Below are 70,247 nucleotides of genomic sequence, written 5' to 3'. Positions count from 1 at the left end.
TGCCTTATTTACTTTAATTTTTTCAAGTCGCTTATGAACTTCTTCTTCAGTTAACCAATTGTTCATTAATATGGAGGTTGTGGCTTCCTCCTGCGGCACTACTATTGAACTTGATTCTTCCCTGGTAAACACCGAGGCAAAGAATTTGTTTAATACCTCAGCTTTTTCCTTATCTCCAATAATCTGCCTACCCATCTCACACTGAAAGGGTCCTATATTTTCTTTTCTCATTTTTTTGTTATTAAGGTAATTAAAGAACTTTTTAGGGTTGACCTTACTTTCTATTGCAATCCTTTTTTCATTATCCATTTTTGCTAATTTGATTGCCCTTTTGCAATTTTTGTTACATTCCTTATAATTCTGATATGATGCCTCTGTCCCTTCTGACTTAAAGAATCTAAACGCCTTCCTCTTCTTGTCCATTTTCTCCCCCACCTGTTTATTTAGCCACATTGGTTTTGACTTATTTCTTTTATACTTATTACCCAAGGGTATACACTGATAAGTGTGCTTTTCTAACAATGTTTTAAAGACTGCCCATTTATCTTCTACATTTTCCCTGCAAAAACATCATCCCATTGTATTACTACTAGATTAGACCTCAGTTTATTAAAATCTGCCTTTCTAAGGTCTAAGGTCTTTGTTGAACCCAAGTAATCTGTTTTTTGATAATTTATTTCAAACGAGACCATGTTATGATCACTGTTACCCATATGTTCCAGGACTTGAATATTTGTTATTACTTCTACATTGTTTGATATGACCAAATCCAGAACTGCCCCTCTCCTGGTTGGTTCCTCAATAATTTGGGTCATATAATTGTCTTTAAGCACCCCCAAAAACCTGTTTCCTTTTGTTGTAACGCTAATCTCATTGCCCCAGTCTATATCTGGATAATTAAAATCCCCTATTATGCAAACATGACCCAGTTTTGATGCCTTCTACATTTGCAAAAGTATTTTAGCTTCCTCAATCTCACAGATATTTGGTGGTTTATAGCATATTCCCACAAACATTTTCTTTATACTTTTACATCCACTGCTAATTTTTATCCACAAAGTCTCTACATTTTCATTATTCCCTTCATAGACATCATCCCTTATAATAGGTTTTAGATCCGGTTTAACATATAAACATACTCCACCTCCCCTTCTATTTGTTCGATCCTTCCGAAAAAGGGAATAACCCTCTAAATTAACTGTCCAGTCATGAGTTTCATCCCACCATGTTTCAGTAATGCCTATGATATCATACTGCTCCCTTGCAGCTATTAATTCAAGCTCCCCCATTTTATCTGTCAGGCTTCTTGCATTAACAAGCGTGCATTTAAGTTTTTTTTGAGCCTGTACTATTATCTTATCTGCTCCTTCCTTTCTGCTCCCACTTGGTTTAGTCTTTAAAGTTTTCTAGTATTATCTGTATTTACTATGGGTGTCTCACTGCTTGTCAAACTTGCACTTGCCCCCATTCCCTCCATACCACCTTGAATCCTCATCTATTCCATTTAGTTCATTATCTGTTTCATTCCCCTTCCCCCTCCATCCTAGTTTAAAATCTCCTCCAACCTTTTTAGCATTCTACCCCCTAGCACAGAAGATCCCTCTTCATTGAGGTGCAATCCGTCCCTAGAATATAGATGGCACCTCTCAGAAAAGGAGTCCCAGTGCTCTAAAAACCCAAACCCCTCCTTCCTGCACCACTTTCTTAGCCATGCATTAACATCCCTGATCTCTGACTGTCTCCCTGCGGTAGCGAATGGCACTGGTAGTATTTCAGAAAACACTACCTTGGAGGTCCTTGTCTTAAGCTTTTGGCCTAGATCCCTGTAATCATTTTTTAGGACCCTCCATCTTTCTCTAACTTTGTCATTGGTGCCAACGTGTACCAAGACCGCCGGGTCAATCCCATCCCCCCCCCCCCCCCCAACAATCTGTCTACCCGATCCACAATGTGCCAAACCCGAGCACCCGGGAAACAACAAACTGTTCGGTTCATGCGGTCCCGGTAACAGATTGCCCTATCTACCTTCCTAATAATGGAGTCCCCTACCACCACAATCTTTCTTTGCATCTGAGCATCCTGATTCCCCACTATGCTGGAGGAACTATTCCCCTGGCTGCTAGAGGAATTAGTCTCCCCCAGCCTTGCCATTTCTGCCTCAACATTCCCAATATCTTCACTCAACATGGCAAATCTATTGGGATGTGTCAGCTCAGAAACGACCTGCCTCTCCCTATTGCCCCTGCTTCCCCTTCTAACTGTCACCCAGCTACCTACCTGCTCCTCACTAACAGCAATCAAGCTACCTACCTGCTCCTCACTAACAGCGCCGCCATCTGCACCACTAGTCGAATCAAGGGCATGCTCAGTGAGCACTAAACCCCTTTCAAGATTGCCAATGTCCCTCAATATAGCAAGTTGCCTCTTCAGATCAAAAATCTCTGACTCTAAAGAGACCACCCGCTCACACCTCTTGCAGCGGTATGCTCCTTGGAACAGCTGCTCCAAGTGCACATACATGTGGCAAGATGTGCATTGAGTGGCATTTTCAATCCTGCTCATTTTGGCAACTATGAAGTTTATAAGTACTAACAGTAAACTGTACTTCAATAAACTATACCTTGTTTAACTGCTTCCTTGTTCAAACTGCTTCTGGTTCTAACTGCACATACGGTCATAGACCATACTCAGGGTTGTGAAGCTATTTCACAAATCCTTGCACAAGTTCCGAATATGTCATCGGCACTCAAATCTTTTATTATTTCTGGTATTCAATTTATACATACATACAATTTTTTTTAATTTCAATCAACAGTATTATTTACAGGTCTGTGGTACCGCCATGGGAATCAAGTTTGCACCAAGTTATGCCAACTTATTTATGGGCATGTGCGAGCATCATCTAAATTTGGTCCCACTGCCCATTTGGTGCAAACCTGGTGCTCTGGCGGTGCTACATTGACAACATTTTGTTTATTTGGCAAGGTGATCAAGAACAGCTTGATTCCTTTATGATATATCAACAGCAATAACAATAATCTTACATTTACTTTTACTAGAGTTCTCAATCTATCGAGTTTTTGGACTTAGCTATTTCTGTATCTGATAATATTATCCATACACAAACATTTTTTAAGAAAGTTCAGGCTAATAACTACCTAAGGGCAGACAGCCACCACAACCCATCTTGGGTTAATAACATCCCCAAGGGCCAATTTTTTAGACTGAAGCGCAATAGTTCTACTAATGAATCATTTGAGATCCAGGCTCAAGAATTGAAAAATAAATTTTTGGATAGAAAATATTCTTCAATAAAACTAGATGATACTATATCAGAAGTGGAAGCAATGGACAAGAAGGAACTTCTAAAATATAAAATGAAGGCATATAACCAGATGGCGGATGTGCTCTTTATAACGCAATTCAACCAAATGGCACCTACAATACGCAGAATTCTGCGAAAATATTGGCCGATCCTTAAGAAGGATAAAGACCTGGCCAAAATTCTACCTGGTCAACAAAAAATAATTTTTACTACAGCGTCAAATATTAGTAATAGATTGGCACCCAGTTGTCCACTAACACGTTCCACCAAATCTAAAAATACCTCCAGCAATGGATATTACATTTGTAATAGATGTATTGCTTGTACATTTAGCTGTAGAAGCACATCTTCCACTTCCAATGTCACATCTAGGTCGTATAAGATCTTGTCTCACAGCAGCTGTAACACTTCCTTTGTCATATATCTCCTGGAGCGCCCTGCGGTCTGCAGTATGTGGGTATGACCTCAAGAAGTATTAAAAGACAGTTGTATAAACATATTTATAACATAAAAAGGGGTTTAACCACTCACAGCGTGTCGAGTCATTTCCATCAAGCACACCAACAAAATCCAAAGGGGCTCATTTGCCAAGCAATTGAGGCCCCCAAACTTCCTTGGCGAGGTGGGAACCATGTTAACCACCTCGCAAGACCTGAACCTTTTGGATATACGAGCTTCGCACATTAACTCCATCAGGATTGAATGTACAATTTGATCTTAAGTCTTTTTTGGGAGATATGTAATATTATATTTCTATCTTCTTTCTCATTCCGTAAACAGTTATATATAGCTGCGTTCTATTGTCTGAGGTGTCAGTTTCTCTTATTTACACACATACTGTGTATCATCTAGTTGTGGCAGTACAACGGTATGTTCTCTAACTATTTTTGCCAACTAGTGGTCATTATTCGGGACGCACTACATCTAGTATGAAGTGGCTTATTGCTACTGAGGGGCTATATACATATCTATTCTGTTTATTCCATAGCTAAGGAGACAAGCCAGCTATTGACCTGGTTTGGTCATATTTGGGACACTCCCTTCACCCCGAGTGAATTATTGTGTCATAGTGCCGATCAAAGCTATACCACTTACTGGAAGTAATAAATTGATCATATAATATAAATCTGTTTTTTTCTATACATAAGTGATGTGAATTTCCACACACAAAATACGAAATTTGCAGAACATACAGATACATTTAGCTGTGCAAATTTTTATATGTTTTTATATCAGCTATAGTTTGTCTATTATATACAAATAATATTCTTACATTTCCGTTTTCTTTGTATGCATATTTAATTAGTTATCATCGTAATGATGCAATAAATGTATGTATTATTTTAGTATTAGTATCATTTATGTTTATTAGTATAGCTATTGTATGTCTGATTTGTATTTATGTTATTTGTCAGTTGAAGCCTCATGATTTTTTCTAAGATTATTTACGAGTTTCCTATATGATTGCGCATGTGCGGAACAAACTTCAGGTGAAATTGTGAATGCATAATTAATGCTTGGGAATGGACACTGCAAACTATTACCATCACACCCCTGACGAAGAAAGCTAGACTTTCTAAACGCGTAGGGTTTACCCTACTTTCTCTCAGCTGCTCTCGTTCTATCTATGCACATTTTGTTATTTCACAACAAGCTAAGAAGCTTTGCAAAAGTTCCAGACCGGAACCGGCTTTTCTGTGGTGTCGTCATCCGATCCCCGTGAGATTTGAGTACTGGCGGTGAATCACACGCAGAGGACGGAGATACTTCGGTGGCTGCCGACACCCGCCCCAGTCCGTGAGAGGAGACTATTGATTCAGCTGCCGACACTCGCCCCAGTTCATGAGAGGAGACCATCGATCCTGGTAACCAGACGCGACATCAGCTGGGGATCCGCAGATCGTAAGATATCATTTGCCCTGCAGTAGATGTGCCACGAACGAGAGGGGATGCTCTCAAACACTATCCACGGTCTACAATTCTTTTCCACCTAGTATGTGTGAATTGCACCTAATGTAGCTGAGAGATTTGTAGGCGTTCTGTTCAATATAAGTGGTCATTGATTCCATGTTTTAATAAATGTGTTTTTTTATTCAGTAAATGTATCACCTGTTTTATGTTTGAGGCTTCTACGGTATTTAGCTGTTGTTTAGTGTATTGTTATATGGTGTTTGTTGTCCCAGTCGTTCCTTTTCCCTCAGTGTAGGCTATTTAAAGCATTATTGCACTATGTACAGTATGTTTTTTTCTTTTAGTTTTTCATGCACATGGTAACCTAACTATGCCATCGTCATTGGATATTCCAAGGATCCTGTGCCCAGCATCATTGTATGGTTGTATATCTATTTCCATTTTATATAATACTTGCATTAGTGAGTATATATAGGCGCCAAATTTATTTGTTTCCTTGTATCTAATATGAGACATACCAGCTAGAGATCTGAATATTAAAAAAAAATATGAATATTAAAATTACTTGGAAAAAAAATCAAAACAGTGTTTATTATATACTAGCTGATATACCCGGCGTTCCCCGGGGGGAGGGAGGGGGGGCGTGAAAGGCAGGGGAGGGGGGGCGTGAAAGGCAGGGGGGGAGGGGGGCATGAAAGGCAGGGGGGAGGGGGGGCGTGAAAGGCAGGGGGGGAGGGGGGGCGTGAAAGGCAGGGGGGAGGGGGGGCGTGAAAGGCAAGGGGGGGAGGGGGGGCATGAAAGGCAAGGGGGGAGGGTGGGCGTGAAAGGCAGGGGGGGCGTGAAAGGCAGGGGGGGGCGTGAAAGGCAGGGGGCGTGAAAGGCAGGGGGGGCGTGAAAGGCAGGGGGGCGTGAAAGGCAGGGGGGCGTGAAAGGCAGGGGGGCGTGAAAGGCAGGGGGGGGGCGTGAATAACAGGGGGGGGCGTGAAAGGCAGGGGGGGCGTGAAAGGCAGGGGGCGTGAAAGGCGGGGGGGGCGTGAAAGGCGGGGGGGGCGTGAAAGGCAGGGGGGGCGCGAAAGGCAGGGGGGGCGCGAAAGGCAGGGGGGGCGCGAAAGGCAGGGGGGGGCGTGAAAGGCAGGGGGGGCGTGAAAGGCGGGGGGGGCGTGAAAGGCGGGGGGGGCGTGAAAGGCAGGGGGGGCGTGAAAGGCGGGGGGGGGCGTGAAAGGCAGGGGGGGCGTGAAAGGCAGGGGGGGCGTGAAAGGCAGGGGGGGGCGTCAAAGGCATGGATTCCTCCCCCTGCATTTCCTCACCTGCCAGCATGCCACGCTCCTCGGCCTGCCACTGGTTGTCTCCCCCCTCGTGGCCTCCGCCGACTCCCGGTGGCACAAAGGAGGTATTAACTCCCTTCCACCCTCCTCCTGCTCCTCTGGGATGTTGAGCTGTAGAGAGCGTGCTCTGGGAGGTGGGGGGTAGTGGGAGAGTGGGAGAGCGACACACACGCGACACCTACCTCTACTTCCGGGCGCTGCCATCTTCTCACTCGGCGCCACGAGGGAGGAAGGGGGTCCTTCCTGTGCGCCGCCAACTTAGGCGCCGCGAGGCAGCTGCAGCCTGCCTGGCCACTGCCTGTTCCCCCGCCGGGGAGGGAGATGAGTGGAGCTCCGGGAGGAGGGAGAGGTGAGTGGAGCGCCGGGAGGGAGGGAGAGGTGAGTGGAGCGCCGGGAGGGAGAGGTGAGCGGAGCGCCGGGAGGGAGAGAGAGATGAGCGGAGCACCGGGAGGGAGAGATGAGCGGAGCGCCGAGAGGAAGGGATGAGCGCCCGGGAGGGAGAGATGAGCGCCGGGAGGGAGAGATGAGCGCCGGGAGGGAGACATGAGCGCCGGGAGAGAGAGGTGTGTGTGTGTGTGTGTGCCGAGGGGGAAGAGAGTGGCAGTTGGGTGACGTCAGACCCACCAATCTGATTGGCCAAAGGCTGAGGACCAATCAGATTCACCGCAGATAGCACTAACCATTCGATTTTATATATTAAGATAATCTATATGGTAACTAATGCAATAATAATTGGAGATCTAATTTAGTACATGTAGAGATCCAGCAACATAAATTATACATGTCGCTTCTTTGGCAAGATTTAAAGATTCTCTGTCTAGAGCAACATATTAAAATTGCATGAGAGAAGAGAAAAGATCAATGTTCCCCTTTTAGATTTTAAGTTGCCCTATCTATCAACATCCACATCCAAGAATATAATATCTTGCCCAAATATAGTACTAAATAGTTATTATCTTCTGTATGACTTATGTATAGTATGCAGGAGTTCTACTTAATTTTCATGTACAGTATATAGTATACATTTTTCTAGTAAAATATACTTTGCCCATTAAGAGATAGTAAATATTTAAAAAAAAAAACCTTCAATGAATCGAATGGTTAGTGTTTCTATGGTATCCTATGTATAATATGCAGGGGTCTTATAAACTGTTTTTGTATAGAATGTGTATTGTCCCATAAGAAAAATCCTGCTTACTAAGCAGGAATAGTAATACTATATCCAATTACATAGATCCTGTGAAGATTGCAAGAATCAAATATAATGTCCCGAAAAGTAACATAGTATTGCTTATTAGCAACTACCATACAAGTGTATATGTGGCGAATACATAGCCTGGAGGCAACTTTTATGCAAGATATTTTGAAATCCAATTAAGGTCACTATAAAAGGACCAAACAGAGTGCAATAGACCAAATCCCTGATGAAGCCTATCAATGGGTGAAACGCGTAGGGTGAGAGAGTGGGACAACCTAACAGCGTGTGGATCCGTAACCTACTGAACCGGAGGAACATAAAAGTTTTTTGGCGCAGAACCGGCAGCAGCAGAGTGGTGAGATTTATCCCCCACAGCCATCGGCTAGGGAGGCTAGCGACTGGAACGCGAGATTGCATAAGCCGGAGGCTGGTTCTGACAGCTACAACTATAGTGCAGAACTACACAAGCCGGAGGCGTGTTCTTGAAAACCGCAAACCAGGCAGTGGTGGGCACTAACCAGAGAGCGGGGATCGCACCATGTGAGGACTGGACCAGACGATAATGAGGAAAAGGCATCCCCACTAAAGCAACCAAAGAAACAGGAGGATCATACAAACGAGTGCAGCTTAAGCCAGAGTAAGTGTACAGAAGCTACAGTTCAGCACCGAGTAGATGCGGGGATCGTGGATGTGAGGGGAGCGTGGAGCGAAATCGAAGGGGTAAGACTACACTGAACATCCTGCGGGTACACTCACTCATTGAGGCCTTAACTGAAGAACTTTTGCACAATCAACAACATGAAACATTACAAAAAGCTTTATCACATGTACCCTACATTGGATTAACGAATCAGTCCTACAATACTGGAGCACTACATCTGCTCATAAGGTGCAATCTATTATAAAGAGACAATAATAAACACCTTATCCCACTAATCAGGGAAGAGGAGATATCACCTTAAAAAACAGAACAAAAGTAATATATATTCGTCCTTTGGGATTATAAGGTGATAAATTGCAATTCGGGCATATAACCTATTGTATTATTATTGTACTATTGAATGCTTTTAATTGTGTTATTCTAATAAGCATATCGATTCTCAAACAATCAAGTCTATACTGGGAAATGATCCTTTTTCCCTTTGTTTGCAGTACCAGCAGCAACGTGACTGTCTGAGAACTGAGATATTGCTTAGGTCATTTTTATTATCGGTATTCTTGTTTATATTAACAACAACAGAAAGGCCAGCGCATCACACAAAATGACACAACATATAGTGCAATACTTCAGTGTTTATCTGCTCATGAAAAAGGGTTATTTAGTTAAACCCTTTGGCCAAAAGGTTATAAGCCTGCAGCCACGTCACGGCATGACCAGGCTGCAGGCCCTAACACTGCCTGGCACAATTCTCATGCACCTCTCTTTTCTGCTGGAGGCAGAAAGACCACACTGGGTCTGTGATACACAGGAACATGGTAAAAACTGCTCATTGGAAAGTGGGGCTGGTCAAGCTTTAAACTGTTGTTTATATTGTGTTCAAGCTTAAAAAAGGTTGAGGTACACCAAATTATATATTTGGTGATTGTCTTGAATGTAGAAATATTTTTATTCAATACATTTTTATATTATACATGCACATTTTGCTGTGTTCTTGGGAATCCTGGCACAATCTGATGCTGAGAAATTGAGGTTTTCATCAACATTATTATTTCTTGCGCTAGGGTGTACAGTATGTCACTATTTTTTCCTTACTTGCATTCAGGGAACTGAGAATTCCCCATCATTCATCTAATCAGCAGAAATGAACGAGTTAATTGCTTTTAGGTTCCACTCCACCATTGTAGATTATTTTCATTAACGCCTTCATCTTTTTTCCATTGTAAAGCAGGAGGTAGACCTAGGGTCTCAGGTAGTTATTTAGCGCAGGTGCCGGTGCATGTGCTGCTTTGCTTCCGAATGTTTTTCTTATTTGTTGAATTTTTTCACTGCCATTTGCAGCACAGATCGGAAGTCCATGCATACGTTTTTGTTAGAATTGTTTATTTAAGGTCAGGGCACATTAAAGTGCAACAAGGCGCCAGGTGATGGAAGATGCCAACTGCTCAGAATTCTGCACAGAAACAAATGAAAAAGCAGTTTATCCATCTCTAAGATCTCTCCTCGCCCAATCACTGCTGACTTTCCCAACAGTTTGCCCTTACTACCTCTACTGGGAATGATAGGAAGATGTCTGGGGCGCTACCAATCTAAAAAACTAACACAACACACTAATACAGTAGATAGTATATCATGCAAAACATGATAAGGCCGTCAAAAGAATATATACGATACTGGCCCAATGATGTGCTGCAGCTCAACCCGAAGAGGGTCGTCCCATGATCCTCAAGTAGTGATAAGAATGGAGTAGGGGAGCACAAAACCATGACGGGTGCACAGGAACAAATACAAACTGTGGAATATGAGGTTCCGTTTATTACAAAGTATAATAAGGATTCAGAAAGAATAAAGAAAAGTATCCAAAAACACTGGCATCTTTTATTGCAAGACCCAATACTTGATATGCACTTCGTGAGACTGTAAGTAATCACAGAGGTGCTCAATGGAATAATTATATGAGGAGGATTGGATATTTTCCCTATACTATCTATCTGGTCTCGCTGACCTCTCTATACATTTACCATCTGATCTAACAACTGATCCAGACGGGTTAATACCCTGACTTATAGCATCTTATGCCATCCATATCCCACCATTATTAGTTGGTTTATTGGGATATTAAAATCATATATATCAGATGACATAGATGCTTGACATTTTTTATTTAATTCGTTTTTAACTCACGTTACACCATCTTTGGTAATATATGTTGTTAGTCAATTTATTAAAAGTTATCTTTTATATTTTGTGGTGTGCAGTTTAGTGAATTCTTTTTAGGGGCACAATCACTTTGTGTTTCCCTTCCCCCCCTTTTTTCTGAAGACCCAATAATTAAAGGACATTTACCGGAACGCCCAAGGGTCATTTTTAAAAAAGCCGGCAACACCAAAAGTAAACTTGCACCGAGCATTTTTAAACAAACAGAAAACAAAACTCCTGTCAATTGGCTTTCACCAGCGACTGGTTTTTATAAGTGTAATACGTGCAAGCCCTGTAATACGTGCAAGCCCGGTAATACGTGCAAGCTCTGTAATACGTGCAAGCCCGGTAATACGTGCAAGCCCTGTAATACGTGCAAGCCCTGTAATACGTGCAAGCCCGGTAATACGTGCAAGCCCTGAAATACGTGCAAGCCCTGTAATACGTGCAAGCCCTGTAATACGTGCAAGCCCTGAAATACGTGCAAGCCCTGTAATACGTGCAAGCCCTGAAATACGTGCAAGCCCTGTAATACGTGCAAGCCCTGTAATACGTGCAAGCCCGGTAATACGTGCAAGCCCTGTAATACGTGCAAGCCCTGAAATACGTGCAAGCCCTGTAATACGTGCAAGCCCTGAAATACGTGCAAGCCCTGTAATACGTGCAAGCCCTGTAAACAAGGGTCCGCAGAAAAAAATTGTCACTTAAATCAAAGACGACTGGGGAAAGCTTTGCTATGAAGCATTTTATTAATTGCCCGACGACATTGCGGGCCATGCGGGCTCCAGTATGTGGGGCACACCACCAGACAGGTGCATGTCCGCATACTGGAGCACATGGGCAATATTAGAAGACGTCTTTCAACCCACAAAGTGTCAAAACATTTCTGTTCCCTTTAAGACACTGGGACTTTGGCGAGGGGTTTCAGAAATTCTGGGGCCCTTTCTTCAGGGATATCGCGGACGTTTGGGATCACTGTGATCCACCTCATATTTTTATGTAAGTTGTACATGTTCCTAGTGTACTTATAAATTGTGTTTTAATGGACTCATTTTGTCTTTTGTTTCTTCCCTTATTCGCCCCCCTTATATGTGTCTCCAGATATTTGCCCTTGTAGTAAATCTGTTTATTTCATTTTTATCTGAATTTCAGACCACGCCATCTTTCTTCACCACAATCGCGATGTTATGACATTATGTATTTAGTTCTTTAGATATTTCATACATGACTCGTGATAGGTACAGTTTTTATTTCCCATTGATATAGTAATTATATTTGTCCACTAGGGTTCACTCTTTAGCCATCTCAGGTGGCTCATTATGAATAGTGTACTCAAACCAGTCTATTATGCATTGTATTGTATGTCTTTATTTATATAGCGCCATTAATGTACATAGCGCATGCATTACTAAGAACAGATTTAATATGTATATTTATTTATTCCAACATTTGTACCATGCGAGGTACGCATTCTTTAGGAATATCTAGTATCTGTTAATAGTGCCTTGACTGCTTTATGTATAAATAGTGTCCACACCATATTAGATTGATTCTATGAGCGAGTATGGTACTATTACAAAGACTACAATTACAATGATGATCCGGTGTCCCAATACAATTAACTAATTGGGAGCACTTCTTAAACCCCCCCCTTTGCGGCCGTACAGGTTACCGACACTGACGAAGCATCTGGCGATGCGAAACGTGTAGTTCGAGTAGCGTGTATCTTTTGGATCCCTGCTGGCATCCGTAGCGTTCGATCACAGCTGTACCCCAGCCCTGCACACCGGACTCGGTGAACAGGGGAACCACAGAGATACACAAATCGGAGCAGCCAGGAATATCCAACGTGCCTTTTATATATGGAAAGAAAGGGGGTTGACAAGGCAACCACAAGAAACCTATGTGCACTCACTATGAACATTTGAGGGCTAGGAAGTATTCAATCCTAGGGTATGATCCCTATATAGCCACTCACTAATATACGTAAAATCCTTTATTTAACATACAGTTAGGTCCAGAAATAATTGGACACTGATACAAGTTTTGTTATTTCGGCTGTGTACCAAAATAAATTCAAGTTACAGTTAAATAATGGGCTTCAAGTGCAGTCTATCAGATTTAATTTGAGAGTATTCACATCCAAATTGGAGGAAGGGTTTAGGAATTACATCTCTTTAATATGTAGCCCCCTCTTTTTCAAGGGACCAAAAGTAATTGGACAATTGACTCAAAAGCTTTTTCATGGACAGGTGTGGGCTATTCCTTCGTTATTTCATCATCAGTTAAGAAGGGAAAAGGTCTGGAGTTGATTCCCAGGTGTGGCATTCGCATTTGGTAGCTGTTGCTGTGAACCCACAACATGCGGTCAAAGGAGCTCTCAATGCAAGTGAAACAGGGCATCCTTAGGCTGCAAAATAAAAGAAAATCCATCAGAGAGATAGCAGGAACATTAGGAGCGGCCAAATCAACAGTTTGGTACATTCTGAGAAAAAAAAAAGAACACACTGGTGAGCTCTGCATCACAAAAAGGCCTGGATGTCCACGGAAGACAACAGTGGTGGATGATCGTAGGATCCTTTCCATGGTAAAGAAAAACCCCTTCACAACATCCAGCCAAGTGAAGAACACTCTCCAGGAGGTAGGCATATCATTATCCAAGTCTACCATAAAAAGAAGACTTCACAAGAGCAAATACAGAGGGTTCACCACAAGGTGCAAACCATTCATAAACCTCAAGAATAGAAAGGCCAGATTAGACTTTGCCAAACAATATCTAAAAAAAGCCAGCCCAGTTCTGGAACAGCATTCTTTGGACAGATAAAACTAAGATCAACCTGTACCAGAATGATGGGAAGAAAAAAATATGGAGAAGGCTTGGAACGGCTCATGACCCGAAGCATACTACATCATCTGTAAAACACGTTGGAGGCAGTGTGATGGCATGGGCATTCATGGCTTACAATGGCACTGGGTCACTAGTGTTTATTGATGATGTGACAGAAGACAGAAGCAGCCGGATGAATTCTGAAGTGTATAGGGATATATTGTCTGCTCAGATTCAGCCAAATTCAGCAAAGTTGATTGGACGGTGCTTCACTTTACAGATGGACAATGACCCAAAACATACTGCAATAGCAACCCAGGAGTTTTTTTTAAGGCAAAGAAGTGGAATATTCTGCAATGACCGAGTCAGTCACCTGATCTCAACCCGATCGAGCATGCATTTCACTTGCTGAAGACAAAACTAAAGGCAGAAAGACCCACGAACAGCCAACAACTGAAGACAGCTGCAGTAAAGGCCTGGCAAAGCATCACAAAGGAGGAAACCCAGCCTTTGGTGATGTCCATGCGTTCGAGACTTCAAGCAGTCATTGCCTGCAAAGGATTCTCAACAAAGTATTAAAAATGAACATTTTATTTATGATTGTGTTAATTTGTCCAATTACATTTGAGCCCCTGAAATAAGGGGACTGTGTATGAAAATGGTTGCAATTCCTAAACGTTTCATACGATATTTTTGTTCAAACCCTTGAATTAAAGCTGAAAGTCTGCACCTCGGTTGTTTCATTTCAAATCCATTTTGGTGACGTACAGAGCCAAAATTATGAAAATTGTGTCAGTGTCCAATTATTTACGGACCTAACTGTATATACAATGGACGACACATATTCCATAAAAATAACGGGGAGAAATCACAAGAGTGGAGATGACTATAAATCAATGGCTTTTGTCAGTCACTCTCATGCTACTGAAAGCCTCAGTGTTATTTTGCCACTATTGCAAATATCATACATTGCTATATCAATGGCAATATATAGCAATGTTGCATGATATTTGCAACAGTGGCAAAATAACACAGGCTTTCAGTAGCATGAGTGACTGGGAGTATGTGCATAGAGAACCCAGTAGACTCAATATAGAGGGCTGTACTAAAGATATCATACATATCTCTTGAGGTTTATATTTGAATTTTCGGTGGTTGCCTTTATATGATATAAGTGGCACTAATCAAAATACACATCGTTATGACAATACTAATAGATGGTATTTGTTTTTTTCCCTCCTTTTCAATGTCCCTTTGCATTTTCAGGACAGAGACATGCTTGACGAAAGCCATTGATTTATAGTCATCTCCACTCTTGTGATTTCTCCCTGTTATTTTTATGGAATATGTGTAGTCCCGTTGTATATATGTTAAATAAAGGATTTTACGTATATTAGTGAGTGGCTATATAGGGATCATACCCTAGGATTGAATACTTCCTAGCCCTCAAATGTTCATAGTGAGTGCACATAGGTTTCTTTTGGTTGCCTTGTCAACCCCCCTTCTTTCCTTGTAGTCTCTACTCCCGTATGCACCCTATTTATATACAAACAAACATACAAAAGGAGAGCGGCAGTATTTAATTATGTATATGTGCCTCTTATATATGCAAGTTCTTTGTTGCACTTGCATTTTTTTATCTAATAAACATCTGTTTTAACTGTCAATACTTGGGATATTTATCATTCACACGGGTCACCACTCCTATCCCGAGGGTCCACATACCAAGAGTGAAGGGATTGCCTGGTCCTGGAAAAGACACCCATTTGAGCACAGACTTACACATGGCCGTGTAAGTCATTCTATTCATTCACATTTACCCATTCCCTGACTATTCAGCCCCATGCTAAATGGAGAATCTTGATACACACATTTGAGTTGCACCCCTTCAGGGGTGCATTCAGTCTTACTCCATCTGTGTATCACCCAGCAGTAATCACTGTGTTGTGTGTTTGTTTCTGTTTATGATTTTATCACAATTGCACTGCTAGCAACTATACTAATTGGTACATTATTTGCATTTGTTCCTGTGTACCCTTCATGGTTTTGCGCTCCCCTACTCCATTCTTACCTCTGCTGAGAGGCTGCTCTGAACTGGTACTTTTTCAAATGTGGGAATTTCCAAAGTTTGTTGTGGAGAGGTATTTCCCTCAAAAGAAAGAAAGGAAGGAAGGAAGAAAAAGACCCAATAACAACATGCACTCAAGACTACAGGTAGTTAAAAAAAAAAAAAAGAAAACACAACAACTAGTGGCAGATGCAGATAGCGAGACATATCTGAGAAATATGTACCCAAGAAAATGTTAGATATGTGGTATAGTGGAAGGGACCCCGGTATAGAGCTGGATGGATAAATAAATAGGGTAAAACCAAATAAATTCATTGCTATGTGCAACAATTAAAAGGGGGCAGGAATAGAAGAAAATAGAAAACCACATACCAGTAAGCATGTGGTGTAAACCCCCAGCCCCACCACCCTACACAACTAGAGCTGATGCTGTCTTGTGTATAACTAGAGTTGGTGATAATACTCAAAGTAGCACTGGTAAAATAACCATTTGATTTACTGTGGAGACTTCCCACATTTGGACTGAATTTTGCCTGGATTGGAGACCTTAACACCGAAGTGCTAATTAGACAGCTGAAAATACTTGTGCTGTAATGGGATAAGATATCCAGATACAGGAGAAGGTAGAACCGCCGGTACTCAGTTAATGCTAGTACTTCAGATGTTTTTTGTCTCCTCACTCACTGATATCAGTGCTATAATTTGTGTATCAACCTCTAACAGTGGGAGGCTGAGAGAACGCTAGGAGGCAGATTGGCTAAACTGTGGGTAAGCCTAAAGGCAATGCCCGATTCTCATGTAGTGTCTGTATGACATTGAAACCCTTACCTACGCTAATAAATGGCACTGCAGGTGTCCGTTTGCTAGCAGGTGAACAGATCTAACCAGTCGTGGAGCGGTGGACTACTGTTAATTTCAGCGTACGTACCAGGCATCTGTATACCCTTATAGATAGCAGAGGTTGTACTCCTGGGCGCTTCCCGACACCTTGGAGGCTGCTTTTGGAATACTCTAGGGCGCCAGAGAAACAACTTCTTGCTGTGCTAGTCTGCAGTGCCAAAGTGTTGCGACGTGACTGCTATGACGTTAACCCGCATCCAACTGTTGCCTACAATGGTACAAATGCTGCAGTGCAAGGGCTATTCTTGTACTTAGAATTTTGCAGGCATGATTCCTAGTCCTGAAGGGAGGTAAGTGGGTCAAACCCTTCAAAAAAAAGGCCCTGGCATTACCATTCAGCTCTACTACTTTACCATTACATTAGTGACATCATATCATGTGGGTTAATCCATATACCAAGCGCAATTTTCTTTTGGAAGATCAACTGTGACTAACAAGCAATTTGTAAAATAACCTTGTAAATCAATGAGCAGCCCGGCTCTCCTGAAACAAACAAACGCCACTGAGCACGCAAGACCTTTATTCCCCTTTTACAGTCATATCAAACATACAAGACATACTACTACTTGTACACAACATGACAGCAGTTACCAAGAGAGAAGGCGGCATCTTATCACTATAAAAAAGGTACGACGACAGAATTATTCAAAAGCTCTATAACTATATTTACCAGTTAAAAACCATTCCACAAAAGCTGGAAACTAGGAAGCAGGTTTTTCCACAGTAAATATATATTTTGGAACATAAATATTCCTTTCCTCCTCTCAATAAAGATATGCTTCAGTGATACTGAGGGAATACCTTCCCGTGTGCCAACTCATAATTAGAGAAAACAGTACTGTTGAGGGATTTTTTTTTTTTAAATAAATACTGTGGTTTAAGACATTTGACTTACTGTAGATTTACTTAGAAAGCAGCTTTTAATAATGGCATATGCATGTATTAGCCAATAAATATCCCGGAACTGGATAAATCTTAGCAAGGATATGACTTCAACAGATGTATTCTTTTAGCTTGGAAAATAGTAATGTACAGTATACATTATTCTGTGAGCTGCATTTTAATGCAGAGAAAATTAAAGGTTGAAACCGTTTTCCCCTAAATAAAAGTAATTGGTACGAGACAGAATTAAAATGTTCCCGGGTGCTGCTCTAACCATCGTGCCGTTATTTGCAAAACATTTACTGTATGGTTGATAAATGGCAAGTTCATAGTTTTAGGATTTTTCTTCTTATTGAAACACTGTTTTTTTTTTTTTTTTTAAAACACAGACAAATTGTACATTCCCGTACCTTCTAAATCCAGCAGTTTTACAAAAAAAAAAAATGTACTAAAAGTTACACAGATGCAAATACTATACGTCCTGAGCTGGACATCAGGGGATGTATCACTGGGCTTTAAAGAATTAAAAGAAAGTGTTATGGTAAAAGTACTTTAAAGATATTCAAATAAAATGAGTCAAGCACACAGCTCTCCTTTTAAAACCGTTACATGTCACAAGTAAAAGATCATACGGTTTCCATTGTACTTCTCGTGTGCATGGAGGGCAGATAATGCAAAAGTAATGCACAAAAAGCACACGCAAAAAGGGCTATTATTGTAATCAATTACAAGACTGCCTATTTTATAAACTAAGGTTTGCATATTGCAAGTATTACACTCAATACTTATTGAAATGGCAATAACCCAATACAGTACAAGCAAAGTGTAACTAGCATAGGTCCCATTTTCACTTCATACCGACATACTTTAAATAGTTTTGATTTACAATATAAAATGATCAAACAAAAAAATAATTAAATTACATAAACGCCTTTGGCTCTAAGTGACAGACAAGCTTTTCCTTCCCCATAACAAATCAAATTTAAGACATCTTGCAAAAACAGATGAATCATTTCCTATAATAAAATGTAGTAATCTTATTTTCATTACATTAAATAATCTAAAACAAACACAAAAAAAAAAAACATACACACTAAAAAGCAGCGGCTAGCAAGAACATGTATTTAAAATGCAATGAATATCATTTGTATGGAAGTCGCCCCTGCATCTAGCCAAATTATACCCATAGGTAGCTAACCATCTGTGGGATATTCTTGCCATCCCTGAACATTTTATAATAAATTTAGAAAAATATTTTTTTCTAGATTTGCTTTTGAATAAGTTTCGTCTTCCGAAAGGTTTATATAAAAAGGAGCTGTTCCCCAAGAAGAAATAAATAGAACAAATGTGACATTACTACAGCAAATCCCAGTTTTCTTCCAGGAAATCCAAAAGGACAGAGAAAGGCAAATAAACCTGTGTCTGATCGGCACTGCTCACTTAGAGGAGTAACTCTTACTCCCAGATACTGGAGCTTCATGGACATGTCAGACTGAGGATTTCATGTATTGTTCCTTTGTGTAAAAGCTCTCAATTATTCATGAATAAAAAGAAAAGAAAAAACAAGACGAGTCCAATTAACCGCTTGATCTCCATCTGTCCACTTTTCAGGAACATCCATTTTATACAGTGTTTGTACCATCATGTGCAATGCGCTTCTATGAAAAGAGGTCGCAAAAATAATAACAGCATTGTAAGGATGTTGGTTCTGCACGTAACATGCATGTAAACAACAGAAACCATTTCCCCAAGAATAGAATTAAAAAGTAGAGGTGAAGCAATCACCGGTTTCAATAAGATCACGTGCTCCTCTCTGCACAGTTATAGCTGCAGGAACGCCTTATAACTCCAAAGGCTTAGTAGATGGTCGGAATGTCACTTTTGCTATTGGATTCTTTGGAGAGCCTTTATAACGATTCAATTCCCTCCCAGACACCATGCGCAGGACGGTGTTATTTGGTCTGTTTGCTGGGAGGGTGGGTTTCTTGTTGCAGGTGGCTCTGGGGACTTCCTGATTCGTCAAATCAACCAACACAGGCTTCATTGGGATGGCAGCGCTTGCTGCTGGGCATCCACTATTCCTGAGAGACGGTTTAGGAATCCTGGATCCTACATCCGAAGGGGCAGAAGAAGCCATGTGTTCATGGGATACACAGGCTTTCAGACTCAATGTAGAATAGGATGGAGGATCAGCATGCTTCAAGAAGAACTCTGAAGAAAGAGATCCATCGTAGCTAACCGATTTCACCATCAGGGAGCTGACTGCAACTGGTTTCACCCCTGTGCTGTTCGCTTTGTCTTTCAGCTTGGAGAGGGAGTTGATTCGCCGGACAGATTGACGCACTGGTGTACGCTGGAACTTGAGAGGGGACTTCAGCTTCTGGGCAGAGTTGCGGTCACTCAGAGAGAGCTTATTAAAATGTTGTATTTGGTCAGAAACCCTAATGGATCTACGTGCTGTTATACATCCGGGAATAGGCTCACAGGAAGAACTGTCCGAAGCCACCGACCAGTCAGACGCTGCTGGGTGAACGATTTCTTGCGGTGCAGGTAGCATGCCAGGCAAGGTTTCAGTGGAAGAGACAGGACAGGTTTCATTTTGATTGCGGCATCCACGCATTTCTAATTTAACTACTTTGATTTCCCTGTCCCCAACATTACTGCTTAGTTTGTTTTCCATGCAACTTACATGGATGCTGGTTCTTTCCTCCGGGACCACTAATAAAGCCGCCCTCTGACCTTCAGTCACACTGTTTTGTACAGAATATCGATCTGGGCCACTGACCGTACTTTCTTCCATGACAGCCAGAGCTTTATCTTTTCCTTGTGAAAATATACACCTATCTTCTGCGGTGCGATCAAATCGTTCATTTCTTTCTGCATTTCTAAGACTAGTTGCTGGACTGTCGGCCTTATTTTGAAGCTCCGAGTTGGTAAAGCGTTCTGAAGTGTCCGGTTCCGGAGGATTCCCTACCCCCACCACTTTGTGCAGATCACTCTCCGACTCTGAAAAAGCCTCTCTTATCTTCAGCAAAGTTTTCTCCACCTGACTCTCTTGTTGTTGTAGGAGAGAATCTTCCTTCAGGTTCCAGTCTTGCCTCCGACTCCCAGAGAAGGATCTTAGATCTGAAGGCATTGGTGGAGGTTTTCCAGCTACTACAGCCGGTTCAAAGTAGCAGTTGGCAGCACTGAGATATCCCGCTACAGGCGTTCCCTCATCACCAAATCCATTCAGCTCCAAGGGGTGTGGTCCTGTCCATGACATGCGGTGACTGTATGCCTCTGATACTTTCGGAGTTAGCAGGTTGTCTTCTGATTTGCTGATTTTCTTTGAGCCTATATATATATATAAAAAAAATACTAATCAGAGTTGCATTGACATTGGCTGGTGTAACATGAGAGCAATAGCTATCGGATATAGGGGAGGATTATTCCACAAGGCATCCATTAGTGATACCGTTGCATGGACATGTTATACCACAAGAATAGGGGTGTTAGTACAATAAACCTTTTACAAAGAGACCGAATAAACCTTTTTATTTTCAAAATCAACCACTTTTTTCTCTTTCTTTCTTGAACCTTTTCTGCTGTATGCTTATAGTATAAACGCCCCTTTTTAAGTTCTCTTTATGCCATCTCCTTCGCTGCCAAATACAATCCAATAGCCAAGATCTGTATAAAAAAAACAGCTTAAACCCATTGAGCAGTAAAAACACTCAGTACCATTGAGTGGCAAGTGAACCCGACACTTACCTGCACTTACAAATGGGCTCTTTGCTGGGGTAGACGGAGCCCCCAGTTTGCTAGGCACAGCCTCGGTGTTCAGCTCTTGTGTGTTTGCGAGTCGCCAGCCAATGTTTTGAGAGTGGCTGCTAGAGGGAAATACGCTCAACGTGTTCTAGGGGTAGAAATCACAAAATGCCACAATCACAAACCCACACAACCACAACCTGCAGTGAATTGTGATCTCCCAATACACATAGATAAGCAATTGTGTAAAGGCGTTGCAAACCGCAGCACAGGACATAATGCACATTTTAGACAAATTAACATGAAATTGAACCCTAGAAAACTTTATAACGCCTTGTGCCACTAAACAAATAAAACTGGCACCCCAGTTGGCACTGATAAAACAAATGTAATTCTATTCTGTCCTCCTCCCTTAACCAGCATGACCCCTTATTCTCCGCAGCACTCACTACCTAAATAATCAACCTTCACTTAACATCTAGATCCTCGCAACACTTCTGCTTATTCACCAAAGATGGAGAAAACCCATGTTACCTTGAATCCCAGCAGCCACCCGCTTTTAAGGTAAGTCTAATTACTGGTTAGTCAGGGGTTAATATAAGGGGTTTTCAGAGGGTGTCAGGGTAGTGAAGCAGTCGCGACCAAATGTCCTAGACCGTCTGACCTCTGCTCCCTATACTTACAAACATTCCCGCCACCCTGCTCCCTATACTTGCACACATTCCCGCCACCCTGCTCCCTATACTTGCACACATTCCCACCACCCTGCTCCCTATACTTGCACACATTCCCACCACCCTGCTCCCTATACTTGCACATATTCCCACCACCCTGCTCCCTATACTTGCACATATTCCCACCACCCTGCTCCCTATACTTGCACACATTCCCGCCACACTGCTCCCTATACTTGCACACATTCCCACCACCCTGCTCCCTATACTTGCACACATTCCCACCACCCTGCTCCCTATACTTGCACACATTCCCACCACTCTGCTCCCTATACTTGCACACATTCCCGCCACACTGCTCCCTATACTTGCTCACATTCCCGCCACCCTGCTCCCTATACTTGCACACATTCCCACCACCCTGCTCCCTATACTTGCACACATTCCCACCACCCTGCTCCCTATACTTGCACACATTCCCGCCACCCTGCTCCCTATACTTGCACACATTCCCACCACCCTGCTCCCTATACTTGCACACATTCCCACCACCCTGCTCCCTATACTTGCACACATTCCCACCACCCTGCTCCCTATACTTGCACACATTCCCACCACTCTGCTCCCTATACTTGCACACATTCCCGCCACAATGCTCCCTATACTTGCACATATTCCTGCCACACTGCTCCCTATACTTGCACACATTCCCGCCACTCTGCTCCCTATACTTGCACACATTCCCGCCACCCTGCTCCCTATACTTGCACACATTCCCGCCACTCTGCTCCCTATACTTGCACACATTCCCGCCACCCTGCTCCCTATACTTGCACACATTCCCGCCCCCCTGCTCCCTATACTTGCACACATTCCCGCCCCCCTGCTCCCTATACTTGCACACATTCCCGCCACCCTGCTCCCTATACTTGCACACATTCCCGCCACAATGCTCCCTATACTTGCACATATTCCTGCCACACTGCTCCCTATACTTGCACACATTCCCCTGCTCCCTATACTTGCACACATTCCCGCCACCCTGCTCCCTATACTTGCACACATTCCCACCACCCTGCTCCCTATACTTGCACACATTCCCGCCACCCTGCTCCCTATACTTGCACATATTCCTGCCACCCTGCTCCCTATACTTGCACACATTCCCGCCACTCTGCTCCCTATACTTGCACATATTCCTGCCACCCTGCTCCCTATACTTGCACACATTCCCGCCACTCTGCTCCCTATACTTGCACATATTCCTGCCACCCTGCTCCCTATACTTGCACACATTCCCGCCACACTGCTCCCTATACTTGCACACATTCCCGCCACACTGCTCCCTATACTTGCACACATTCCCGCCACTCTGCTCCCTATACTTGCACATATTCCTGCCACCCTGCTCCCTATACTTGCACACATTCCCGCCACTCTGCTCCCTATACTTGCACATATTCCTGCCACCCTGCTCCCTATACTTGCACACATTCCCGCCACACTGCTCCCTATACTTGCACACATTCCCGCCACACTGCTCCCTATACTTGCACACATTCCCACCACTCTGCTCCCTATACTTGCGCACATTCCCGCCACCCTGCTCCCTATACTTGCACACATTCCCGCCACCCTGCTCCCTATACTTGCACACATTCCCGCCACCCTGCTCCCTAGCTCCCTATACTTGCACACATTCCCACCACCCTGCTCCCTATACTTGCACACATTCCCACCACTCTGCTCCCTATACTTGCACACATTCCCACCACCCTGCTCCCTATACTTGCACACATTCCCGCCACTCTGCTCCCTATACTTGCACACATTCCCGCCACCCTGCTCCCTATACTTGCACACATTCCCGCCCCCCTGCTCCCTATACTTGCACACATTCCCACCACCCTGCTCCCTATACTTGCACACATTCCCGCCACAATGCTCCCTATACTTGCACACATTCCCGCCACCCTGCTCCCTATACTTGCACACATTCCCGCCACCCTGCTCCCTATACTTGCACACATTCCCACCACCCTGCTCCCTATACTTGCACACATTCCCGCCACCCTGCTCCCTATACTTGCACATATTCCTGCCACACTGCTCCCTATACTTGCACACATTCCCGCCACTCTGCTCCCTATACTTGCACATATTCCTGCCACACTGCTCCCTATACTTGCACATTCCTCCCCCTCTGCTTTCAAACAATCAATAGTTACACGTCCTTCCCCCCTATCGCTCTGTGTCACGTACACACCCACCAAGGTGTGTGAATTTGCGTGGAAGGGTTTAACCACAAATGTTTCCAGATTGTCTCAAGCACCAGCAGGTTTAAAAAAATTTAAAAAAATAAAGCCTAAACATAGCAAAAGCCCTCTCACTAAAACCAGATTACATTGCTGCCACCAGGATTAATTTCAATCAGACACGTAGGGGGATCCTGGTCTCCATAATGCACACATTAAATACCAAATCCAAAACAATAAAATAGGGTGATAAAGTCAGTCCTAAAACGTAAAAAATCCCTTTAAAGGGAAACAGTTTAAATTAGGATTTAATACAAGACAAGGTGTTACAGTACCGTATAGAAAACCATTACAAAATGACAGTGAGTAAAATCAGAGTTTATAAAATAAAAAATTTGAAAAAAAACTATAAAATTACCACACAATGCCCTCGCATACATCGCCGGAGAGACCATGGACATGTGGGATATATCTAACACACACACACACACACACACACACACACACACACACACACACACACACACACACACACACACACACACACACACACACACACACACACACACACACACACACACACACACACACACACACACACACACACACACTTTTTGTTTGTTTTTTTTAAACATTCTTACACACAATATTCCGGTTTGATCTTTGCAAGAGTCATTTGTTACTTTCCCTTGACACTTATGACCAGAGGAGAATTATTTAATTCTACGTTTAATCAAGGAGTATAAAATATACTCAATAACACTCTTCCAGAAGTAAACAGATGAATGTACCTGCATCATCCTACTCCAACAAATCTCTCAAGCAAATACATGTTCTATACTGCACTACGAGTCTCCCATTATTTAATATAGATTGTAAACTCTGCAGGGCAAGGACACCCTAATTTCTATTTTCACGCACTTATAAAATTTGCCTACTATCTCCCTATACCATCTGTATTATAATTCTGGAAAGTGCTACATACATTGGTGACGCTTCATAAACATATACATACGAATAAGAGTTCAGTTCACTCATGTTATAAAAAAAGTCAAACAAACATATGGACCTGGCGAGTCTAACAAAGAAAGAAAGCGTTTGAATACGCCCCAGCTGCAGTGTTCATGCACGAGTCTGGTCATTTAACTCACCACATCCTTGCTACTTTTGCCAAGACTGAATCTAAGACGTAGCGACCTGCGCACCATCTCTTTCCGGCTTATCTTGGGGGAGAAGCAGACAGTTTTTCCCGATTCGACTCTGCATAAAAGGTTTAAGTTGAAGGGTCAGAAATCAGGTACAACAGGTAGATCCTTACAATTACATTCCACCAAATGGCTGTGCATATGGAAATGCCTTACACCCCCTTCAGCTGGTTGTTCAATCACAGATATCAAGGGAGCACAAAATGAGAAAGGAGGGAAGGGAGATAGAAAACAAAAATCACCTTTGCACTTTCCTGTTTTCACACCTCTTACTTCTACGGTTTCCTGAACTGGAGAGGTGTTTTCCGCCACTGACCGAGGGGGACAGGGAGCTCTGCGAGGTCTCCAGAGAAACACAAGGACTCCCGTCACACCGAGCTAAGAGTATGACAAACAGAATTAATGCTAGAGCCACTCCAAGGACTTTAACCCCTTAGCTGCTATAGGGATCAGCACAGCATTACAATACTCAGCGGTCAATATAGCAAAGAGATCGTGCGAAAGGAGCATTAAAGTTTTCCTACAATAATAGTTTATCATTTTACAGCAATGCTTTAGAAACAGTGCAAAGATTTTTGTATTTCTCTTCTATACAATGTGTGCGGTAGAAGAACTAGAGAGCGGGTGGGAAAGTGACATTCCTTCACAGAGTGCGGGTGAGTTTTATTTATTTATGAAACTGAATCTTTAACTAAAATATAGTTGTTGCTATTTTATTACAACAAAATAGAAAAACAGTTAGGATTAAAAAATAAATAAGTTAAGAAAAAATAAAAAAAACAACACAAGCTAATTCTGCAATATTTACCTGAAGCAGGGGTGAATCCACTACCAAAGAGGCTGCTGGGTAATAGATCAAATGCAAAGTTATGTTTAATGGATTTTCTCTTCTTGCTGGAAATTCCTTGCATTGAATCCACGGGGAGTTTACGCTTGGTATTTGGAGTAAGAATTACAGGAGTCACCATGGAACCCAAAACTGGAAGAAATGAAAGTGGGTGGGTGGGGAGAAATAAACGCTAGCCGCAGCTAGCACTCAGTAATCACATCCTTCATTCCTGCTCTGAGGATGCAGAGAGTTTCTTGCGAGGAGAAAGGTTTGGCTGCCAAAAGCTAAAATATATGTTACACAAGCATAGAATAACAGACAAGCCGTGTGCTACAGAGACTGGTGATAATCTGCCAGGCAACTTGTAATTTCAGACTGGGCATTATATAGATGTGTCCTCATCAAAGCCAATGTTATTACTTATTACATCTTCCACATTTTTATTAAGATGTTTTTGTAGAAAAAGATGTGGTCCTTTATTACAGCAGTCTGATATTAAAAGCACACAGACAAGTCAAAGGAGATTAATTAGAGAATACGCTGGGAAGTGTTCAAAATGTCTTTCTGTTTCTAAGTCAAGGAATAGAAGATGCATGCGGGAGAAATGCATTACATTCCTTCTACAGCCATGCACTTAATCTATGCAACAATACAAGCAGTATATTTCCTGTTAAATGCAGACTGTAGGAGGAGGGCAGAGTTGATGGCGGATAAGGGCCAGCGGTTTACAGAACTGCAGCAGGTTAAGGCACACATTAGAGATACTGTACCTACCAGTTCTGTCTGCCTGGGGTGTAGAGGAAGGTGTTGTATTAGTTTTAAATTTATTCAATGCTCCACTAACAAAATCTGAAACATAAGAGATAAACTAAGAAGTGTGTAAGAACATCAGTGTAAGAGACACTACTTGGGGTAGCTGGCAGTGCGCCTACATGGGCATTTTTCATGTCATTTCTGAAATAGTATCTGTCAAGTCTGTATACAGAGAAGCATATAACGTTTGACCACCTCATTGCTGACACTTGAAGATTTGCGAGATGGGGGTACAGAGTGCCTGTTTGCAAACATCTAAACAAAATAAGAACTCATCTTCAATGATAAACCTTTCACTCCACATGAGTGTGTAAGGGCAATAAGCTGCAGCAGGAAGGAACTGGTGAGAACACCCAAGAATACTCCCTCCAGTAACCCAGCTTCTGAATGTTGTAATCAAGGGATAGAGGTATGCAGAGAGACATTTATTTTACTCTCGGATTATAACAGCAGCGGTAAACTTTGATGACTGATGTCAGAAGAGGTTTGCATGGTCCTTATGACATAGTGTTATACACCTGGACTGTAGGGTTTGTCTCCCATCATTTTTTTCAGTGGGGAACCCAACCCCATAGCATGTGCCAGGATCTCATGATCCGAGCTAAATGATTGAACCCCCGGAACTCTTCTGACTACACTGTACAGGGAGAGAGTCCTAGAATCCTACAGGTTGTAGTATTTACCTCCCACACTTCTCCGTCTCCTCTTCTTCCGCTCCCCAGGAGTCTCTCCTTCACCTTCCTCAGAGCCCTCAAGCCCGGGCGTACCAGAATCTGTGTCAACTCCCAGCATTCCTGGGATCTTTACCAGGAGAAACTCAGGAACACACCCTAAAAAAAAGTCACACAGTGAAAAAGCAGGGTCACAAAAGCTACACAAGATTCTGTAAAGACAGTCACAGAGCAGACTCAAGGGCTATACAATGGGGCAAAAACAAATAAAACACTATCATTATATTCATTTAAAAATGTCACTAGGAAATGACAATATCCCACTGTAATTTATACCTCGGCATGCACCATCAGAAGCTTAGTTACTGCTATTGTAATGTAATAAAACTAGAGTCCGACTGGACAGGGACACACACAATTGTAGGCCCAATAAAAATGTATTGAGAAAGGTTAGCATGTAATCAATGTATGGCCACTCATTTTGGTAAACGAGTCGAGTGAACTGTCACCATTGTTCGTTACTAAGTATATTGCCTGTGAATATTGCTAACCTGTTTCATTGTTATTTTACAGTGTGAAGTCGAGGTACTTTCGCAAAGGAATGAAAAGGACTGAAGTTCCTTAAGGAGGGGTCAGTTTGACCAGGTTGCCTCTGTCGAGGTGGCAGTTGGGGGGCAAGTTCTTGTCCTTGCCAGACGGTGCTCGGGGCTGACAAGCCGGGGGGGGGGGGGGGAGGAGGGGAAGCGAGGGGGCGGGGTCATCTGGTCGTGACTTCCGGGCACCCACTTGCGACAACGACCAGGTCACGTGGTCCCGGCTACAGGATCAGCGGTTCAAGGACCGTCTGACCCTTCACCTATTAAGTGAGCTCTCGGGCAGGGACTGGCAGTTACTCAGATTCAATAAGCAAAGCCGCGGCCTTTTATACCTCTAAATCGAGTCTGTCATTACCTGTATGTGTTTATGTGGGTATTAGATAACGAGAGGAGGGGGAGCTCCCTCGCAGCCTCTCTGGTCGTGTACAAATAGGGCAAAAACAAACACAACACTTATATTCATTTAAAAATGCCACTAGGAAATGACAATATCCCACTGTAATTCATACTTCGGCATGCACCATCAGAAGCTTATTTATTTACTGCTATTGTAATGTAATAAAACTAGAGTCCGAATAGACAGGGACACGCATGCGCACACACACACTATTGTAGGCACAATAAAAGGTATCTATGAAGACTATATGCACAGAGCCCCCTCACCGATATCAGCCGCCTGATCTATGAATGTGCGCACCACCGCGGCGTGTACGCGGAGCTTCTTCTCCGTGCTGGCAGAAATCTTCTCACTACCGTCATTCGATTGCAGGAGGTTAGGAGCGAATATTACTGCCAGGTTACTGCTATCCATCTTGTTTTCATCAGATCTTCAAAAGAAAAATAAATACATCTATATACACACACACACACACACACACACACACATTTAATATAAAGGAAATTAATTACTCCTGGGTAAACTGTTAATATTTCCTATATAAACTATCGTAGAGGCAGCACAGCTGCGCAGTGGGAAAAAACTCTTGCTTCCTGCCTGAACAAAACCTTGACACAAACCGTACTTGATAGCAGTATATATTCTGTGTGACACACAGGACAATACTGTTTCCAGGCACATTCCATATGATGGGTGTCAATATAATTTACCAATTTGCTGACTGCGCTCTCTGAACCGTAAAATGTGTGTAGGTGCTTTCAGGCGCTCACCTTGTGGACACAGTGTGCAGAAAGCTGAAGAAGTATCTGAGGACGTGGATGGTCCTGTCAGACATGAGGCAGGAAATGAGCATGGTCGCAGTGTTCCTCTCCTCCTCGGTGCCCAAGTGCTGTGCCTTGAACAGAGCGTCCTGTAGATCCGCCTGCAGTACGGGCTCAGGTAATTCTCTGAAGAACTGCTTGAGGAGACCGGCGACATCGCAGGGAAGAGCAGCAGACAGACAGTTATCACCACAATCTAGCTTAGTCTGAGGAAACAAAGAGAGCAGATAATTCAGCGGTGAAGACCAGCATGGACACCATTGCACACAGAGTAACCTGCGCAAATCGCCACATCTTTACTTGTTTTAGGCCACGCTTAGTGTGCTGGCGACGCAACCGATGAGGTCACCCATCGCCACTAGCGAAAGTTGCAATTTGATTTTTAGCGACAAGGCCAGTGACGTCACTATAGGGGGTCGGGCCGCGCAATTTGATTGGTTTAGAAACAGTCACATGTGGCGACTGTCTCTAAAAAAAAAATCAAATTTACCGGCTTCCAAATTTTCAGTCATGATGGTCGCTCCGTCGCGCTTACTATAAGCACTTGCGACGGAGTCAATTGATTTGTTTTGGAGCGACGTTGTGTCGCTGCTGCAAGACACTATAAGCGCAGCCTTATGTAGAGGCTGTGATGGAAATGCACCAGAATACTCATCCTAAACATAACAAACCAGTCAACCATCCAGCTGCATAAACAGCTGCTTAGATTTTTCCAATTCTCTCCAATTCATGCAGTTCAAATGAATTTCATTTTAAAATGAAACTCATTCAGCAGTTGCAAGTTTTAGTGCTGCCCTGCTCCAATGCAACATTCAGGAGTGTGTGGGTATTATTGCTCATGATACATTATAGCAAATGAAGAAGGTAATATTAACCCTATTGACTTATAAATCTGAGAATTGTATACGAGTAGAATATATATTGATGGGGTTTACCTACCTTTAACAGTTTGAGTCGCACAACAGACCCAGACTTCCTGAAAAGCCCCTCTGTTTGAGTGTGCTGCTCCAAGTGTTTGCAAATGTCAACAAGGAAACTGGGGAAGAAAGAAAGCATTCAGGCACCTCACAGGCACCGCAATACATTTTGCTTCCCTCATTACGATGCTACATTAGTTTGTCAGTTTACAGCAAGGCTATTTCTACACCGTACCAGTAACGAACACCCTGCCAAACATGAAAGGATTTGAATCTGCAGTACAAGCACTCCTGGTACACAGTACATTTTGTAGAAGGACAGATGAACGAGAATGAGCTGCAGGCATATTTTGAACATCTGCGAAACTTCCTGAGAGAATGTCTTGTTACAGAATGTTTCACACCAACATGCTATCTAATTATAAACACCATTACGTAAAGCTTGCAGCACACCGCAAGCGGACTGATGTAATGTCACATGAAGATCAGGGGTAAAGAAGCCGTTTTATACAATGCATACTGTAAATGAAACAACAGAAAGCTGGACCAAAGTTTAAACTCTCCCCCAACTCATTCACTCAGGCCAGTTGCTCACACAAGTCTATGACCTTTCCTTACTGAAGGTTAAAGCGCAAACTGCTTATCTGGCAAATACAGTGATATAGGGTTTTAAACTCATTTATCTATGCAATCCTTAGCCATTTGTCTCCCTGATCCACAGGACACAACATTGGTACTCACTTTGGAATGTTCCCATAATCCGGCACAAATGACTGGGGCAGGGCATGCAGATGTGTCCCAAAGATTTTACCCTACAAATTGATAGCAAGAACATGACTTACATCTAACAGAATTCAGAAAATCAAACATACAAATCCCAGCACAGTACCAAGTAGTACCCTCAATAGTCTGCCACCAAAATATTTCTTCTTTTTCAATAATAAGTATTCAATAAAACAGACAACATACATATTCCTCCCCCTCTAAAAAAAATAATTAACCTTTATTATATTGTATGTCTTTATTTATATAGCGCCATAATGTACATAGCGCTTCACAGTAGTAATACAAGTGGTAATCGTTTAAAAAGAAAAAAATAAACTAAATAAGCAGATCACTACAGATTCATGATAGACAGTGCAGCCTAGTAGTAAGTGCACTGTTTCTGAAGTGGGAGATTACTTTCGAATGGGAGTACATCACTAATTTTTGCCTGTATCTTCCGAACCTCCACCAGCCCTGCAACCCCACCCCCCATCCCCACAACCCAACACCAGCCACACTGGCCAATATGGTCTTGGGATAGTTGGCTCTGTTTTTCTAAGGCCGAGCAGTTAGTCACACTTCCTGTCCCACAGTTATATCCTTTCCCTTGGCATTTCCTGTACCCCATGTAAGCAAAGCCCACAGTACGTACCCATAATGATCCACAGTACTTATATATATACACACTACATCGTGAAAACAAACTTGAGCTACTTGTAGTTATAATAACCATACCGATAACAGTAACCAGGGACGTTAGATTGTAAGGTTACTGCCCCTCAAAGCTTCGATAAATGCTTGTTACATTAAGCTACATTATATCACTATCATTTAATAATGTTCTGCTTTGGAGAAAATTTTGCAGAATATTAAGGCTTTCACCCATTGTTGCCATTTTAGATATCTAAAAAGTGAAAATAAAATGTTTAATGAAGCAAAGCTTGGGGGAAGCAATGTTGATTAGTGGTTATTAGCAATGCAAATTGTGCTTAAAGCACTGTGAATATCAAGGGACAGGCAGACCACTGGAAGCCACCTTATCACACAGGTAAACAAGATACTATATGATGAAGAGATCTCTCTAGCCCTGAAAGTTTATGTACAAAACAAGCTTATATGATGGACATGTTGGTCCATTAAAAGGCATCCTGAGCAGCCGATTGGCTCTCTCGCTTGAGCTGCGGATACCCTACGCCGCACCCCCCCCCCCCCCGACTGGGGTGAGGGGTGGACACTACCTTCCTCTTCTCCCTGTCCCACCTTCAGTCTCACCTTCCCCACCAGCTTCCCCTTCCTACCCCTCTCATATCTCTTTCCTCCCTCTTTCTTTGCCTATCCTTCTCTATATACTCTAAAAAGTTAAGAGGAGTCTCGCTATCTGTATGCTCGACGCAGTCTGTTAGGCTTTTAATGGCTTTTTGTTTTGTGAATTCTGTATCGGGTATATTTGACTTTCTAAAATGACTCTGAACCAATGTTGTATTCCTCCTGGAAAACCAATAAAAATATTTGTCAAAAAAAAAAAGGCATCATGAGCTAGCAAGTATCTTACAGGTAAACAAGGAGCGCCATACAGTACGTGTATACTCACACCCTCCAGCGTCCCACCGGATCCTCTCCATGCCTCAGGACGCTGCTTGCTGTTCCAGTGTTTGATTTTGATTCCATAGGAGCGAAGCCCCTGGACAACAGCAAGTCTGGCCAAGCTGTGGTATTCAGGAGTCTGTTTCATCATGTCTTGTCTCATAGTTCTGATTAAAATGCCTGCATCGGTGGAAGAGCTAAATAGGCTGATAAAGCCTAATCACGTAACTATGTCACCTCCTGATTTGACCCGCCTGTCACCTCTCACCAGAACTGCCACTACTTGCCCTTGTACCCGCTTTATAACATGTATCTTGTTGCCCACTGAAATCAACTTGTCTGCACCCTGCTCTCGCCAACACTGCAGCTCCAGCACCTCCCAAACGCCAATACTATCAGGATGTGCCAAACACAGCACCATCCAAAAAAAACATTCCCCGTCTAAAGCTATAGGAATAGTTTTCACATCAACATACCATCTCTCAGCAACCAGCCTGTGTGACACACACACACACACACACACACACACACACACACTGCCCCTGTGCCCTCCTCACACTGCCCCTGTGCCCTCCTCACACTGCGTCTGTGCCTTCCTCACACTGCCCCTGTGCCCACCTCACACTGCCCCTGTGCCCACCTCACACTGCCCCTGTGCCCACCTCACACTGCCCCTGTGCCCACCTCACACTGCCCCTGTGCCCTCCTCACACTGCCCCTGTGCCCTCCTCACACTGCCCCTGTGCCCTCCTCACACTGCCCCTGTGCCCTCCTCACACTGCCCCTGTGCCCACCTCACACTGCCCCTGTGCCCTCCTCACACTGCCCCTGTGCCCTCCTCACACTGCCCCTGTGCCCTCCTCACACTGCCCCTGTGCCCTCCTCACACTGCCCCTGTGCCCACCTCACACTGCCCCTGTGCCCTCCTCACACTTACCGGGCGCCCTCCTCTCTCACACACACTTACCGGGCGCCCTCCTCTCTCACACACACACTTACCGGGCGCCCTCCTCTCTCACACACTTCCCCGGCGCCCTCCTCTCTCACACACACACTGTCCCTGTGCCCTCCTCTCTCACACACTTCCCCGGCGCCCTCCTCTCTCACACACACTTCCCCGGCGCCCTCCTCTCTCACACACTGTTCCTGTGCCCTCCTCTCTCACACACTTCCCCGGCGCCCTCCTCTCTCACACACACTTCCCCGGCGCCCTCCTCTCTCACACACTGTCCCTGTGCCCTCCTCTCTCACACACTTCCCCGGCGCCCTCCTCCCTCACATTACGTGGCTCTCTCAGTCTCCCGCGGCCATCACTTGGTGTCTCCCCTCCCCGCGCGCTCCGGTCTCGCATTCCCATTGGCCAGCGCCCATTCAAATGTCAGGACCCCCTCCATGCAACCATAGTGACGAGGCTGCCCTGCCTGCGCCTGATCACAGAGCAATGATATAAACAGCCAGGGGAGGAGGGGCTGAGGGACTCTGACACAATGACACACTGCGTGACAGAGGACTGACACAATGATACACTGCGCGTGACAGAGGACTGACACAATGATACACTGCGCGTGACAGAGGACTGACACAATGATACACTGCGTGACAGAGGACAGACACAATGATACACTGCGTGACAGAGGATTGACACAATGATACACTGCGTGACAGAGGACTGACACAATGATACACTGTGTGACAGAGGACTGACACAATGATACACTGCGCGTGACAGAGGACAGACACAGTGATACACTGCGTGACAGAGGACAGACACAATGATACACTGCGTGACAGAGGACAGACACAATGATACACTGTGTGACAGAGGACAGACACAATGATACACTGAGTGACAGAGGACAGACACAATGATACACTGCGTGACAGAGGACAGACACAGTGATACACTGCGTGACAGAGGACAGACACAATGATACACTGAGTGACAGAGGACAGACACAATGATACACTGCGTGACAGAGGACAGACACAGTGATACACTGAGTGACAGAGGACAGACACAATGATACACTGCCACGCACTGACACAATGATACACTGCATGACAGAGGACTGACACAATGATACACTGCGTGACAGAGGACTGACACAATGATACACTGCGTGACAGAGGACTGACACAATGATACACTGCGTGACAGAGGATTGACACAATGATACAGTTTCACATGGGGGAAGTATCACTCATTAGGAGTGAGTGTCACATGGGAGCAGTACTGTATCACTCAGGAGTGAGTGTCATATGGGAGCAGTATCACTCTTTAGGACTGAGTGTCACATGGGGGCAGTATCACTCATTAGGCGTGAGTGTCACATGGGGCAGGTATCACTCATTAGGAGTGAGTGTCAGATGGGGGCAGTATCACTCATTAGGAGTGAGTGTCACACAGGGTAGATATCACTCATTAGGAGTGAGTGTCACATGGGGGCAGTATCACTCATTCGGAGTGAGTGTCACATGGGACAGGTATCGCTCATTAGGAGTGAGTGTCACATGGGGCAGATATCACTCATTAGGAGTGGCTGTCACATGGGACAGGTATCACTCATTAGGAGTGAGTGTCACATGGGGCAGTATAACTCATTAGGAGTGAGTGTCACATGGGGGCAGTATCACTCATTTGGAGTGAGTGTCCCATGGAGCAGTATCACTTACTAGAAGTGAGTATCATATGGGGCAGTATCACTCATTAGGGGTAAGTGTCACATGGGGGCAGATATTACTCATTAGACGTGAGTGTCACATGGGGCAGTAACACTCATTAGGAGTGAATGTCAAATGGGGGCAAGTATCACTCAGGAGTGAGTGTCACATGGGGGCAGGTATCACTCATTCAAAGTGAGTGTCATAAGGGGGTAGGTATCACTCAGGAGTGAGTGTCACATGGGGAAGTTATCACTCAGGAGTGAGTGTCACATGGGGGCAGTATCACTCATTAGGAGTGAGTGTCACATGGGGAAGTTATCACTCAGGAGTGAGTGTCACATGGGGGCAGGTATCACTCAGAACTTTCACATGGGACAGGTATCACTCATTAGAAGTGAGTGTCACATCAGGTTGAATCCTATATTGCCCAACTTAATAAATATAGACCAAGTCGGGTTTGTCGCGGGCAGACAAGCCTCAGACAACACCCGCAAGATAATAAATATTGTTGATCATGTCCATCTCACTGGTTTCAAGGCAGTTCTGTTAAGCCTAGACGCAGAGAAGGCTTTTGATAGGATTGATTGGCTATTTCTAGAGAATACATTGAAGAAATTTGGTTTTAAGGACTCATATTTAGAAGGAGTTTGGATGCTCTACCACAACCCGTCTGCCATGGTTAGGCTCCCGGGGGGAAACACGGAGAGGTTTGAAATTAAAAAAAGGATGAGACAAGGTTGTCCTCTTTCACCCCTCCTCTTCGCTTTAACTACTGAACCACTAGCAGCCAGAATTCGAGAAAATATAAACATCCAGGGCGTAGTAATTGGAGAAACAAATGACAAAATCTCTCTATTTGCGGATGACATTATCTTGACCTTAACTCAGCCACAAACTTCCCTTCCCAACCTTCAAAACGAACTATGGGATTTTGGTAAAATATCAGGATACAAAATTAATAATGATAAATCTGAAGCCCTAAATCTAAATCTACCAGAGCCAGAAGTGAAGTTACTCAAACTAAATTTTAATTACAGATGGAGTTCCTCATACATCAAATACTTGGGAGTTAATGTATCGAGGGACTACCACTCTTTATATCAGTACAACTATCCGGCCCTCTTTGGGAAAATTAAAAAAAGATCTGGAGAAATGGGAAGGCTACCAGATCTTATGGATCGAAAGAATGATCTCGGTCAAAATGAATATACTCCCCAGATTGCTTTATCTCTTCCAGACACTCCCGATCCGTGTCCCTGGCTCTGAACTAAAAAACATCCAAAATAGGTTGTTTAATTTTATTTGGCAAGGCAAAAAGCCCAGGATTGCTAGATCAGTTCTGTTATCATCAAGAGCGAGAGGTGGACTGGGAGTCCCAGACTTAGCTAAGTACTATCAGGCGGCACAATTAAGACAAGTACAGTAGTAGCGTGGAATGCGGATCCGGGCCAATATTGTTTGCTTGATATAGAGTCTTGCCATGCTAAAACGCCTCCTCTGCCAGCTTGCCTTTGGAGCATAGATGGAGGGGACATGCAATCCCAAAATTTTAAATTAGGAGCAATGAGGCAAACCTGGGAGGTTTGGATGAAATCTAAAACTAAATTCAAACTCCGAGCAACTGACTCCAATCTTTAACAACTCCAAATCCCCCCTGGGTGTGAGTCTCAGCAATTTGATCAACTCAAATCAAAGGGTATCAGGGTAATCGCCGATCTATTGAGCCATGGAAAGTTTTTGTGCTTCCAGGAATTACGCACTAAATACGAAATCCCAGAATTGGACACATTCAAATATCTCCAAATTAGGCACTTTGTACAAACAATATCCCCAAAATTTGAATTCCCCCCTCTCACTGATTTCGAGAAGTTATGCCAGAAGGCAGAACATCAAAAAGGTCTAATTACTAAAATCTACGCCGGAATGGAGATATCGGCGGATCCTCCGACCCATCAGTATATGCACAAATGGGCAACGGAATTGAATACAGTCATAGACAGAGAGGATTGGGAAGATATATGGGATGCTGCCTCAGGAACTTCTATATGTACCACAACGAAAGAAAATATCTATAAGATACTATTTCACTGATATCTTACCCCATTGAGACTAAAACAAATCTTCCCTCTGGCCTCCGACCTTTGCCGGAGAGGCTGTGGACAAAAGGGGGACATGGCCCACATTTGGTGGACATGTCCAGAAATTCAGAAATATTGGCTTACTGTACAAACTTTATTAAAAAAGGTTACGGACCTCACAATACCTATTGATCCACTGACCTACCTGCTGGCCAGGCCGATAGACGAAATCGACCGTCCAGTAAGGAAATTAATCTCCTTCATTCTTACAGCGGCAAGGTGCACAATTGCGACCTCCTGGAAGAAGGTCTCTCCTCCTTCCAAGCAAATGTTAAAAAAAAGGATCAATGAGGTAATGCTCATAGAAAGACTGACAGCCTTTCTAAAAAGATCCACAACAGAGTTCTATAAAATCTGGGAACCATGGATAGTGCAATGATTTTGATCAAACGCCTCTCCTAACTGGATGGACAGAGGATCCGCGTAAACGGGGTGAAGGATCCCGGCACCTGGCGATAGGGGCAGGAGGAAGCCCCCCCCCCCCCTTTTTTCTCTATGTCCTTCTCTTTTTCTTGTCTCTCTTTCTCCGATCCACTACGTGGTCCAGAGACCCCGCCCCAATAGGCGGTGTTCTGCTCTACTCTATCTCCTTTATTTTCACTACTAAAAAACAAAAAACTCTGTATTAGGCTAAGAATAAACTGATGTATCTGTTTGTTGTATACCTGCCTAATAAAAACGTCTGGAAAAAAAAAGTGAGTGTCACATGGGGGCAGTATCATTCATTAGGAGTGAATGTCACATGGGGCAGGTGTCACACATTAGGAGTGAGTGTCATTTGGGGCAGTATCACTCAGGAGTGAGTGTCAGATGGGGGCAGTATCTCTCATTAGGAGTGAGTGCCACATTGGGGTAGATATTACTCATTAGGAGTGAGTGTCACATGGGGCAGGTATCGTTCATTAGGAGTGAGTGTCACATGGGGGCAGCATCACTCATTAGGAGTGAGTGTCACATGGAGGCAGGTATCACTCATTAGGAGTGAGTGTTACATGGAGGCAGGTATCACTCATTAGGAGTGAGTGTCACATGGGGGCAGGTATCACTCATTAGGTTTGAGATTCACATGGGGGAATGTATCAGTCATTAGGAGTGAGTGTTATCACTCATTAGGAGTAAGTGTCACATGGGGCAGTATCACTCATTAAGAGTGAGTGTCACATGGGGGCAGTATCATTCATTAGGAGTGAGTGTCACATGGCGGCAGGTATCACTCATTAGGAGTGAGTGTCACATGGGGGCAGGTATTACTCATTATCAGTGAGTGTCACATGGGAGCAGGTATCACTCATTAGGAGTGAGTGTCACATGGAGGCAGGTACCACTCAGAAGTGAGTGTCACATGGGGGTAAATATCACTCAGGAATGAGTGTCATATGGGGCAAGTATCACTCGTTAGGCGTGAGTGTCACATGGGGGCAGGTATCACTCATTAGAAGTGTCACATGGGACAGGTATCACTCATTAGAAGTGAGTGTCGCAACAGGTTGAATCCTATATTGCCCAACTTAATAAATATAGACCAAGTGGGGTTTGTCGCGGGCAGACAAGCCTCAGACAACACCCGCAAGATAATAAATATTGTTGATCATGTCCATCTCACTGGTTCCAAGGCAGTTCTGTTAAGCCTAGACGCAGAGAAGACTTTTGATAGGATTGATTGGCTATTTCTAGAGAATACATTGAAGAAATTTGGTTTTAAGGACTCATATTTAGAAGGAGTTTGGATGCTCTACCACAACCCGTCTGCCATGGTTAGGCTCCCAGGGGGAAACACAGAGAGGTTTGAAATTAAAAACAGGACGAGACAAGGTTGTCCTCTTTCACCCCTCCTCTTCGTTTTGACTATTGAACCACTAGCAGCCAGAATTCGAGAAAATATAAACATCTAGGGCGTAGTAATTGGAGAAACAAATGACAAAATCTCTCTATTTGCAGATGACATTATCTTGACCTTAACTCAGCCACAAACTTCCCTTCCCAACCTTCAAAACGAACTATGGGATTTTGGTAAAATATCAGGATACAAAAATAATAATGATAAATCTGAAGCCCTAAATCTAAATCTACCAGAGCCAGAAGTGAAGTTACTCAAACTAAATTTTAATTACAGATGGAGTTCCACATACATCAAATACTTGGGAGTTAATGTATCAAGAGACTACCACTCTTTATATCAGTACAACTATCCGGCCCTCTTTGGGAAAATTAAAAAAGATCTGGAGAAATGGGAAGGCTACCAGATCTTATGGATCAAAAGAATGATCTCGGTCAAAATGAATATACTCCCCAGTTTGCTTTATCTCTTCCAGACACTCCCGATCCGTGTCCCTGGCTCTGAACTAAAAAACATCCAAAATAGGTTGTTTAATTTTATTTGGCAAGGCAAAAAGCCCAGGATTGCTAGATCAGTTCTGTTATCATCAAGAGAGAGAGGTGGACTGGGAGTCCCAGACCTAGCTAAGTACTATCAGGCGGCACAATTAAGACAAGTACAGTAGTAGCGTGGAATGCGGATCCGGGCCAATATTGTTTGCTTGATATAGAGTCTTGCCATGCTAAAACGCCTCCTCTGCCAGCTTGCCTTTGGAGCATAGATGGAGGGGACATGCAATCCCAAAATTTTAAATTAGGAGCAATGAGGCAAACCTGGGAGGTTTGGATGAAATCTAAAACTAAATTCAAACTCCGAGCAACTGACTCCAATCTTTAACAACTCCAAATCCCCCCTGGGTGTGAGTCTCAGCAATTTCATCAACTCAAATCAAAGGGTATCAGGGTAATCGCCGATCTATTGAGCCATGGAAAGTTTTTGCGCTTCCAGGAATTACGCACTAAATACGAAATCCCAGAATTGGACACATTCAAATATCTCCAAATTAGGCACTTTGTACAAACAATATCCCCAAAATTTGAATTTCCCCCTCTCACTGATTTCGAGAAGTTATGCCAGAAGGCAGAACATCAAAAAGGTCTAATTACTAAAATCTACGCCGGAATGGAGATATCGGCGGATCCTCCGACCCATCAGTATATGCACAAATGGGCAACGGAATTGAATACAGTCATAGACAGAGAGGATTGGGAAGATATATGGGATGCTGCCTCAGGAACTTCTATATGTACCACAACGAAAGAAAATATCTATAAGATACTATTTCACTGATATCTTACCCCATTGAGACTAAAACAAATCTTCCCTCTGGCCTCCGACCTTTGCCGGAGAGGCTGTGGACAAAAGGGGGACATGGCCCACATTTGGTGGACATGTCCAGAAATTCAGAAATATTGGCTTACTGTACAAACTTTATTAAAAGAGGTTACGGACCTCACAATACCTATTGATCCACTGACCTACCTGCTGGCCAGGCCGATAGACGAAATCGACCGTCCAGTAAGGAAATTAATCTCCTTCATTCTTACAGCGGCAAGGTGCACAATTGCGACCTCCTGGAAGAAGGTCTCTCCTCCTTCCAAGCAAATGTTAAAAAAAAGGATCAATGAGGTAATGCTCATAGAAAGACTGACAGCCTTTCTAAAAAGATCCACAACAGAGTTCTATAAAATCTGGAAACCATGGATAGTGCAATGATTTTGATCAAACGCCTCTCCTAACTGGATGGACAGAGGATCCGCGTAAACGGGGTGAGGGATCCCAGCACCTGGCGATAGGGGCAGGAGGAAGGCCCCCCCCCCTTTTTTCTCTATGTCCTTCTCTTTTTCTTGTCTCTCTTCCTCCGATCCACTACGTGGTCCAGAGACCCCACCCCAATAGGCGGTGTTCTGCTCTACTCTATCTCCTTTATTTTAACTACTAAAAAACAAAAAACTCTGTATTAGGCTAAGAATAAACTGATGTATCTGTTTGTTGTATACCTGCCTAATAAAAACATCTGAAAAAAAAAAAAAGAAGTGAGTGTCACATGGGGCAGTATCATTCATTAGGAGTGAATGTCACATGGGGCAGGTGTCACACATTAGGAGTGAGTGTCACATGGGGGCAGTATCATTCATTAGGAGTGAATGTCACATGGGGCAGGTGTCACACATTAGGAGTGAGTGTTACATGGAGGCAGGTATCATTCATTAGGAGTGAATGTCACATGGGGCAGGTGTCACACATTAGGAGTGAGTGTCACATGGGGGCAGTATCACTCAGGAGTGAGTGTCAGATGGGGGCAGTATCTCTCATTAGGAGTGAGTGTCAGGTGGGTCAGGTATCACTCGTTAGAAGTGTCACATGGGGCAGTATCACTCAGTAGTGAGTGTCACATGGGAGCAGTAGCACTCATTTGGAGTGAGTGCCACATTGGGGCAGATATTACTCATTAGGAGTGAGTGTTACATGGGGGCAGGTAACACTCATTAGACGTGAGTGTCACATGACGATGGTATCGATCATTAGGAGTGAGTGTCACATGGGGCAGGTATCGTTCATTAGGAGTGAGTGTCACATGGGTTCAGCATCACTCATTAGGAGTGAGTGTCACATGGAGGCAGGTATCACTCATTAGGAGTGAGTGTTACATGGAGGCAGGTATCACTCATTAGGAGTGAGTGTTACATGGAGGCAGGTATCACGCATTAGGAGTGAGTTTCACATAGGGGAATGTATCAGTCATTAGGAGTGAGTGTTATCACTCATTAGGAGTAAGTGTCACATGGGGCAGTATCACTCATTAAGAGTGAGTGTCACATGGGGGCAGTATCATTCATTAGGAGTGAGTGTCACATGGGGGCAGGTATCACTCATTAGGAGTGAGTGTCACATGGGGGCAGGTATTACTCATTATCAGTGAGTGTCACATGGGAGCAGGTATCACTCATTAGGAGTGAGTGTCACATGGAGGCAGGTACCACTCAGAAGTCAGTGTCACATGGGGGTAGATATCACTCAGGAATGAGTGTCATATGGGGCAAGTATCACTCATTAGGAGTGAGTGTCACATGGGGGCAGGTATCACTCATTAGAAGTGAGTGCCACATGGTGGCAGGTATCACTCATTAGAAGTGAGTGTCACATGGGGACAGTATCACTCAGGAGTGAGTGTCACATGGGGGCAGTGTAACAGGAACTTATCCCTGTTTAAATAAAGCAGCCTCAGAGCTCTGAGAATCCAACAGAGAGATAATTGCTTGCAGCCACTCAATTAACTAGTCTCCACCTGGACTAGTGAAAGCTCTGTAAAAAGCCTCGTGTGAGACACAGGAGAGAAATTCCTTAGCTCACATTTGAGCTGACAGAAGGAGAGCAGAGAAGCCTGTACACCAACACTGTCTTGAGTACAAAGGCTGTGCTGAGATTAGGACACCTAGAGACCTATATTTCCTGGACACAGAGGATCCAGGAACCTGCCAGAAACTGCCATGGACGGTCACCTGCTTAAGGCCCGTTCTATACTGCATGCGGCCGTGCGGCCCTGTTATAGAGCTGGGAGCTACAGGTACTCTGTATGTGTGTGTATATGTGTGAGTATATGTGTGAGTATATGGTGTGCATGGGTTTATGAGTGAAGGAAGTCCTAAATAAGATTTTTTAAAGAAAAAAAAAGTTTAATAAATATATATTTTTTTAGTTGTGCAATCATTGACACACACACACACACACACACACACACACACACACACACACACACACACACACACACACACACACACACACACACACACACACACACACACACACACACACACACACACACACACACACACACACACACACACACACACATATACTTACATTTGAGCGCCGGTAGCAGCGCGAAAAGAAGATTTTCCACGTCTTCGCCACTGTCCGTTGGCTCCCCGCTCCCTGCCGTGCGCGCGGGCGGCCCTTGTATAGAAGGGCTGACTAACCTCAGCCATCTATATCTGCCATGCGTGTGCATGGCGTAGTACACGGCCGCACTATAGAACGGCCCTTAGGTACTTCCTGGGAGTTTGGGGTGACAGGCTGGTAATGGTAATATCCCTCCAGTCCTGCAGATAGCGTCTGGGGGAGTAAGTTAGCTCTTACAAGGGGGTGGGGGGGTTGTTATTTTGTTGTTTTTGTATGTTTTGCCTGGATAAAGGAACAGGCTCAATAAAGCCAAGATATAATTTCACCCTAAAACAGTCTCCATTTTCATACACCTCTGCACGCGTCTCTTACATATGGTGTCAGAAGTTGGGATGAAAGGTGGCCCTAGAATTTCAAAGGGGCCCCAGAGACTGCCTGTGAAATTTGTTGTGCTTTTGCCGGCATACAGTTCTTGCAACAGCCTGATAAACAAAAGAAAGAGTCACGTGCAGAAGTGACCAGAATTAAAGGGCAGGAAAACTACACTGCACTGGAGAAAGCCCCAACAACACAGTTTGACTGGGAAGATTGCGACAGACTGTTACCCACACAAGGTACTGATGCTGTGACCAAAGTCTACCCCACAACTTGTGTGAAGAAAAAAAAATGGGATTTTAAAATGGCCGCCCATCTGAAGTCAAATACAGACTCTTCAAGAATGGGGAAGAAAATGTGTTCCTGGTGTAAAGAGCCCAGCCACACGGAGCAGTGTCCCTGCTTATTCAGATGATGAGGATGACCCCTATGTAGCCCCAGAAAAAGGGCAGCAGTCAGAGGAATATTTTTTTCAATGTGCCAAGGAACTGCAGCAGCAAGCAATGTGCTGTGGTCACAAGGAAAATGCTGACGTTTTTCACATCCAGAAATAGGGGTATTCAGGCGGTTCACAGCTGCCGTCAGGGCACGAAAACAGGAATCCACACGCAATCAATTAAAAAGGATGTTTAATAAGTGCATATTCACCAAAAAGTGTTCTGCTACAAAGAAAAAACTCTGACGCGTTTCGTCCGCAGGTAGGGACTTTGTCAAAGAGACTCTTTGACAAAGTCCCTACTTGCGGACGAAACGCGTCAGAGTTTTTTCTTTGTAGCAGAACGCTTTTTGGTGTATATGACCTTATTAAACAGCCTTTTAATTGATTGCGTGTGGATTCCTGTTTTCGTGCCCCGACGGCAGCTGTGAACCGCCTGAATACCCCTATTCCTGTTTATTTCTACTGTTGGCTGGAGCACGCGTCATTGCATTTCCGGATCAGCGGAGCCTGTTGTCTGCTTAGGAGTTTGGACCCGGCGTGTCAAGATCGTGAGTACTACCCCTTGTTGGGGAACATTGCTGTGTATGGACACCGGGTATGTGAGGGCAGTGGTGGAGGACTACAGTGATTTAAAAAGCCGTTCATAGTTCCCTTACAGGGGACACGGCTGTACCGAGGCTCTATACCCTCCCTACCACACTTTAGCCCCGTACCGTATGATAGTCATATGTACACAGTATCACTCCTTTTATACCACTTCATGGATCTATTATTGGGACGCTGAAAAGGAGTGCATTTAAGAAGTGATTTATCCTGTGACATTTTCGGATCTACTGTAGATTATTTATATGCACAATTTTGGTAGCATCAGTTTTTCAAGGCTAAGGCAAAGTAGCTTGTGGCAAACACAGTTACATCCAAGTGAACCTTGGGTTATGCTCAGCAATTAGTCAAAGGGAGAGGCCAGTATAAGAAGGGCAGATAGCCAATCCCAAGACAGGGGTGTGTGGGAATTCCTCCAATGCCAGACCAGAGAGACAGAGTTGCAGTGATTGCAAGCACAGGTGATAGTGCTTGCAAAACCAAGGGAAGGTCTGTGTAAGAGCTCACCAACTCTGCAAGAGTGAGCTCCAGCCAAAACCAGGAACGGATTCCTTACATTTACTCCACGGCTAAGACCGAATTGGAGGATTTAAGGACAGATCTAGATACTGCGAACACTACTATTTCCGCCATGGATGAAAAGCAGAGCAAGTCTGACTGAATGATTGCTAATCTCAAACAGAAGTATGAGGAGGCATTGAAAGAGATTACAGTCTCTCAGCAAGAGGTTCGCAATTGCCATAGAGAGTTGGAAGTCTCTCAGAATGAGGTTCATACTCTCTGCATAGAGCTGGATGCCTCACACCAAGAGATCAGCAGTTGCCACAAAGAACTGCAAGTCTCTAAAAAGAAACTTCACAGTCTCGCCGAGGAGCTGGACACCTCTCAAAACGATGTTCTCAGGCTTAATATGGATCTTAAAGTCTCTCAGAAGGAGCTTCACATCCTTAACCTAGACATAGAAGTCTCATGCCAGGAACCGGAAGTCTCAACTCAGAAGTGCATAAATGGAAGGAGGACAACGAAGAGGCCCTGAAAATTATAGAGACAGTAAAAAGAGAAAATACCAGCCTGAAAGAGGTAAATTCTGATTTGGAGCAACGCACACAAGCATAGCACTTACTGCAGAACCAACTACAAGTCTGCGTACGCACATCCAGAATGCCGAGGAGAAGCAGAGAACTCTGCAGGAAGAAAATCTGCAGACTGCTAAGGAAGTGCAAGTACTGCAGGAATGTCTAAGAACCAAGTATATCTTTACAGAACAGCATGAGGAACTGAAGGCTACCTTGAGCATAACCATAGCATCGCTGGAGGCCAAGCTTAGAGGCCAGTTGACTCTGTATGAGAGGGAGCATGAGAAGGTCCAGAAACTAGAGTAAGAGATGGAGAAGCAGAATGGCTGCTCCATCCTCAAAAGGCAGTACGCCCAGGAGAAAGAGGCGTGGAAATCGTAGGCAGCAGCAACCTTGGCGATAAAATCTGCAAAGCTCCAAAATATGAAGGCCCTCAGAGGAGAATTGCAGGATGCACTCAAGAAACAGGGATCTCTCGCTGATGAGTTAAACTTGCAGCAAAGCCTAGAAGTGGAAAGGCTAAAGCTGGCCGCTAAACACACATACCAGCAACAAGCAGCTCTTCAGACGCAGATGGCTGAGCTCAAGATACAGCTCAGAAAAAATTAAGAGAGTGAAGAGGTGTCCGTTCATAAAGTGGCCAGCCTGACACTGCGCTATGAGGCCAAGATGGTGATGACAGCAAATTGCTGGACAATAAGAGGGCCCAGCTGCAGCTGAAGCTGGACAAAGTCCGGGAGGAGTACCGGCAGCTGCAGATCAGAAATAGAGAAAAGGAAACAGATTTAAGCCTTGCTTTGAGTCAATTGGGAGATGTGGAATCGCAACTCAACTCCAAAGAAGCTGAACTGGCAACTACATTAAGTGGAAAAAGAAGTGCAGAAGGACAGCTTCAAGAGCTGAAAACTCAAATAGCTATTCTTGAATGCTCTTTAAAGCTGCAGTTCAGTCAATATCCTGCATGTTTGTTTTTTTTAATAAATCAGTTCTGTAGTAAGAAAAAATACTTTTAGCATTTTCTGTTTTTAAAAAAACAACTTTGAAAGACCAATTTTCTTGTATTCTATTTTAACAGCCATTTGCTAAGGCACTGCCCCTTCTTGTCCTGTCACAAGCTCTGGCACACCCCTGCCCTCCCTCTAGCACTTGTCAATGCAGCAGTGGTCATGAATATTCATGAGCTTCCACTGCCAGTCAAGCAGATTATAAACAAATGCCAGCTTTTAATATGTCACCAAATTTCGACCTATCAATACATGGAAAACAAATTGAGCTGCAGCTATACTGTTCTTTAGCTAATTAGAGATTGCACACATAAAACTATTGAAGTAAAAAAATAAATGTAAAAAAAAAAAAAAAAAAAAGACTGAACTGCAGCTTTAAATGATACTGTACCATGAAATGGCACGAGTCGAAGATAGTAGAAATAGATTCCAGACATTAGACAGGATTCAAAAGTAAGCTGACAGAGGCTTTGCAAGACCTGAGCAAGGGTTACATGGAATGGAGATTTAGTGCTAAATTGAAACCATGGAAAAGATGGCAAGAGAAAGATATTGGCATAAAACCTCGACGACTGTCGCCATACAGTCTGCCTATAAAGAAAGGATCGTCCAACGCAGGGGAAAACTCACGACCAAGCGGTTAGTAGAAAGACTGTACTTGGAAAACATCCTCCTCGAGTGACTGAGGAGTGCTGATCTCAAGCACCTTCTGGAGGAGTCACTAATAACCTGGAGAAAGGGCTCCAATCCCAGTGGGACTGATGGTTCTTGTTCTCCGTCCACTTTTTCGAGCCACAGGGATATCTCGAGTGAGAGTGAAAGGATGGGCATTGGCCGCGGTAAGCCCGAGCTTCCCACAAACAGGGGAGGTATGTAACAGGGACTTATCCCAGTTTAAATAAAGCAGCCTCAGAGCTGTGAGAATCCGACAGAGAGATAGTTGATTGCAGCCACTCAATTAACTGGTCTCCACCTGGACTAATGGGAGCTCTGTAAAAAGCCTCATGTGAGACACAATTCCTTAGCTGACATTTGGGCTGACAGAAGGAGAGCAGAGAAGCCTGCACACAGACACTGTCTTGCGCACAAAGGCTGTGCTGAGCTCAAAACACCCAGAGACCTATATTTCCTGGACACAGAGGACACAGGGACCTGCCAGAGACTGCCATGGAGGGTCACCCGCGTAAGGTACTTCCTGAGACTTTGGGGTGATAGGCTAGTAATAGGAATATCCCTCCAGTCCTGCAGGTAGGGTCTGGGGAAGTAAGTTAGCCCTTACAAAGGGATAGGGGTTTGTTATTTTGTTGTTTTTGTATGTTTTGCCTGGATAAAGGAACAGGCTCAATAAAGCCAAGATATAATTTCACCCTAAACAGTCTCCATTTGCATACCTCTGCACACATCTCTTACAGGCAGTATCAGTCATTTGAAGTGAGTGTCACATGTTGGAAACAGAATAATTCATTATTTTATTTATAAAAATGTTTTACCAGGAAGTAATACATTGAAAGTTACCTCTTGCTTTCAAGTATGTCCTGAGCACAGAGTTATGGTGACAATACATGTTTGCATTAAATGAATAAAGGTTATACATTATATTGAAAGACATTTCATGGATGGTTGCAGATAATTTATGTTATGGGCGTATGTGACAGTTGCACGTTGCACAGAAGATTAAAGCAGGAATCATTATTCTTTTTTTTTTTAAACTTGGATTGAAGCAGGGGTTCCACTGAGCTGAATCCCATTAATTTCAGCTCCGTGGACCCCCTGCTTCCAGAGATACTTACCTCCATAGGAGGTGCTTGTAGCCACTCTGCTCGGCTACCAGGGTTCATGTTATGGTGGCGTTTTAAAGCTCCCGTGCCCTGCGGACCAATAGGAAGCTGTGACTGTCTCGGGAGACCAGGACTAATACCAGGGATCAATATCGCCAGAAAGAACACGAGAGTTTATTAAATTAATTTATTGGAAAAGTATATCCACAGCTATGCAAAACACACAAACATCACACATACCCGACTGGGGAAACTGGGGGATACCCTGCATACCTAGTTGCAGGGACCTTCTTGCAGAGATTTCCCCTATTCTCTCTTCTTGCCCAGTGCCTACATGACTGTTGTTCAGGCCTGAGACCAGCACTGGAGTGGACACTGCAGTTTCTCCCTGTCACAGCAACACCTCTGTACTGCTGCGGCCGAGTTTATTCGAGCATTTGCCCGTTCTCGGCCGCAGCAGTAACCTGGCGCGCGCCGGAGGGTGCCGGGGGCGCGCCGAAGCAGCGGAGGAGCGCCCTCCGATCGGGGCTTTCTTCCTCCCGCTGCCGGGTCCGCCAGGTCCCCCGGAACCCCCTGCCGCCGTCCCCCACATCGCGGGACACCAGGGCTCCCTCGGGGAGCCCTGGACGCGCGTGCAGGGGGCGCAGGCACCCGATGACGCGTGACCACGCATCGGTGACGCGCGGCACGCCGAGGGGATGCCACTAGCAAGCCGGGAAATCTCCCGGCTTGCGGAACTGGCCGCACTTCAATAAAACGTGTCGCCAGTGTAACTCTCTGCAGGCTCTGTCTGCAAGGGGTCTCCGTCCCCACCTTTTTATATACTTGCCAATAGAACAAGTGCTGTACTAAAATACTATAATAAACAAAATATGCAATCAGGTATTACTAATACAAAATACAAACAAAGGTAAAAAATGTAGTAAAAAATCTAATGAAAAATATAGTAAAAATAGTAAAAACCAGTCTCAATACACAGTCCTCCGGAGTCTTTGCAGCCTGGACACCGGAATCACCAATTCCTTGAAAGATATCTACAAACACAAAAAGAAGAAAACAGGCGCACTCCTAGTGTAATAAAGTTTGACAATTTTATGGAACTGGACAAAATAATAAGTGCACACTCACAAACAGAGCTTGAATACGAGCAGTTATGAGAAATTCTCAAACTCCGACTCTGCAAACGGATCCTCGTGGCTTCATCTGTAGTCGGATGCCTCACGCTCCTTGCAAACCGGATGTGGAACCTGCACGCCATGTCACCTCCAATTTGGGCTCCCCCGGCTACAAGAACTTCTCCACTATTCAACCTGGCGCTCGTTCAGTACACACTGATACATGCGGCAAGAATCCTTTGCTAGTGTTTGTTAGGTCAGTTGCAATGTCCGCTCCAGAGCTTCTGTTTAGTGATATTGCACTGCACACACTCGCAACGGCACCCCAATTCTCCTGCAAACATATTAACCCCTGATTCTTGAGGTGCTGGAACCAAGCAAGGACATACATATATACATAACATATAATACAATACCAATGTATTACTGACAGGTAGGGATAATGGCAGACTTAACCTTTATTAACAGCAGCCATATTTACCCCTACTGTCACAGTGACATCATCAGGTTCAGCTTCCAATTGGCCCGCATGATGTGGTAGCTATAAACTTGAAAGCTCTACTAAGAAGGTACGTATCTTTGGAAGCAGGGGCTCCCTGTAGCTAAAATTAATGAGTTTCAGCTCCGGAGACCCCTTGCTTGGATTGCTCCTTTAAAAATATGAGACAGCTGAAGTCTTGAGAGAATTTAGGCTGAGTCCCCGCTGGTGATGGCGGTGCGCGCGGCGACGGTGTGCGTGCCACACACCAGACATTCACTTCAATCAGGCAGGCCCCAGTGGGTTCTGTTGTCTTGACTCACGAAGAGCTGTGGCGCATCAGCCAGCAGGGGAGACAAGAAATGTATCATCCCATGCAGCGACACGGTCACGTGTTGTGCTGGGAGCCAATGGCAGGGCAGATAGTTTTGACCAATGGGAGCTGTGCTTGGTGCAGTGCTTTGAGCTGCTGGGCTGTGCTTTGTGTTTTGCCTGATGTCATGGATGTGCCCCCCGTTCCCCACTCCATTTTGGCCATGCCCCCACTGCCTCCCAACATTCCCTGCAGATCATGGTTTAAAGCTATGCACTCACCGCCAGGACGCAAGGTACACAAGGCAGCAGTCAACACCGGGGCCGCAGCCTTAGCCTGGTGGCAGCTGTGAGAGTATCTGCTAGCTTGTTTCCGTTATGGGGTGCCGGTATCCCTCTGCTTTTAAATGTCCTGATCACGTGACCGTGGGTTGTAAACAAATCCAATGCAATGTGTGTGCAGCGCACAGCAAGAGAGAGAGAGAGAAGCAGGTCTGGCAGAAAAATAATCACTTTAATGGCAACCCTCGATTTTTATGGATTCCCATTAAAGTGATTATTTTTCTGCCAGACCTGCTTCTCTCTCTCTCTTGCTGTGCGCTGCACACACATTGCATTGGATTTCTCTGGACTTGGACACAGCTGCACGCTTTGGGGTGAGCTGCTGGGGACTTGTGAGTACTCATACTTAGGGCCAACCCAATGAGGAGGGGGGAGGTATTTCTGTATGCCTATCCCCCACCTTCAGGGTGTTCTAGAGCCTCTCTTTAGGTTTAAGTAGATTTGAATTATTACTACATTAATTATATACCCAGTGTGCTCTTTCCCTTTCATGAATGGACTATATTTTGGGATTGGACCAGGCATTTGAGCATCATCTCTCCTTTACGTGGGTTGTAAACAAAGCAGAGGGATACCGGCACCCCATAACGGGGCCTGTATCTCGGGAAGCAGGGGGTCCCCGGACATAAAACCAATGCGGTTCTGCTCCGGAGACCCCCTGCACATCTACACTAGAGTCAAAACACACGTATCAATAAACAATAATTCATTACAGTAGCGGATAGCCGCTATGGTAATGAAGCTGCCTTAATGTCATTTTTATTAATAGTGTGCGGGTGTGTGTGTTGTGTATTGCAATGTTTATTGGGGGCAATTGTCCCCAATAAACATGCTATTGTGCCATAACTCCTTCATTGCCTTAACGAATATCCGCTATGGTAATGAAGCTGCTTTAATGTATTTTTTTTTAATAGTGTGCTAGGGCAGGGGGTCTCCAGAGCTGAACCACATTGATTTCAGCCTCGGGGACCCCCTGCTTCCCGAGTTACAGGCCACGGTATGGGGCATTGGGTGCCAGTGTCACCGCCATTTGTATTGCGTCCACATCGCGTGAAGTGTGACATGTAAACAATGGGATACCGGCAACCGATGCCCCATACCGAGGCCTGTAACACGGGAAGCATGGGGTCCCTGAGCCAGAAATCAAAGCGGTTCAGCTTACAGTAGGAGACCCCCTGCTCCCGAACAATATTAATAAAATAAAAAACAGTAATAATAGTTCCAGTACTCACTGACTAATGGAATAAATCTCAGGAGTATGTAAATGCCAAATCAAAAAAAGTGTTTAATATCTACACAAGTTAAATACACGGAGCGATGTGACACACAATAATATAAAATACACAATGAAAAAAATAGGTAGTACAAGGAAAAATACAGGGATAAGGAGTGGAGAGCAAATAGGGGAACAAATAATCCCCCCTTGCAGCAGGAGAGGAGAAGTGCTTGAGACTACGTTTGCTGACTTATACCCTGTGGTTTGACGCTAAACTATTTTTTGGAATTTACACTTGTCAGTCTCTCCAGTGCTATATCAGATTCTAGCATTTATTGCTTAGAGGTTTTTTTCATTTGCCTAGTTGTTAGGGGTGTTGTTTATTGTTGTTAGGGCATTGGGGTAAGGGAAGTACCTCTTTGTCCCCTTGAGGACTAGAGGGAATGGGCCTGAGGAAGGGGTTTGTCCCCAAAACGTTGCCCCCCTGTCTATCACCATTTATTGCCCATTGTGCCCCCCCCTTTTTTTTCCCTATTTGCTCTCCACTCCTTATCCCTGTTTTTTTCCTTGTACTACCTATTTTTTTCATTGTGTGTTTTATATTATTGTGTGTGTGTCACATCGCTCCGTGTATTTAACTTGTGTAGATATTAAACACTTTTTTTTTGATTTGGCATTTACCTACTCCTGAGATTTATTCCATTAGTCAGTGAGTGCTGGAACTATTATTACTGTTTTGTAATTATTTAGGAGGAATTCAGTCCTTCTTTTGGTCCTCTATTTTGCACCCTGCATCTTGCGTAAGATTATCAGTGATTTTTTGAGTGCTGTCTATCATTACTCTCTCTCGGTATATTAATAAAAAAATAAATTAAAGCAGCTTCATTACATTAGCGGCTATAGAACCACCCTCCCCAGCCAACTACCCCCACCCTTCACCCGTACATTTGTACAGTGGCTTCATCATGCCCATATATTATATATATATATATATATATATATATATATAGACAGAAAAAGAGAGAGAGCGCACGCCCCATAGCATAATACTGCATAAAATTTATTAAAACAAGGAAGGGGATGGGGGGTAGGGGGGGGTAGGAATCGCACTTACAGGATGCAAATAGTTAAAAGACAATTTGTGATAATATCACCACCATCCGGTTCTGGATACTGGAACACGTCTCCGTGGACTCCTTCAGGGCTGCCAGACACGATAACCAGCGATCAGATGATGAAGGCTCCGTTCGCTCTCTGCACAGAGTCCAAGGCTCCAGCTCACACTTTCAATGGCCGCCGATCGTATTCCCGCGCTTGGTGTAGGCTGCTGCGCGTGCGCGGCGTCGTCGTGATGACGTGATCGCGCTCTCAGTACCCTAACGCGTTTCGTCACCTGACCGGTAACTTTCTCAAAGGGCTGATGTCGAAAGAGATCAAGTCCAGCCCTCTTATAGCCAGTCCGTTGCCAGGCAACCCGTGATCGGGTGATTAATAAAACCTGAGTGGTATTGAATAAAGCTGGTATATACCATAAATGCTAATCATATTGGGGACTGGTTTTCTAAGGGCTGATAGGGACTAATGCACTTAAGGAATGAACATACAATAATTACAAATGTGCAATTCAAGCACAATGATAAAAAACAATAATGAACAATAGTATGGGAACAGAAAGGATATCATGACATTATTTTTAACACTAACAATAAAATTCAAACATTTTGACATCATATAAATTCATCAATCATTGTACTGCAATGTATATTTCCAAACATTATTCTCAAACTGTATTTGATGGTTTCCCAGTAGGAAAAACCACAGGATGAATATTTTACAAAATATATGCAAAATTAGTTTTCACACTCTACATAAGTGTGGATTACTATACCATACATTGCACAACATGATCAACATGTAAAAACAAGATTGCATTAATTAAAACAATGAATTCAGATCTGACAGATTTTAATCATAAACAGAACAATATTACCCATAAATTCCAATTCCATATCCATATATAGATGGAGAAGGATTAAAGACCCATATACTATATAAGGCATGAATGTATACAGAGAAATAGAAGGAAAAATGATGTATATTGAAAAGTTAATACATTCCCTTTTGGGTTAATAGATTATATCTATATATCCTTTTAATATCTCTGTATACTAAAAATACAAACAGATTATATATACTCCATAGTATTCATTTTATTACACTTTGTGCCTCAAATACTATAGGATGTGGAAACTGGATAAACTTATTACCACAGAGACAGGAAAAGAATGACCTTAAAAAGTCACAATCATACCCCTGTACTAATACAATGGGTTAATAGAGAGATGAAGAGAGGAAGGACAAGGTTTGGATTATAAACTACATGTATGTATAATGCATAGGAACTCCTACAATAAAGAAATTATCTCAATAAAGATAATTAAAATTTATATTTGATTGGGACAACTAAATTAAAAATAAAAATAAATATAAAAAAATAAATATGAATAATGAAATGAAGATTAGGGAAAAATGATAATAAACACCTCTTCAAATATTATAGGGGGTGGATGGATGGGGATAAAGGATTGGGTATTGTGAAGGATTGAAAAATATTGAAATGAATGGGAAGGAGGGCTGAGGGGAGGGGAATGTGGGATGGGAAGGGAGGAAGGGAAATAGAACTATTGAGGAGTGTGGAAAAAAGAGGACCGCAGGTAGGAACCATCCATAGGTTCCTTTGAGGAGAGCGAGGAGAGTCCAAGAGGCCAGGAGATCAGACCAGTGTACTAGCATCCAGACACTCATTGAGTCCACCAGGGGTAAGAGTCCCCAACTGGTGGATCCAATAAGTCTCCTGTCTGCACAAGATCTTATATCGATCGCCCCCCAGAGCACCGGGAGAGATGAATTCCAGGCCCATAATTGACATGCATTTTGGGTCCTGGTTGTGTGTAATTTTATAGTGTCGGGAAATACTGTTTGTGTTTAGTCCCTTAATGACACTCCTTCTGTGCTCTAGGAAACGAGTGCAGAGGGATCTGGTGGTGCGCCCCACATAACGTAGACCGCAACCACACTGGATGCAGTACACTACGAATGAACTGAGACAATTTATGTGATTCCTGACCTGATAGATAGTATCTCTGTTGGAGGAACTGAATTCGGACCGGGCCTTCAAGTGTCTACAGGTGATACACCTGCCTCGTTCACATTTATGATTTCCTAAGGGGCCTTTTGAAGTTGTTTTATCTGAGTTATTTGCTGTTTTTAATTTGGATGGAGCTAAAATACTCTTCATGCTTCTGGCCTTCCTGTAGACAATTGATGCACGATCCGAAAGAATGCCTTTCAAATGTGGATCACATCTGAGAACTCCCCAGTGATTGCTCATAATTTTTTGAATTACCTTATGAGACTGATTGTAGGTGGTAATAAACCTTACACTAGATGTAGCAGTTTCGTCTCTAATTGCTGGTGAGTTATAACTCAGACGTGAAGTGACCTGTCTATTTATAGATGTTTTTAACATAGTTGATCTATCCATGGAGCTGACTTTCTTAAAGGACTCATTAATTAGTTGGTTATCATAACCCTTCTGTTTAAATTTTAAACTAAGTTCTCCTGACTGCTGAACAAAATCAATATCTCTTGAACAGTTTCTCCTGATTCGGTGAAACTGTCCAAGAGGAATATTGTGTAGCCACTGTTTGTGATGGTTGCTGGACGCATGTACATAGTTGTTAACTGAGACTTCTTTAAAGTGTGTAGCTGTAATAATATCTAAATTATCATCAGATGTGAGTAATAGATCCAAAAAGACTATAGAAGTGGCATCTATATTAAATGTGAATTTTAATCCTAAAGGGTTTTCATCAAATGATTTAAGAATATCCTGTAGTTCTGCCTCCTCTCCGTCCCATATAAAAATCATATCATCTATGAAACGGCCATAGTACACGAGGCCCGCTCCGAGTTTGGAATTCTGCCACACAAATCTCTCCTCCCAATAACCCATGAAGAGATTTGCGTAGCTAGGAGCGAACCTCGTTCCCATAGCCGTTCCACAGATTTGTAGATGAAAAATCTCTTCAAACAAAAAATAATTGTGATTTAAAATAAATTTAACACACTCCAAAATAAATAACTTGTGTTTTATAGGCATGCACAAATCCTTGTCAAGCCAATAAGTCAATGCTTCAACACCCCTGGCATGGTCAATACAGGTATATAAAGAGGCCACATCGCATGTGGCCCATAAGTAGGTGGACTTCCACTTAATGCCAGAGGTGGCCTCGATGACATGGAGCGTGTCCCTAATATGTGACCTCAGTTTTATAACAAAAGGTTGAAGATGGTAATCCACATACTGGGACAGGCTCGACGTCATCGACTCCACCCCGGACACAATGGGCCTGCCAGGGGGGTTTGTCAAGGACTTGTGCACTTTAGGTAAATGATTAAAAATGGGTGTACGTGGATGTGGATTAAATAAAAACTTAAACTCTGTTTTAGAAATAATATCCATAGTAAGTGCTGAAAAAAGAAGCTCTTTGAGACTATCCTGGTACCCTATGACTGGATCAGATTCAAGGGTAATATAGGAGGCCTGGTCACCCAGGAGTCTGCGAGCCTCCTGGAGGTAGGCAGAAATATCCTGGATGACCACTCCCCCCCCCTTGTCTGCCTGCCTAATGACAATAGAGGGATCATCCTTAAGCTGTTTAAGTGCGTCCAGTTCGCCCTGGCTAAGATTTTTATTGATCTTAGGTTTCTTAGAGCATAATGCTTCAAAGTCCTGCAGTACCAAACTATAGAAGGCCTCAATGAATCCCCCCTTAGACTGGTAGGGAAAGAATATAGATTTTGGTTTAAAAGGTGAGTGTATGATATTTAACTCTTCCTCTATTGTACTATCAATTGGAGTGGGATGTATGGATAACTCCAAAGAGTCCATACATTCCTGTGAAGCATTCAAAACACCTTCTGATTCTCCCAACAGTGAAGTTAGATCCTTTAGATGGGCCAGATCCTGTATATTAATTTGATCGGTCTCCTTGTTATGTTTGATGTTAGTTTCCTGTATATTAAAGTGTCTTTTTAAGGTTAGTTTCCTAATAAAACTATTGAGGTCCATAAACAACTGGAAGGCATAAGGGCCTGTATTCGGAGCGAATGACAGTCCCCTCTCCAACAGAGATACATCGTAAATAGATAATAATTTTGTGGATAAATTGAATATTGAACTATTACCCTCACTGGGGATCATTAGTCGTCTTCTGTTCTCCTTCTTCCTCTGTTGGACTCTCCCCGCTCTAACTCCTCTGCTCCTCTTTTTCCCAGACTCTGGGATTTGTTGGGAGCCTCGCGGTCCCATAACGGATACTGTTTTTCCTTGTCTCTTTCTCTCTCCTTCTCTCTGGACTTCTTTTCTTGTCTCGGTGCTTTGTCTAAAAAATGATGAGGAGATGTATTGATTATTTTGACTTCTTTAGGTCTAGTGTCCTTTCCTATGTCAGAGTTTGGAGGGAGATGGGATTGTCCATTTGATGGTACATTGTTGGCCTCCTCTGCCGGCAGTGGCTCTACCTCAAAGGCCGAAAAGCGACTGCCGGGAGCTGAGGCCATCCTGGAACCTTCAGTGGTGTAGGGGGAATTGGTTCTATTTTCCCTAGGGGCATGATCCTGCCCCTCCCTGCCCCTAGGGGTGTGGGAGTGATGTCCCCCCCCTCCACCACGTCTGGAACCTGAATGGAATCGCCCACCTCGCCTATTGTGGCTGTAATTACGTTTCCAAACCCTGACTTTGTCTGTCGCATAATCCTCTTTATCTCTACTCAATTTAAGATCCTTTCTTTCCGTCACTTCCTTCTCAAAAGTGAGAACTCTTTTCTCAGTGATTTCATTAAACTCTTTGAAGTCCCTCGTATCTACAAATGGTTTCAAGACCTCTTGGATACTATCAATTTCTAATTCGAGTTCTTTCACTTTATTATCCCTAAATTGTATCAAGAGTCTCATTAAGGAGAAGGAACAATTGTCCATAGTATCATTCCATTCCTTAGTGAATTCTATATTAGTCTCAAAAGTGGGAGCTTTTGTTATTCTCAGTCCCCTGGGAATTATCTTCCTATCTATATAGTCCTGAAGGGAATATGCGTCCATTTCAATATTTTTCAATCCTTCACAATACCCAATCCTTTATCCCCATCCATCCACCCCCTATAATATTTGAAGAGGTGTTTATTATCATTTTTCCCTAATCTTCATTTCATTATTCATATTTATTTTTTTATATTTATTTTTATTTTTAATTTAGTTGTCCCAATCAAATATAAATTTTAATTATCTTTATTGAGATAATTTCTTTATTGTAGGAGTTCCTATGCATTATACATATATGTAGTTTATAATCCAAACCTTGTCCTTCCTCTCTTCATCTCTCTATTAACCCATTGTATTAGTACAGGGGTATGATTGTGACTTTTTAAGGTCATTCTTTTCCTGTCTCTGTGGTAATAAGTTTATCCAGTTTCCACATCCTATAGTATTTGAGGCACAAAGTGTAATAAAATGAATACTATGGAGTATATATAATCTGTTTGTATTTTTAGTATACAGAGATATTAAAAGGATATATAGATATAATCTATTAACCCAAAAGGGAATGTATTAACTTTTCAATATACATCATTTTTCCTTCTATTTCTCTGTATACATTCATGCCTTATATAGTATATGGGTCTTTAATCCTTCTCCATCTATATATGGATATGGAATTGGAATTTATGGGTAATATTGTTCTGTTTATGATTAAAATCTGTCAGATCTGAATTCATTGTTTTAATTAATGCAATCTTGTTTTTACATGTTGATCATGTTGTGCAATGTATGGTATAGTAATCCACACTTATGTAGAGTGTGAAAACTAATTTTGCATATATTTTGTAAAATATTCATCCTGTGGTTTTTCCTACTGGGAAACCATCAAATACAGTTTGAGAATAATGTTTGGAAATATACATTGCAGTACAATGATTGATGAATTTATATGATGTCAAAATGTTTAAATTTTATTGTTAGTGTTAAAAATAATGTCATGATATCCTTTCTGTTCCCATACTATTGTTCATTATTGTTTTTTATCATTGTGCTTGAATTGCACATTTGTAATTATTGTATGTTCATTCCTTAAGTGCATTAGTCCCTATCAGCCCTTAGAAAACCAGTCCCCAATATGATTAGCATTTATGGTATATACCAGCTTTATTCAATACCACTCAGGTTTTATTAATCACCCGATCACGGGTTGCCTGGCAACGGACTGGCTATAAGAGGGCTGGACTTGATCTCTTTCGACATCAGCCCTTTGAGAAAGTTACCGGTCAGGTGACGAAACGCGTTAGGGTACTGAGAGCGCGATCACGTCATCACGACGACGCCGCGCACGCGCAGCAGCCTACACCAAGCGCGGGAATACGATCGGCGGCCATTGAAAGTGTGAGCTGGAGCCTTGGACTCTGTGCAGAGAGCGAACGGAGCCTTCATCATCTGATCTCTGGTTATCGTGTCTGGCAGCCCTGAAGGAGTCCACGGAGACGTGTTCCAGTATCCAGAACCGGATGGTGGTGATATTATCACAAATTGTCTTTTAACTATTTGCATCCTGTAAGTGCGATTCCTACCCCCCCTACCCCCCATCCCCTTCCTTGTTTTAATAAATTTTATGCAGTATTATGCTATGGGGCGTGCGCTCTCTCTCTTTTTCTGTCTGTAGATATCTGTGGAGTTGGTTTACCCCATGTGAGAGCAGCCTAAAGACCCCTTTCAACATCAGAAACCTCATCATTATGGACTAATTATTGAAGGACTGGTTGGAGTTTTTTTTTTTTTTTTTTTGTGTCTTTCTTTTTCTCTTTTTTCAGCACGTTTATGCACTGTTTTGTTTACTTTTATTGGTTGTGTTATAATAGAATGCACTTAGGTCACATTAGTTAAAGAGATATACTAATATTTTTAAACAATATTCACTTTACACAACTTTTTATTTATTAATTATAGTTATAATTATTTCAAATTATCACAGTTATATTTTTATTTTTTGGCGCCACACTTTTTTGTTTTTTTATATATATATATATATATGTACGTACGTACGTACGTATGTACGTACGTACGTATGTATGTGTATATATATATATATATATATATATATATATATAATATTGGTATATATATATATATATATATAATATTGGTATTTATCATGCATATATATATATATATATATATATATATATATATATATATACTGTATATAGAGAGAGAGAGGCATGATAAACCAATATACAAAGAAATGGTTAAGGATTACAAAAACATGCCAAAATAAAACGTCACATTGCAAAAATAAACACAGCACATCTCAAAATCCAAACACCAAATAGCAAAATCAAAACATCACATAGCAAATCAAAATCAAAACATCACAGAGCCAAATATCAAACACAGCACATTTCCAAATAAAATCATGACTTAGCCAAATGTAAAACACATCACATCTCAAAATCAAAACATCCCATAGCCAATTAAATATCTAACAAATGCCAATCAAACAATTGAATTGTACAGTGTGTACAAGATGCAAATAATCTGTGCATCATGTAACACTATGCCAATTAATGTTCAAACTAAAAGAAACAATTATAAACAATATACAATGCCATCCAAACAATAAGAAAATAAAAACAAAGCAAGAATTAAACCGAAATAAATTACCATCAATGAATCCAATCCAATCCAAAATCAATTACACAATTCACTATTAAAATCCCCAAACCAAACAATTCTGAAATAAATGCAAGTTCAAAGTGTGACGATCGTGAGGGTTTGGCCCGGGATTAACGGGGTTACCCCCCCATTTGGCCACCCTCTAACCTCGCCAGGGAGACAAGGGGTTAACTGGGCTGAGGCCCAGAAATGTGATTTAACCCTTGTTATAACATGAAAATGCTTATTCCCCTCTTCCCCCATGTTTTATTGTTTCTGGTTTAATCAGGGTCTGCATAACACACCCACTGGGACTTTAGGGGTTAATATTATATGCAGTGCTGAATAAACGGTTCCCTGAAAACTGGTAATTTGGGAACGGAGTGCGCCAGCACCCTGAATCTTGGGATGCAGCCTCAGGGTAAACCCCAAATACACACATATTAAAAATATAACTTTGTCATAAGGGGAACATATATTTTTGATAAAGTGCCTTCCTGTTGGAGTTTTTGAAATGTACAGGCAGAATGCCTGCCCCCCTTTGTAATGCAAGCAGGACATCTTGCTAGAATTTACATAGCCCTGATCAAAAAGTAAGTGCCCTAATTGGTTATGCGGAAGCAGGAACCAAGAAACGGAGTGTTTGTTCTTCACACTTACAATGGAAGCCAAAAGCCTGCTCAAAGGGTAATTACCTAATTGCTATGCGGGACCCAGGAAGCTAGAGTGGGGGTGAGCCTTATAACTCACACCTTACAGCAAAAGGTATCCTGCCAGGGGAAATCAGAATGAGTGACCTTATTAAATATAAGAATATTGTGAGAGGTCCTTGGCTGAACATGCTAAGAGTTACATATGTGTATTCGTGGGATTTAGCCCATCTGTTGAGTCTAAACACTTTATATCTAACAGCTACTAAGTGCCAGATATTAATATCTCTATTAATTTTCATATTACACTGTAATGTTTGATCTCTCTGGGAGCGTCAGGTGTGACGGAATGTATTAATATGCCTCACCTGCCGGTACATATTACTGAACTGAAGTTATGAGGTGATTTGCAGTAAATATGAAATTTTGGTTGAGTTCTGAGAAACTGCAAACCCCCTGCTATGGTAATAAGCAGGAAGGCTAGAATTCACATAGCCTGGTCATCGAGGGCTAAATTGCTAATTGTTTATGCTTGGCCCAACTGACCAAAGGAACTAACCAGTTTAAGTGTGACATTTCACACTGAACCCTGGAAGTCCAAAATCAGCTTCAAAAGCTTCAAAGGGGCTTTTGTTAGACGGCTCAGCACCGTAACTGGGAAAGAAGGGTTAAAATGATATATAAGTCAGAGCCACCCTTTTACCCATTGTTCTTCATGTCTTCATTGTCTTCATGTAATGTCTTCATGCCTGCATGTCATCAGGCCTGTTGTGCTATACCATCGTGATTGCTGAGAAGAAATGCCATGCAATGTCTTGGGCTGATTGCTGTATGAAACTGCCAGTCCAGATGGGACTGTTTTCATTATTTTCATCTTTTAAGTAAGTGTCTATATTTTGTTGTTATTTGTACATTTTTGTGTGTTCACCTTTATCAAGGAATAAATTATATTTTATCATATCTAAGTCTCGTCCCAGTTCAAACCCAGGTATATATATATATTTATATATATTTTTGGTGTAAATTACAGCCTGTCACAAGCTACCGTGACACAAAGTAACACCATCAGCCAAAATCAAACTACCAAAAAGAAGCCACTAATAAAAAACAAGCCCCCCCACCCCTGAAATAAACTATTTTGCACATTACTGTACTGCATGTGTTTGGTGGTGAGGGGGGGGGGTTGATTTATTTAAATGTAGGACATGTTTTATTTTTTTTACATACAGGGTTGGTACCTTAGGTATGCGGGGACCTATGGAGACCACCTGAGGACCCCCGGACGCCCATGGGTACCACCTGCGGACCCATGGGGGACACCTGCGGGGAAGAACCGGGGGCCCCAAAGCTGTGGGGCTCCGCAGACCTAAAGGGACCACCCGAGGGCCCCCAGACTCCCGTGGAAACAACCCGAGGGCCTCAGACACCTGTGGGGATGACCCGGGGAGCCCTATACACCCGCGGGCCCACCCATGGACCCAATTGTTGCCCATATTGACCTGCAGGACAACCTGGAGGCCCACGGCACCTAGCAGGGACAATCCGGAGATCCCCAGACCCTTTGGGCACCCACCTCTGGTGCACTGTGAGGCCTGCGGACACCCGTCGGGAACACCGGGGACTACCGTATTAATTTGGGATGAGTATTATTTGGGGGGGGGGTGTATGGAACTTCAGGGAGGAGACACCTAGAATATTTAATATATACCTTTATAGAAGATCATACAAGTCATACATAGATATAGGTACATTTATGGCCTCCTAAAGTGGTTCTATATAGTAGAACTATTTCTTGGTTTCTCTTTTCCTCCTTATCTTTTCCTCATCTTTAGAATTGTTAAATTTGGAGATATAAGAGATGAGTGGATATAACAATACAAGGAATGTGTCTTATGAGATTACAGGAGGAATGTACTGTATACTGCTGAATAAAACTTGTAAAAACTTGTGGTATTATACTGTAAAGAATTAATAGATATCTAGAATTAAGGTTACAGATGAGGTAACCTACTTGTGAACAATGCCTGTGTCTAAGGAGGTGTCGTTTTTTGGATGCACAATCCATATATTTGTTTTGTTTTATTAAATTGTTGTGTTGCTATATTATGATATGTTCCCTTGCTTAGGTGTACATTTTTAAAGTATGTTGAGTATAAATAAAGTTGTGTTTTAATTGTATTGGAGCATAAAGGGGCTCTGAATGCTGGACGCTGGAAGGTGACATCATGGGGGCGTGACCACCGCAGACATGTGCATTGAACATCATGACTGAGGTCAGATGGATATGGGCAGTACACTGCCTTACTGCCTGAGGACATCTTTGCGCATGTGCGGGGGGGCCGTCCGAGTGACGCTGTGACGTCGGCGACAGCAATCGGAGACCTAGAGGCCTCGTTTTGATGTCCATGCGCATGACGTGATGAGGGGCGGGCCCACCACACGCAGGTAACTGGCGAACTAATTATTGATAGAGCGCGGATGATCATTTGCGGAGGTAAGCCACATGGTACACTGACGTCAGGACGTGGAGGCTGGGGGTCAGCCGAGTGACGTCATTGCGCTATTGGCGCGAAACAGAGCCTCAATGTGTATGCGTTAAAAGGGATGAGGGTTTGTGTGTTATGAATACTCCTTGATAAAGTGCACAAATTTTACTTACAATTAAAAGGCACGGCGATGGGGACAAGTTTTGCCCCATCATACGCTAATTTATTTATGGGGTGGTGGGAATCACAATATTTATTTAGTAGCATGAATCACTTTAGGAGTAATATTATATTTTATAAACGGTTCATTGACGACCTGATTATTATTTGGAATGGGGATGTCACAACACTAAGCACCTTTTTTGATTACTGTACGTCAATGAAAACACTTATGATTTAAAATTTACTTATAACTTTAATATCCAACACATGCACATTCTGGACCTTCACTTATTCATAGACCTTGATATGCGAATACAAACAGACACATTTAGGAAGGAAAATTCGAGAAATTCCTTCCTAAGAGCAGACAGCTGCCACCCCAGGTCTTTAATATCAGGGATCCCAAAGGGTCAGTTCCTCAGATTGAGGAGAAATTGCTCCACATAACAGGGTTTTCTCCCTCAATCTGAGGAATTTAAGGGACGTTTTCTAGATAGGGGATATCAGAAAGAAGTCATTAACAAGGCCTTTGAGGACGTGTTGAATCTTGATAGGGACCCCCTTCTTGATATTTCTGACAAGCGGGGTGACGGACCTGCCAGACAACAGAAGAGAAGGGGCAGTTCTCTCAGCAAAGTGATGACTCACCTTTATTTATATTACAATATAATAAAAAAAAGTAATCAGGTGAGATCAATTCTGTATAAACATTGGGATCTGTTACATATGGATACTGTGTTAAGGGATTGTATTGGGTCAGGTCCGAAATGCATATTTTGAAGAGCTAGCACAATACAATAGCTACCTATTTATCGCCAAGTGAGTTAAAGATGGGAAGCAAGAAGAAAAAAGATAATTTTATCACGAGAGGCTCCTTTTAATGTGGAAACTGTAACATATGTATGAAGCCATCTAACGTATTTTTCTCACATAATCCACATAAAAAATATAAAGTAAATAACTTTATTAATTGTAACTCTACACATATTATCTATTTAATAACATGTGGATGTGAGAAGAGATACGTTGGTAGAACAAAAAGATGCGTAAAAAAGAGAATTTAGGAGCATATGAAAGAAGCACCGCCTGATGAAGCATAGTTATTATGCGAAACGCGTAGGGGAGATTATTGTAGCTGTTTGGGCGTCACTTGCTCTCTGACTAAAGGTCTAGTCTGGACTAATTGTCTATACACCACATGGACTGATCGATTGAACTATTGGTGTGGGAGAGCTTCGGACGGAGACTGCACAGAGAAAGGGGGCCAGCTCATACGGGTCTTGCAGTGACGCGAATACCCGGAAGTACAGGAGTAACAGAGCTATTGAGTGCTCAGTCCCAGTGCGCGGGATGCATCACTCTGAAAGAGAGACTCCTTCCCCCTCTACGTAGCAGCCTGCCGCAGTATTGTGAAGCCCTGCTGTATACGGACTGCATTTTATTTAATTGTAAGTAATTTATTGCATTTACTTACCTTTTGTATTATACCTCCTTTTGACCTCGGTGTGCTCTTGTGCTTCTTTTGTTGGTTGTTTGGTCCGCGGCCGGAGGTTCCGGCGGTGGAAGTTTGTGGAGCGGGGGGGTATCTCCACGCACCAGCAGCAGCAAGAAGCATAAGGAGTTCCATCACAGGATCACACTTAGGAAGCATGAGCGCGGATTGAACACCATTTTCAGGAGCATATGAGACTGATTAAGAAGGGAGATGTTCTGCATCCCATCTCCAAACACTTAGTGAGTGTGAAAAGGTAGGGATGGGGAACGTCTCATTTATGGGAATTGATAGGGTTCTACGTAGAGAACGGGGAGGGGGGGGTGACATGTATCCTGGATCATAGGGAAGCCCAGTGGATATTTTTATTGAACACTTAGATACCAGAGGGTCTTAACACAGAAGGGAGTTTGAGCCATTTTTTGAGATAACTTATATGGCTTTAAACACCAGGATATGGTACTTCGGATATATATCATGCATCTATTTTTCCCTAGTACCATTTGTGTTAAAAGTATTCCTAATTAATTTGGGATGAGTATTATTTTGGTGGGGGGATATGGAACTTCAGGGAGGAGACACCTAGAATATTTAATATGTACCTTTATAGAAGATCATACAAGTCATACATAGATATAGGTACATTTATGGCCCCCTAAAGTGGTTCTATATAGTAAAACTATTTATTGGTTTCTCTTTTCCTGATCTTTAGAATTGTTACATTTGGAGATATAAGAGATGAGTGGATATATCAATACGGGTGAGTAGTGGGTGAGGGTGGGTTAACCCCTTAATTACTCTAGCGGTTACTAACCACAAAGGTGATTAAGGGGTTAAGGGACATTATATTGTCTCTTTTTATTCTTGTGTATTTTTTGCAGCACCGGAGGGCAGGGACGGGGTGAGGATGAGGACGGCCTTCATCGTGGGTGCCTGGCAGGGGTGAGTGCAAGATGTATTTATTTTATTTCTGCTGCTTTTTGTATTTGAAACAGGCAAATGCATTATTATCCATATGTGGATAATAGTAATTTTGCCCATTACTGTACTGTATGTGTTGCAGGGGGGGGGGGGCGTATTTATTTTAAAGTATTTATTGGTTCTTTAATAATTTTTTTGGGGCACAGAATTGGTACTGCAGGCAAGCGGACACCCCCGGACATCCGCGGGGACCACCCGAGGGCCACCGCCAGCCTGTAGTATAATTCCTGTGCAGAAAAAAAAATGTACTGTATGTTAGGGGGGGTATAGGGGTTGTTGGGGGCACAGGGGGTGGGTAGTGTATTTGATATAGTAATGTTTATTGAGGGCCTAGAAGGTGGGTAGTGGGGCTGTAGTGTGTATTGTTTTTATTGTGGGTAGCGGGGGTTGGTGAAGGGGGTATTTGGCCCTTGGTGGGTGTTTAGACCTTGCGGGTGTGCAGCGGTATTAACTGCTATGGTAATGAAGGGGTTAACTCCACCCGCAGTTCCCTCGCAAGGCCTAAACCCCCAACAAGGGCCAAATATCCCCTTCACCCACCCCCGCTACCCACAATAAGCCTGGCACGGGTGGTTAACCCCTTCATTGGCTTAGCGGTTAGCCGCTAAGGTAATGAAGTGGCTGTAAATGCATTTTTCCTGTATCAGATGCATGCCGGGGGTCTCCAGTGCTGGTACTAATGGGTATCAGCTCCAAAGACCCCTGCATCAATCTGAGGAAGGTAAAGGGCCTGATTTTTTCTAAGTCCCCTCTCTCGCCGCTCCTCGCCACTTCTCCCCATCTTCTTGCCAATTTTTTTGTTTGGAGAGAAAATCTCCATTTTCGAGCGGCGAGTAACAGCAAAAAGCTGATTGGGGCTACTAGAATTCAGTGAGTTTAAAAAAGTGTCAAACAGCGGCGAAAAGTGGCTTTTCGCTACGCATTTACCGGAAAAAAATTTGCGGCCAAAAACCCGGCGACTTTTTCTTTTCTCGCCAGCTTCTCGCTGCTTACTGAATCGTAGCAGGCATTTTTGGTGAGAAGCTGCCAAAAAGTGCCTTTTTGCCGCTTACTGCATGACCCCCCTAGTTTGGCATAAGTTGTGGATGTCAGAGTATCAATATGCAACCCAAATCTTAAAAGGGAGTCAAACCATATGCCCAGATTTTTAAAACTAGTGACATGGGCTAAAGTGGTGTTAGAGATGGTTCTGATCTGTAGCTCTGTCATTGGTAGCTTTACAAACTTAGCCATTGTATTGTATTGTATTGTATGTCTTTATTTATATAGCGCCATTAGTGTACATAGCGCTTCACAGTAGTAATACATGTGGTAATCAAATAAATAACAGATAATATAAATAACAGATCATGGGAATAAGGGCTTTAGACATAAAAGTAACATTTCGGAAGAGGAGTCCCTGCCCTGAGGAGCTTACATTCTAATTGGTAGGTAGGGAGAACGTACAGAGACAGTAGGAGGGAGTTCTGGTAAGTTCCAAATCCCATTGTTACAGTTTTGTCAGTGTTTAACAACAATTTGTTTTGGCAAATCCAGTTTTCAAGTCTTGAAAAATCAGATTGAAGTACGTGTTCAAGGTCAGAGAGGCTAGGGCTGTGTGTATATAAGATTGTGTCATCCGCATAGATGTGCATTGAAGCTCCCTTACAAGCTGTAGGTAGATCATTAATGTAGACTGTAAAGAGTAGGGGCCCCGGAACAGAGCTGTGAGGGACCCCGCAGGAGACATCCAAGTGCTTGGAGTTACAACCCGAGTTAGACACATATTGGGATCTACCCGATAGGCAGGAGTGAAACCAGTTTAAAGCATGGTCCCCTATTCCAGAGCACTGGAGCTTGTTCAACAAGATAACATAATCAACAGTATAAAAAGTCTTAGAAAAATCTAAGAATATTGCACCAATAAGTTGTTGCAGTTCCATTCCACACTGGAGAGCATTGCTAACTTTTAAGAGGGTAGTTACCATGGTGGGTTTTGGGTGAAAGCCAGATTGGAATTGGCTAAGGAAATTTGTCTTGGTATAGTAATCACTTAATTGGAGTGGACACATTTTCACATGACTTTGGATAGTATTGGGTAAATAAAAATATATTTTGTGATCACATTCACGTCTCAGACAGGTCTGCAACACTGATTTCCACCATTATCTCCGAGCATACAATGCTTCCACTGCAGCTAAGGATTCTGGGAAATAACATGCAAATGAGTACATAGTGTCACGATAAGATTGATCTGTAGTTGGAGACAGGTTTTTTTGTCCCCACTTTTGAAGACTGGGACAACTCTGGCGGTTTTTCAGTTCTTTGGGATATGGCCTGTAGACAAAATAGAGTTGATAAAGGAGGCAAGCAGTATGGCAATGGCTGGGGCACTGAGTCATAGGAACTTTGATTGCCGTAGGTCAGGTCCACACTGGCTGCTTAGGTTTAATATGAGGAGCGCTTGTGGAATCTCCCCTTCAGATACTGAGGCAAATTGAACATTTTAAGCACTGTTGGGAGGGGGTGAGTCTATAGGGGTTCTCACAAGTTGAGCTTCATGTTTGTAGTTTGGGCTGTGTTTTGCTAGTAGTACACCCCACAAATTACTCATTGAATGTGTTTGGTATGTCAGTGGGATTTGTCAGAGTAGTATCATCCATTTTTATATATTAGATGGTTGTGATGGATTAAAGGCTGGGATATAAATTTGCTAGATTTGATGTTTTTTGATAGATTTTTAGAGTAATATTGGGCTTTTGCTAGTCTTGTTTGCATTGTGCACATATTCCGCAGGCATCTGTACTTATTAAGATCCTTGGTGGTGCCAGTTACTTTGTATCTTTTCCACATGTACCCCTAAAATGGTGAAGCGCAATAAGGTTGGGTGGCTCCCCCGTACTCTTATTCTGCGTAGTGGAGCATGGGTATCACAGAATTTAAGAACCCTGTTTAGAAATAATCAAGCGCAGAATCGGGGCCAGGTATCAGGTCGATTCTGTACCAAGTTAAAAAAAAAATGTCTTAAGTCAGAGCTTCCGGTGTGTAAATGTGATAAAACAAATGAAAACAGTGAAATAGCTTAATAATAAAACTGTGTAAATTGTGATCATAATATAGACATATAAATATTAGAGTGATAAAAAAATTCTTAAAGAAAAACGTCAACTCAAACCCTTCAGTAAGGAACCGTTTCCGAAATTTCTTGGCGTATGCAGATTTCATCCAGAAACAAAGGGGAGGATAGATTGGCACCGCTAAACCATCAGAGACGCCTGTGAAGAAAATAAATAGAGAGATGACACAGTTTTTTTTAGAAGATCTGAGACAAAAGGCCCAGACGTGGTGTTGACAGCTCCAGATTTAACCAGTGCAGCAAGTGTGACCACCTCTATAAAAGCCGAAGTTTTAGCAGTTTGCTGGTCTGGAGCATTCAGGTGTGTGTTAACACAATGCCAAGGAGGAAAGACATCAGCAATGATCTTAGAGAAGCAATTGTTGCTGCTCATCAATCTGGGAAGGGTTATAAGGCAATTTCCAAACAATTTAAAGTCCATCATTCTACAGTGAGAAAGATTATTCAAAAGTGGAAAACATTCAAGACAGTTGCCAATCTTCCCAGGAGTGGACGTCCCAGCAAATTCACTCCAAGGTCAGACCGTGCAATGCTCAGAGAAATTGCAAAAAAAAACAAGAGTTACATCTCAGACCCTACAGGCCTCAGTTAGCATGTTAAATGTTAAAGTTCATGACAGTACAATTAGAAAAAGACTAAACAAGTATGGTTTGTTTGGAAGGGTTGCCAGGAGAAAGCCTCTTCTCTCTAAAAAAAGAACATGGCAGCA

General features: G+C 43.0%; 1 protein-coding gene across 6 annotated transcripts; it reads right to left on the bottom strand.

Moving 5' to 3' along the window:
* Nucleotides 1–9,760: 9,760 nt before the first annotated feature.
* On the bottom strand, nucleotides 9,761–33,924 carry ARHGAP11A (Rho GTPase activating protein 11A). Of its 6 annotated transcripts, XM_075613245.1 has the most exons (13): nucleotides 33,850–33,924; nucleotides 32,578–32,750; nucleotides 30,963–31,033; nucleotides 30,244–30,340; nucleotides 29,254–29,510; nucleotides 28,750–28,913; nucleotides 27,503–27,649; nucleotides 26,781–26,855; nucleotides 25,986–26,156; nucleotides 25,420–25,555; nucleotides 25,124–25,232; nucleotides 21,047–21,191; nucleotides 17,225–20,629 (listed from the first exon to the last, which is right to left on the bottom strand). In XM_075613245.1, exons 2-13 carry the CDS (start codon nucleotides 32,731–32,733, stop codon nucleotides 19,134–19,136), a joined length of 3,024 nt encoding a protein of 1,007 aa, XP_075469360.1. In that variant the 5' UTR covers nucleotides 32,734–32,750; nucleotides 33,850–33,924; the 3' UTR covers nucleotides 17,225–19,133. The 6 variants fall into 6 exon arrangements, with proteins under 6 accessions (XP_075469362.1, XP_075469364.1, XP_075469360.1 ...); XM_075613247.1 differs by lacking the exons at nucleotides 17,225–20,629; nucleotides 33,850–33,924 and adding an exon at nucleotides 9,761–9,870 and having other exon boundaries at nucleotides 21,057–21,191; nucleotides 32,578–33,843; XM_075613249.1 differs by lacking the exons at nucleotides 17,225–20,629; nucleotides 33,850–33,924 and adding an exon at nucleotides 9,766–9,870 and having other exon boundaries at nucleotides 32,578–33,843.
* Between the last annotated feature and the right edge of the window lie 36,323 nt (nucleotides 33,925–70,247).

Source organism: Ascaphus truei, chromosome 9 (genome assembly GCF_040206685.1).
Source record: "Ascaphus truei isolate aAscTru1 chromosome 9, aAscTru1.hap1, whole genome shotgun sequence".
In the NCBI taxonomy this organism is placed as follows: Eukaryota; Metazoa; Chordata; class Amphibia; order Anura; family Ascaphidae; genus Ascaphus; species Ascaphus truei.
Note: the sequence above shows the minus strand (reverse complement) of the source record. Positions and strands in the feature narration are given on the sequence as shown.

Bases quoted from the DNA above. Each gene is read 5' to 3' on its own strand.
- ARHGAP11A (XM_075613245.1), bottom strand. From the start codon at position 32,733: ATGAGACAAGACATGATGAAACAGACTCCTGAATACCACAGCTTGGCC. The intron at 26,856-27,502 runs GTAAATACTACA...CTTATGTTTCAG, and splicing joins GAGACGGAGAAGTGTGGGAG to ATTTTGTTAGTGGAGCATTG. The intron at 20,630-21,046 runs GTAAGTGTCGGG...ATATATATATAG, and splicing joins GAGCCCATTTGTAAGTGCAG to GCTCAAAGAAAATCAGCAAA.